Here is a 57,847-nt window from a genome sequence, read left to right as displayed (position 1 = left end):
GGAAAAAAATAAAAAATTCCGAAGAGATGCAAATTACATTTTAAGCTAATACAACCTGAAATTGTTTTCAAATTTGATTGAAAATTTGCAAATTTGATAGGCTATTCCACTTTGAAAAAAGCACTGCTTGGGGCTAGTTTTTTGAGTGAAAATTTGGAGATATATGTATATATGTACATATGTTTTATAGGGAGATCTAACAGAAGTGTGGATACGAAATTTGGTTGCTCTAGCTCTTATAGGTTCTGAGATCCTTAAACTCACATTTTGCAATTGGCAAAACCGACCATTTTCTTGATTCTAATAATTATACGATCTGATTCAGATTTTGCACTCTAAAGGATATAGCCATCCTCTACGATTCTTCGTTTTTAGTTTTCTCGTATCTTTGAATCTTTGTGGATGCCACAGATTTTCACCGTTTGTGGGGGCGGAAGTGGGCGGGGCGAAGTTTTGAAATATACTTGTAGCAGTGACATATCACAGAAGTCCGGATATAAAACGTCGTTGCCCTAGCTTTTATAGTCTTTGAGCACTCGGCGCTGATAGGGACGGACGGACAGACAGGGCTCAATCGACTCGGCTATTGATGCTGATCAATAATAATATATACTTTATGGGGTCGGAAACGATTCCTTCTGGACGTTACACACATCCATTTTCACCACAAATCTAATATACCCCAATACTCGATTTGAGGATCGGGTATAACAAGCTTAGAGATATGCAAGCGCTGCTTAAGTTGGCTGACCTCAAACTAACACAGGATGTGCCAACACGTTGGAACTCAACGTACAAAATGTTTGAACGGCTGTCTATCCTGAAGGAGGCAGTCGTGGCAGCTCTGTCAACAAGGACAGACTTAATTTTGTCACCAGAAGACTGGGATGTCATTGATGGAGTGCTTCCCGTATTAAAGCCGTTTTATGAGGTTACAGAAGAGATCTCAGCTGAAAAAAACGTAACATTGTCAAAAATAATTGCTTTGACTGGATTACTTCAAAGAAAAATGGCTCAAATATATCCAACAGTTAAAAATAACCTAGTTGCCGAAGTAATCAATGAAATCATAAACGAGATGGACGGCAGGTTTAACGATTTGGAGGCAAATATTTTGTATGCGGAGAGCACTGTTCTGGATCCCAGGTTCAAGGGACGCGCATTTAAATCTGCGGAGGCCTTTAAAAATTCAGTAGCGGATATCAACAAAAAATTGGCTCAAACGATACGGTCACTCCCTGACCCTCCACAAGAAGCTATAGGCAACACAAAACAAGAAGAGGACACAATATGGGCTGAATTTGACACCACTTTTCAGCAAAAAAGCCAACCCACCAACAATACGGCAGCATCCATAAGAGAAATGGATAAGTACCTGGCTGAGGAGTACATCAGCCGAAAAGATGATCCATTGGTATGGTGGAATTAGGCCATCGGGTGCTACAGGGGGACAAACGGATGACGGGTCGGCTCGCACAACTGTGAACTCGGAACTGAGGCGCAGCCACTCCGGTTAGTAATACCCGGTGCGGTCTGCGTCTCACGCCCCCCTAGGACACAGAGGGTTGCGAGCGAACCGTCACCCGCCGTAACTGTTCAAACCGGTGGAAGTGCGACTATACTCTCCCCGTGAGGGCGGCTTTAAACAGGTCCTAGCACGGTCAAATCTCTGCTAGGATGCTGGCGAATGGTAGTCGGGCGGAGAGAAGAAAACTCTCAGTGAAATTACCCCAATCCAAGGTGATCCAAGGTGTTATATGCCGAGGGATACATGGCCGGGTTACCTGCCGACCTCCAGTTTAAATCAGGCTTCCCGGGGCAAGCGGGCTATGCCTCGGGTGACCATCCCCTTCCCGCCTACTCGTGGGAACTACTATGCCAAATACTAAAAATATAAAAACCAACAAAACCGCAAAGGAGCTCGGTACTCCTCTTAAAGTACCGGAGGGACAAGCCAATCCCTCTGCACCAGCGCCTGGGAAACCGGGTCCAAAGAAGACGGGGAAGGAGACTGAGTCGGTCCACCGTCTTCAGGCAGCAGCCGGAGCGAGGGGGGGCCCGAAAAGCCAATCGGGTCCCTCCAAGTCGGGTGGCTCCAAGGGCGAAGCGGATACCGGGGTGGCTGCCAAGCAGAGCGTAATCGCGGCTGGTAAGCGCACCGGGACCGAAGAACCCATGGGAGCCCCGGCGGGCAGCGTCTCTGCAGAAGGGGAGGAAAGCCGTCGTACCAGGACAGGAGACGAGCGGCTTTCATCCTGTCCAACGAAGACCCGAACTTCAGGGCGTCAGCCGAAGGAAAGGAGCAGAGGCTGTGGGCCTCCTCAATCCTTCCACTGTTCCAGCCAGCCAAAGCCGGAAAGGGCGCAGCCAAGGCCCCCAACAAGCGGCAACGCTCAGCGAAGGACCCCGCGAATCAGCCAGGCCAAGCCCAGCAAGCCAAGCGGGTGAAGACCCACCTCACGAACCGGTCGTTCGCTCAGGTGGCGAGGAGCAGGACCCTGATCGGTGTCCTGGACAGGGGCGCCGAGGACGGCAATGTCCCTCGCGATAAGTGGCACCTGGTGGAGAACGAGCTCCAGGACCGGTTCCTACTGGAACTGGAGGAGAACGGCGGACCACCGCCAAAGTGTGAGGACGCAGAAGCCATCGCCTGCCAAGACGCTCGCTCTGCGGCCCTCTACATGAAGGCGGTGGCGGCCCTCAAAGAGGTCTATCCAGGGGCGAAACTGGAGGCCGTGAAGTGGGAAGATGTCCCTAGTCGCCCGATAGCCAGAGCGTGGGTCTCGGCTAAGCCTGCAGAGCCTGAGAAGATCCTCAGGTTACTGCAGGTCTGCAAGCCCCACCTTCCTACAGCCGATTGGAAGGTGGCAAAGGTGGAGGATATCCAAGATCCCGAAAGAGGGGGCCTCGTGCGAGGTAGACAACCCCTCGTCGGATGCGGCGTCCGTGATGTCGGACGACATCTTGGACGACTACGCGTTCGACGAGAGCGACCTAGCCAGAGGTCTCAGCCACATCGTTGTCGGGGAGGAGCCGGAGTCCCCTGACAGCGATCTGGAAGCAACAATGGTGGAGGCGAGCCTCAGGAATGTCGTTGACGCTCCTGCAGATAAACCTCCACCATTGTAAGGCAGCATGCGCTGCTCTACTGCTCCACCTGGCCAAGGGTGAAGCCGACATAGTCCTCATTCAGGAGCCCTGGGTCCTCGGAAACAGGGTCTCCGGTCTGAGGACTTCTGACTACAAGCTATACGTAGCTGAAACCGCAGGTTAAATTCGTACCTGCATTCTTGCAAAAAGAGATTTGCACTTATTTTTGCTCCCAAATTTCAGCAATGAAGATCACACCGCAGTGAGCCTCGAAGGCCAGGAGCGCTCACATACTGCTCCGCATACATGGGGCATGCACAACCAGACCCCCCTCCACACGCGCCTCTCCGGGCTCTAATCGCAGACTGCTCGGCCAAGGACATCGGCCTAATTGTGGGGTGCGATGCCAATGCACATCACTGTCAGTGGGGAAGGGGTGAGTACCTTTTCAGTTACTTACTGACCACTCAGATGGTCTTTTTAAACCGGCGTAGTGATCCCACCTCGTACAATGAATACAACAAAGAACTTAGGAAAGCCAAACGCGCCTCCTAGCGTAAGTTCTGCAGCGAAATCGAGAGTAACTCAGAAGCCTCACGCTTGCGCAGTGTTCTCTCGAAGACAACACCCACCCTGGGCTACTTGAAGAACACCGACCAGTCGTGGACTACGTCCAGCGATGAGTCGCTAAATCTTCTCCTAAATACCCACTTCCCTGGCTGCGATGAAAACAGACCCAACTACCTCGCGCCTCCTTCTGTCGCCTCAAATGCCATCCTGAGACTGCTAAGCCAGGAGAACATTTCTTGGGCGATCAGAAGCTTTAAACCCTACAAGTCCGCGGGGTCAGACGGCATTTTCCCTGCCCAACTGATTCACGCGGGACATAAAGCCATTAACTGGCTCAAAATAATTTACGAGGGAATCTTCTCCCACGGGTGCATTCCTGACACCTGGCTTCAGACCAAAGTCGTATTCATACCCAAGGCAGGCAAGCCCTGGCACACTGCCCCAAAAGATTTCAGACCCATAAGTCTATCGTCTTTTCTTCTAAAGGCCATGGAGCGGCTTCTAGGGCTGCATCTCACGGCGTCCATTCCGACCAGTCTGATCTCAGACTCCCAGCATGCCTATCGGAAGGGAAGATCCACCGAAACGGCCCTACACACGATCACATCGATCATCGAAGAGTCCCTTAACTTTAAGGAGTACACCGTAGTAGCCTTCCTCGACCGCCATCACGGGCGCACTGGTGGATTGGGGCGTTGACTCCAGGACGGTGAGCCTGATCGATGAGATGCTACAATGCAGGACGGTTGAGGCATCACTGGGGACGTCAACGTGTACCAGATTTGTCAGCAGAGGCACACCGCAGGGCGGAGTCCTCTCGCCCCTTCTATGGAACGTGGCAGTGAACACACTGCTGCGGCAGATAGAGGGGGGTGGCTGCCGTGTGGTGGCGTACGCGGACGATGTTGCCATAGCATTCTCCGGAAAATTTCCGCAGACGTTGTGTGAGTGCATGACAAGTACTCTCACGAAAATGCTCTCTCACGCACACTGCGATTGCAGACCTATCGAAAATACAAAGAGGCGGCTAAAGACTGCGGGGGCATTTTAGCTAGCCAAAAAAGTATTATCACGATTTTACGGGAATCCCAAATCGGCAGACGTATTAATTTAAGATATTGAAATAAAAAAGATGTCACAGATGAGATTTGGTCATGGGGAATGACCCCCTATATAGTTCGGTGGCTCTACACCGCCATCATACGACCAATCATGCTCTATGGAGTGGTGGTATGGTGGCCAGCCTTAGACAGAAGGACATGCCTCAATAAACTCAGCAGAGTTCAACGCATGGCAGAGCTATGCATAACTGGCGGGCTACGCACTACTCCAGGGGAAGCCCTGGATACTGTGCTGGACCTCATCCCTGTGGATCTCATGGGAAAGAAGGTGGCAATACTTTCGCCCTCAGAATGAGAGAAGCCAGACTGTGGAATGCATCCGCGGTTGGGTACTCGGGAATCCTGATGAGACTCCCGCAATTACCAGAGAGGACAGATTACTGTATTCCTAGTGATCACCTCTCGACGCCCTTCTAGGTATCAGTCATTGCTTCAGGCTCCCGGACCACTGTAGTGTGTTCCAAGCGGAGGTTGAAGCCATCAGGGAGGCCATTTCGATCGTCTCCAAACTACTTCTAGATACGCACTTAGTGTGCGTCTTCTCGGACAGTCAAGCGGCTATCAAAGCTCTAGGCTCAATATCGTCAAACTCAGCGACTGTAAATGACTGCCGCAGGTCTCTGTACGAGATCGCAGAGCAGTTCCTTATATGGGTCCCCGGCCACAGAGACATCGAGACTTGCCACATGTCTTGGAATGGAAAAATATTTTTCCAATTAGCCAGCTCTGGTGGATTATGTGGATGCAATTTTTCAGGAACTCCTATTTGATAATTCGGCAAATTATCAACCTCGTCCTTCCAATTCGTTGAAGTGAAGCTTGAATTGTATAATTTCTGTAGAATTATATCAAAGACTATACATACATACATGCCTTGATTTTTGGCATGTCTTCACAATGCATTGCCGGCCGGACTTTGCATCACCTTTTCTTATTCCGCTCATATTTTTTTACAACTGATTCCAATGATTGCTAAACAAGAAGTGAAGAAGCGAGCCTGGCACGAGCTCGAGCCAACCCAGAAATATGGTTGTAGTTGTGTATATGTGTGTATGTCCTAGGTCGGCGCGGCCATAAACCGGTTTCGCCCGCAGCATATACGGCTTTTAGCTTCACACACAAGCGCACTGAAAGCATGTCAGTGTATGCGTGCCGAAACCGTAGGGCAGCGTGGTCGCTGATGCTTTGGCGCGGCACAGTGGGGACTCAGCCGAAATAGTCAAAAAATTGTATGAGTGCTTTAGATAAATTTAATGTACGCATCTAATAGAGAACTTTCCAATTGAATTTTCAAGATAGTTTTAGTTTAGGAGATATAAGCACTCAAAGTTTAACATTTTTCAATGTGCAAATATTTATTCACTAACCAATTTGGAAAGTTGAGACGGCCAAAGATCCCACTGTGCCGCTACAAAGACTTCGGCGATCCGCAAACAACCGCTTCGACGGTGCTGAGGCTCGAGAGCCCAGAATTGCCGAACAGACGAAACCGATGGGCAGCGGGGTCGCGGTAGAGACGAAGTACAGGCGAAAAGGGAATTGAAACCCCGCGCGCTCCCTCGTGCCTTTTGGGTCCTAATGTTAGGACCCGCCATAGAACTGCTTTTTGGTCGCTCATGCAACATATTGGTATTGTATAGTCTTTGATTATATCTTGAAATGAGTCTTGTTTATCGTTGGCAAACCTTTTATTTAAAAGTTGTTGACTCTTTCGGCGTGTCTGATAATAACCTCTCATTTACGGACACATTCAGAAAAGGGACAGAAAAGACCCGATCAAATCTGTTTTTGCTCAACTCGCTCTTCGCTCAAGCAAAGACCGATTTTTTCAGTTCTCTTTTGTTTCTGTTTTTCACTCAGCATCTTGTCGCGAGCGAACCAAAAAAGTGTCTTCTGCGTATGTATGCGTGCTTGTACGTGTGGTGCATATGGCAACGATCAATTGTATGCGGTTTGAGCTTAAAATGAATCGTGAAAAGCGAAACAAGTGTTCGTTTGCAAATTTTACAAGGAAATATACCTTAGTAAAATGGCATAAGTGCACTGCTTTGAATGAAGTTTTTTTCAACACGTATTTTCTTGATTTACTTTATATTTTTATTTGGTTAGCTGTTAATAAGTACACAACAAAAAGGCATAAACAAATTCAATATTAATTGTTTTAATAACAAAAAAAAATAATTTTACAGTTTTTACATCGATAAGGGGAATAACAGCAAAAAATATTTTTTATGAAACAAATTTCCAAGGAACAAGTTTATGGGAAGATGATCTCTTTTAATAATTAATCGAGTTAAACTTATGCTCCTGAAGATTTTTCTGCCTACTGGGCATTGAATTTTTCAAGTTTTGTAGTGTTGTTATTTCTATCCTGTTCCATAGGCATAGACTTTTGCTGAAAGAATTCCCCACAGATGCTCAACTGGATTTAAGTCCGGACTAATTGCTGGCCACTTCATCAATGGTATCTTGTGGGTCTCAAAATAGCCTATTACAGCATGGGCAACGTGAATTGGCGCATAGTCCTGTTGAAAAGTCCATTGATCCCCATGGAAATTCTCAGCAAATGGAATTAGCTCACTATCTACCAATTCTATATAAGCTTGAGCATTCATTCGGCCGGATACAAAACAAATTGGGGACTTTCCTTTAAATAAGGCCCATACCATAAGCGATCCACGGCCATGGTTCCGCTTGTAGCAAGTTGCCCGTGGATGACGCGGATCTCTCCAATATTTATGATGGCCGTCCAGATGATCCATCTAAATTAAATTTTTTCGTCACTAAAAATGATATTTTCGAATTCAATGTCCCAGAACTTGTGATTTTCATAAATGGCCATGTGCGCATCTTTATGCTGTTTACTTAAGCGAGGTTTGCCAACTTTCTTTTGATTTTTGAGGTTCAAATTTTCGGTCAAAATTTGTCACACACGTTGCCTGGTGATTTTTAACGATGTCGATTCATTAGCGAAGCGATGCGACCAGTTTTCATGCCGGCTAACTTCATTCCCTTGATCCTTCCCTGTTCTTCCTCAGACAATTCTGAACCGCGAGGCATTTTTAACTAAAAGTTCAATTTTCTTTAATATTCTTATTGGTTTGATGCAATAATGAGTTCTTTCGTACAGAATCAATCAGCTTGTCACTTTTACTGAAAAGATGCTAACACTGCGACCCTCAAAACATGAATAAACATTATTGCACATATGTATGTATATCTATTTTCTACGTAGAGTGCTGCTTGATCTCTTATCTAAGCTAACGGTACATAATATGGAGCTCAAAGACGAAAATCTGTCATAACTGAGCACAACAATAAGAGATAAGAACCAGGGACCGTAAATAATCATTATTTTCTTTTTTTTTTAATAAAAAAATCTCTTATTTTTAATGGACCTAGAAAAACACTATTTACACCAAAATCTTTATTTTTGTACAATCTCTGCATTGCCGCCATGATTTGTAAACTTTTGATTTTTTACGATTTTCTTCGCAGATAATCATTATTTTTGAGTAATTTGATAAAACTTAGGGTTAATCATTATTCTTGATCAAAAAAAATAAAACTCAAAAGTAATGATTATCAATGATTTTTATTTTTTTCGCTTAAAATAAAACTCAACAGGAATTTACGGCTTCTGTATTAGAATGTTCGCCAATATTATTGCATATCCTTGTCAAAGGACCACAAAGCTACACCCTGCGCTAAAATTTTCTTTTTGAAAATAAATTTAAAAAATAATAAATTAATATATTATATTAAATTTTATATATTATATTTCGCTCAAAATAAATCTCAGCATTTATTTGTGTTATTTATGTAAATATATATATTTGTATTTATTTAAACTACGTTACTACTACATTTATTTATCAATAACAAATAAAAGATAAGGAAAGCTAGTTGCTCATAGTCGTACCTGAGGGGGGAAGAAGACTTACGAAGACTTACTTGCGCTTGACTACGCTCATGCAATTTATTTATCTATTTTTAGAATTGCTTATCTTAAGCCGCGAGTGTTAATGCATTGATACTTAGTTTTTGGAGATTATTCTTAGTCGCGTTTCAAGATGGGTCGCAAACGTAATTGTATTCCGCATAATTTTTTTACATTCCACGCGGAAAGTAATGTTTCTGAGTGTACAATTTGCAAATTGACTTTGAGTGGAAATTTTGTGTGCAATCTAAAGCGGCACTTAGAAAAGGTGCACAAAGGCGAATATGAAACCTTGGCCGAAAACAAAAAAACCGAAGTGCCCGAAAAGAAAAAGAAGTTTTCGGGGGTAATGGGGCAAGATGATGTCAAGAATGCCTGTATTGACCTGGTGACTGCCGCAAAACTTCCGTTTGCTGTACTTGACTCAAAAGGCTTTAAGGCGTTAACAGCTCACATATTTAGCGGCTTGGATATGCCCACTGTAACTTCCAGAAATATTATGAGCTTAGTCGAGGAAAAGTACAGCCAAATTAAATGCGACATGGTCAAAACATTCAAAAACAGAATCCTCTGCCTTAAAATGGACACGGCCACACGATGCAATCGCGGAATTCTTGGGGTTAATTCCAGTTCATCGATCACTGTGCAATATGTGTACAAACTTTAGGCCTGATAGAGCTGAAAACATCGCACACATCCCAAAACCTCTGTACTGAAATACAGTCCACATTGCATGGATGCATTCGGCACTCAAAATGATGCTCAGTGATCAGAGATGCAACCTCGCGGACGAATCATTGTCAAAATTAATTTTTGTAAAATTAAATAATACTTATTAATTAAACGTGTTTCCGACAACAAAACCAAAAATAACAAAAAAATTTTAATGTATTTTCAAAAAGAAAATTTTAGCGCAGGGTGTAACTTTGTGGTCCTTTGACAAGGATATGCAATAATATTGGCGAACATTCTAACACAGAAGCCGTAAATTCCTGTTGAGTTTTATTTTAAGCGAAAAAAATAAAAATCATTGATAATCATTATTTTTGAGTTTTTTTTTTTTTTGATCAAGAATAATGATTAATCCTAAGTTCTATCAAATTACTCAAAAATAATGATTATCTGTGAAGAAAATCGTAAAAAATTGAAATATGATCATTAGCAAGTAATTTTAATTATATGTATAACTTATAATGATTACGGTCCCTGATAAGAACTGCATAGTCAAACCAAACAAGCAGCTACAAGAAAACAAGCGTCCGACTGGCACCCGCCCGGGCTGGTTTTGAAACGAAAACGACCTGATTTTTGCTTTTGACCAATGAAAATCGTCAAAAATGTTCTCAAAACATAAAAACTACGATTTTTGACGATTTTCCTTTGCCATTCTTCATCCCATTAGGCACAAAAATTGCGGCAATTGGGCTAAAGTCATGTGACGAGAAATCGGATATCAACATGGCGCGGATCTGCATACCCTGGAAATGGATATTATAGAATTGAAGAAAGGTTTGACTGACTGTTCTAAGGCACAACGATATTTCTTTATTAATTACGTTTTAAAAAAGTTTTGAAAACAGAATCTATATTAACGAATAGGGTATACAATTGGCCGGTTGACAAGCAACAAGTCTTCAAATACCAGCAACATTGACGTGACATCAATCCGACCGTTTTTCTGTTGAACATTATTACGTTTTTTTACCTTCTCTTACGTTTTTTTGTTTGACCTTTTTCCTAAAACCTTTTTTTATATCAGATCCAACAAACGCAAGTATTTTAAATAAGCCAGTCAAGTAGCAAATTGATTCATAAATTGGATAAAATTACGTGGGCATGGCTGAAGGTTCAATCTAGCTAGTAATATTCAACGGAATATCAAAATCGAGGAATTTTTATAATAGAACTTGAATTCGTCAGTATATTTACGGTATATTTTCGAAATGAGACGGTATATTTCTGAGGTTCACACTGGCCAACGCAGCCAACTTCAAGTACGTCGCTGTCACGAATTGCAATTTTTATAAAAAAAAGGAAAATCGAAATCACTTTTTCACACGGGAAAAAGTGCCAGTGTCGTATTTTGAAGCCATAATTTTAGCTGCAAACGTAAGTTGAAAACATTCAAGTGGATTTTAATGGTAGAACAAGAGGTATGCAGAGCTAAATATCAACTTTTATTCGCCATTTCTTTTTTCGTCTATGCCATCGTGCTGCTATTGCTGTGACTTTGTGTTGCTCTGTGCTGTGCAATTGTGTTGGTCGATTCGATTGTGTGGGACGGTCGGACGACGTACATATATTTTTTCACTGCTGCTACCGTGCCCCTGCGCCCTGTTATTTCTGTTTATGTGTGCGTGCGATTACATTTTTTCTTCGCCTCTGTAATTGAAACAAATTACTGAATGCCTCAGGAGGTGGACGCCACCAAATTGATTGTTTAGCATACGCATTTTTAAAAGAATATTTTCCATTACTCGACACACACAAGCACACACAGAGCCGACAAAATGACGTCGCTGGAACAGAATCGTTTACAAAACTTCAAAAACAAAGGCAAGGATCAGGATGTAAGTCGAAACCGCTAGACCCCGCCCCAGAGGCAATTATTTATCTAGCACAACATCAATATATTTGATAATTATTCAGGAGATGCGACGACGCCGCAATGAGGTGACGGTTGAGCTTAGGAAGAACAAGCGGGAGGAGACCATATTGAAGCGCCGCAATGTCCCGAACTTGGATTCGAACACAGACGAGGATGAGCAGTTGCCCACTTCCATTAACCTGAAGAAGCTGGCACAGGCCGCAGCAGATTCCAGCAAACCAGATCAACAGTTGGCAGCCGTCCAGGCCGCCCGCAAGCTGCTTTCCTCGGACAAAAATCCACCCATCAATGATCTTATCCAGAGCGACATATTGCCCATTTTGGTGGAGTGTCTGAAGAATCACAATCACACAATGCTGCAGTTTGAGGCTGCCTGGGCCCTAACCAACATTGCCTCTGGCACATCAGATCAAACCAATCAGGTAATGATTACACCCCAATACTGTGCTCAATGCTCGCTGGAGGAAAGTGCTAATCTTGGGTCGGGGCAATGTGTGATGCTTTTCAGGTCGTCGGCGCAGGTGCAGTGCCACTCTTCCTTCAACTTCTCAATTCTCCCGCTGCGAATGTGTGCGAACAGGCCGTGTGGGCTCTTGGTAATATCATCGGCGACGGACCCATGTTGCGCGACTTTGTCATCAAGCACGGCGTGGTCCAGCCACTCCTGTCTTTCATTAAGCCAGACATACCGATTTCGTTCTTGCGCAATGTCACTTGGGTGATCGTGAACTTGTGCCGCAACAAGGATCCACCCCCACCAGCCGCCACAATTCACGAAATCCTGCCCGCACTCAATGTGCTCATCCACCACACTGACACGAACATATTGGTGGACACGGTCTGGGCGATTAGTTATCTGACCGACGGCGGAAACGAGCAGATTCAAATGGTTATTGAGAGCGGCGTGGTGCCGAAGCTGATACCCCTTCTGGGCAATAGCGAGGTCAAGGTACAGACAGCTGCTCTGCGTGCTGTGGGCAATATTGTGACCGGATCGGATGAGCAGACACAGGTTGTGCTCAACTATGATGCGCTCTCTTATTTCCCGGTCCTACTCTCCCATCCCAAGGAGAAGATACGAAAGGAGGCTGTCTGGTTCCTCTCGAACATCACCGCCGGCAACCAGTCACAAGTGCAGGCCGTTATCAATGTGGGTCTTTTGCCAAAAATCATTGAGAACCTGAGCAAGGGTGAATTCCAGACACAGAAGGAGGCCGCTTGGGCCATCAGCAATCTGACCATTAGCGGCAACCGCGAGCAGGTCTTCACACTGATCAAGGAGGGTGTCATCCCGCCGTTCTGTGATCTCCTCTCATGCCAGGATACGCAAGTTATCAATGTAAGAGATGTCCCCTGCGTACGGTCTATGTCCAGGAGTAACCATTTTTATTCCAGGTTGTGCTTGATGGTTTAAACAATATGCTCAAGATGGCCGATACACATGTGGAAACGGTGGCCAACTTTATTGAGGAGTGCGAGGGTCTGGCCAAGATTGAGCGTCTGCAGAGCCACGAGAATGTGGAAATTTATAAACTGGCCTACGAAATCATCGATCAGTTCTTTACGGATGAGGTGAGTGACAGGCCGCCAAGTAAACAAAAACATTGGATTTTTCTGATTGCTGGAATATGTGTATTTAATAACAGGGCGAACAAACCAACATGGCCCCCTCATCAGATGGCACACAATACAACTTTGATCCGAATGCTGACAAGCTACCAATGAACTCATTCAATTTTTAAGGATCCACAGAGAAACCAAAACCAGAGCAGCAGCAGCAAGCAAAAGCGTGCAACAGACAGACAGACAGATAGTTTTTTTGGCGAAGAGTGCTAAAACTTACATTTACTTACACATTAAGCTTGTGTATAAAAATATGGGAGCAGCAAGAAAATCACTTCACATTATAATAATAGCAATACATAATTTCCACCACTCAAAGCCCAAAACAATTGCACCATTTGCCAGCAGCAGCAGCCCAAAGCAAGTGTATTATTTAACCAGCATCAGCCCCGGCCCCCAAGAGAAAACATTTAGAGAGCCGGACAAAAAACGTACTCTTGTCATCAGTTTTAGCTTCTCTCAATTCTGTGCTAAGAAAATTATAAAACACCTTAATAAATGTGCATGTGGATCGCCAGAAAACATAATTCGATTTGTATAGTGAACGGGGGCAAACCGAACCGATTTGCTACCCGATATACCACACAGAAATGACATACATAACGAAAAAAAAAAAAAATTGTAGAACTATTTGATTTATATGGAATAATTTAATATTATGTACGCCTTTGATTTGTAATTGAAATTACATATGTATACATTTCTAACTAATGAAAACGATAAAAAAAAAAACAGTCGAGATATTGTTAACAGGTCTACCACTCAGTTTGTATATACATATATGTGCGATCTTATGAGCTGTTTACATTCCATTATATCTCGCTCACTCCGTCAGGGGGCGCTACAGGACATGGAAGAGAGACCGATCGTGACGCAGGGGAGTCACGGGATATATTTTTCTTGACTCTGGCTATACCCATAATTCGATCTGATTAAAATTCTGCAATCTGGTAGATATTAATAATAGTTTCTTTAATATTGTGGATGCCACAGATTTTCACTATCTGAAAGGACGTGGCGAAACTTTTGAAACAAGACTTGATTCAGTGTGATATCACAGGAGTCTGACGCACAAAATGTGTTTGCTCTAGCTCATCAAAGTGGAAGGACAGACTTGGCTGTATCGACTAGGCTAAGCATCAATGCTGATTAAGAATACATATATATGTACATGATTCCTTCTGGCTGTCGGAAATCTGCATAAATCCAATATATCCCGATATTCTTTGAGTACCGGGTATAAAAACAAAAACAAAAAACGATTGCCTGGAAATGATTTCAAGTTACGGAAAACTAAAATAATATCGGCATACCAGGTGTCTGCCGAGCTGCTGTCTGCTCATTATCATTAATTATCATTTATTTACATTTGTGCGTCACTTGAACACGTTTTCGACATTATTGCGCAGTAATCACAGCTGGAGAAGTGTTTTTGACACACTGTGCGGAGGTAAAAAGCTTTGCACACATGCATAAATATTCCAAAAAACAAGAACACGACATGCATAGAGATCATAGATCACCATAGACATGGTGAGCTCAACATACAAATCAGATGGAAATTGAAAAATATTTGCCCTGCCCACTGCTGTGATTAAAGTATGTGGAATATAAAGAATTATTGTTTTTCCAACAATCAAAAAATTGCGCGCCTTCTTTGAGGCCGCAGTCGATATGAACATAAATAATTACATGTACATGTAGTTGAATGAAATGTTATCTACATATTAGAGATGTTTCTCGTATTAATATAAAAATATAACATATAACTATATATGAAAAATTTAATTATAATCTTAATCTAGCCAATAAAACAACATGAAATTGGAACTGGATTCTTCCATTTTAGAGCCATTTAGGTTGACCAGCAACATGTAAGATATGACATGACATTCCGTACTCCCCTTACGTTGGCACTGTTTAACTTTTTGCTTAAACTTTATTTTATGCACAATACAATAAAAACGAGTACTTAAAAGTTAATCTTGCAGCGAACTTATTCATCAATGGCATACAATTATGTGGGCTGAGCTGAGAGTCTTAGTTAGCCAGTATTATTCAACGGAATATCAAAATTGAGCAATTGGAACGATTACTCACCTACGTTTTATTTGTTTAGCCTTTTCCCAAAAACCTTTTTTCCGACAAAATCCAATAAAAGGCTGGATTTGAAATGAGCCAGTGAAGTAGAAAATGTATTCATTAATCGGATAAAATTCTGTGTTCAGGTATGGAAGTTCTAGCTAGCAAGTAATTTCAAATCGAATATCAAAACAGAAGAATATGGCTTCCAATCCTTGACGGAGATCGATTAACCCATTGTAGACCAAGGGGGTATTTTAATATTCCACCGGAAATAATGAAAATGTAATATTTTTAGCGTAGTTCAGGTGAAAGAAATCGTGGTTTTCTATAAGTTCAGAGGAAAGCTGGTACGACATCTACAAGAAGAATTTACAATCAGTAATGTTTTCCGCCATTTACCTCAAGTCTTTGAACTGTTTAAATAGAGGGGGCTTAAGAGGTCACACTGCTTGCGATTCGCACTGGTCGTGATTTTTTTAATTCAGAGTTATTTTTAGAATTCCCTGCATTATTGCATTTATTTCGCATACTTTTTGCTTCCGTCAACATTACGCTGCTGCTGCGGAAATTGGCACACACTCCCCACACCACACCAGTGTGAAAGTCAAGGTCAAGGATGTTTAAGTGAAACAACCTGCTGAAATGAAACAAAAATACCTGATGGTTTCCCCAAACTTGTTAAAGTGGGAATATTTAATGTGGATTTGTATTTGTATCATATATTATATAGTAGACGGGATATATTTGATGATGGGATAGAAAGTCGAGAGAGTGTCTAATAGGAAGACGCAAATGTTTATCGCTCTCAGCTGTTTGTTCTGGTTTGCGTGCGTCTGTGTGTGGGTGAGAGAGCTCCCATGCGCGTGGCAATGCTTCGAGGCTTTTGTTGTTCGTAGTTTCCTACTACATTTTATTTTCTCATTGCTATTCGGTCCGGTTGGAGGTGTCTGTCTGGCCCGCTTTTATTGTTGCTCACATTCACAGCTCGTGGAATTTTTTTCGCTCAAGTCAAAAGCATAATGTCGTCAACAGCCGTTCAGCCACCGACACCCGTGCCACCGCCGCCTCCAGCTGCTGCTGCTTCCGCTGGAAAGGGTCTTCACTCCAAGGTGTACAATGGCCTCATTGGAGCCTGTGACAAGTTTGTGCCCGCCAAGATGCGTCCCCTGTGGATGCACGCAGCTGGTGAGTCCCATTGCGGGATACCTTATCGTGATTCTTAACTTGAACTGCTTGTTCCTATTCAGGTCCCAAAACGATCTTCTTCTGGGCGCCCGTATTCAAGTGGGTAAGTTTGCAATTTCTCCTGCTAGTCGGCGGTTACATAACTGGGAGAGCGCACGACCTTCACTAATTTTCATTATCGCACACACATTGAAATCCCAGCGACCATATAGTAGAAATCTGTTCGCAGGTACCATTAAATGAAATAATTTTGATTATTCCGAGCAACCAGCTTGGACGCGTCTGATAACTGAGTGTTTGTGTGTGCGTGTGCGTGTTCGTGTGGATTGTGGAAAACTTTGCTAACACATCTATCCCTTCCCGTCTAGGGTCTCGTTGCAGCCGGACTGGGTGATTTGGCCAGGCCAGCGGACACAATTTCCGTATCCGCATGCGCTGCCTTGGCGGCCACGGGCATCGTCTGGTCACGCTACTCCCTGGTGATCATACCCAAGAACTACAGTCTATTTGCCGTGAATCTCTTTGTCGGCCTGACGCAGATGGTCCAACTGGGTCGCGCCTACATGTACCAGCAGGAGCAGGAGAAACTGAAGAAGGCGCAGGAAGAGAAGCCCGCCCTCACGCAGTAGAGAATTTCCATCGAATTGGTGCTATCCCCCATATCCCCCTATATACATATATATTTAAATCTATTTGTATTTTACAAACCAATCCCACAACGCACATCGTTAACGAAAGGATCTGAAAAGGGTATATTCTGCGCAGATCTATATCTGCGTGTATACACTTTGTTGACCATTATTATTTATGGTGTTATGCCTTATAAACGTGATTCGTACTACTTAAGTTGTAAATGTGGAGGCTTCGCGTATGCTTTTTTATTGATACGAGAATTCATTATTGGACATTTTGTGATCTTCAACAAATAAACCAATACATTGTAAGACTGTAGATAGTAGTGAAACAAAAGTACTTTTACTGGGAATTATACATAAAGTATAGAATGGACTTTGTCGATAACGATCTTTAAGCTCTTATCTATTTTCACAGAGTCAATCTGTGATTTTGTCATGTATATTGGTACCTATTGAACTAAGTTATGTCTACCAACCAAATTAAAATATATTGGAATGTGCTACCGTAGAAATCGGCTTAAAAATTATATTGAGATAGCATCAGAGCTGCAGGAAAGTTTTTCAAATGATATTTCAGCTCGAACTATTTGGCTTCGGCCAAAGAAGGTGTCTTTAATAGCAAGGAACCCTGGCAGAAAGCCACTTCTGCATAGTCGAATGAAGAAAGTTCGCTTAAATTGGTTTAAAGAAAATAAAATTTTGCTTAATCTGAGTGTTCATATTCTCGGATGAGTCCGAATTTAATCTTCGGCTAATATTATGATATGGGGATAAATATCTAAATATAAAACTGAATCGCTATTTATGATTAAGAGAAGGGTCTGATGAATGCAAAAAAGTATGAAGAAATTATTCGCAGTAGAGTTGTGGCCAGTATATAATCAGTTACTGAAAGAGAAGATTCCATCTTTCATGATTCAGGACGATTCTGGATATTAGGATTCACTAGATTGGCTAGACTAGAGAATGTCTAGGTCCTTATGACTGCCAAAATAAGAAAACGGAAGCCAAAAACTATTCTTACTAGTTCAGTTAGCGGATGTTATAGGTGGAGTTTGATTTGAGGATATAACGGATGAATATCTGAAGTCTTTATACGTTTGGGGGGTACCGCAAAATATTAATTATTTATATTTTGAAAAAACTTGAATATATTGTTTATTATTAGTTGATAGAAAACAAAATAATCTATTGGAAAAAATTTAATGTTTGTTGAAGAAATCGTTGCTATAATTTTACTGAATTTTTTTTTCCTTCGTTTGATAGAATTACCTAATGACCGTTGAAAAAATGGTATTTGGAAAAATTTTAGTTTTTAAGTAAATGAATATGACATCAAACAATTTAGTGTATACTTTTTTTAAGAATGGATTTATCGACGCTTAAGAAGTAAAAAATTCATGTTTGCTGGGTTTATATTCTTTTGGCTCCACAGACTGCCTGTAAACTTAAGAGCGCTTTCTTCATTCGACTATTCACAAGTGGCTTTTGCAGGTGTCCTTACCTGTCGGCGACACGTTTTTATTGTATTTATTTTATTTTCCATAGTCGCATCTGGACGGCATGGGCGTGGGCATCGAGGTGTTCGAGCTATTTCATATTTTTTTTCGCCTTTTTCACATACATATATGTATACATGTATATATTTTCTTTGCATTTTCATATAAAGTTTGGTTTGCATTTTCAAGAAATGTGTTTCGAGACAATGGCTAAGCGTATAGAGAAAACGTACTAATACTCTATCAAGAAGCAATGACACATAATGAGAAAACAGAATTGGAGAACTGGCTCTTTTAAGGGTTCCTTCCCCTTTAAGATTGTATTAGAGCACACTTATCAAGGATTTGGCTTTAAACGTAGGCTCTGATAAAGAGGTCTTTAGTATGATCCGACTGCATATTGTGAAGAATGTATTCCCCCGTTTCAAATTTGTATACAGCATTTACAGTTTTCTAACGGATTGAAAAGTGTATTATCTGCAGATACAAGATAATTCATATTATTTTAATCACACGCTATGCGAACATATTGACATTTACATATGTATATGTTATGTGTATTTATTTGCAAATGTGTTTTATAGAGAGGTGCTGTATGCCTATCCAAACAGGTTGAGATAGTATTACCTACCCTGCTTCAGTTTGTGTGGGGCCACATTTACATACAAAATGTATGTCTATAGACATCTATGCCTTATGGTAAATGATAATTCTGGTGATAACAGAATTGCGCTAATAAAACTAGTAAAACATAAACATAGGGACCCCACACTTAACAGAAAGCTCAGTTGCCGGTGAGAGCTTCGTTGGAGCTGTTTGTGTACCAGATTCTACTTGGGTATTCCGCTCTGCTCTCCAGAACGCTGCTCTTCGTTATCACGTTCCAATCTATTGCTAGACTAACACTTCTAATCAATTAATAGAAGCTTGACTAAAACAGCGCGAATCATCTGTTCTCAATTTTCATTATCGAACATCACTTCAGTTTCTCTTGGCTGTCTGAAAAGGTTTGACGTTCAGAGCCCTCAGAAAGATAATGCCCCCGAAGCCTCCATCTGCAGCAGCCCTTGCCTCAGTGGGTAAGAGACTAGGACTCCACTCAAAGGCGTACAATGGACTGATTGGAGTCTGTGATAAGTTTGTACCCCCCAAGATGCGTCCCCTCTGGATGCATCCAGCTGGTGAGTGTCAAAGAGTGCCCAACCAACAAACTGATCTCATTACTGATTCTGCTCTGTTAAGGTCCAAAGACGATATTCTTTTGGGCACCGCTGGTCAAATGGGTAAGTTGTCAGGAGGTTACATAACTTTGACAGCTGCGTCCTTTGGCAATTTTCATTATCGCGTCGAAACTGATAAACAAATCTGTAGGCGAGCGTTTCTGCTACTCTACTCGTACTAAAACGACCATATATTGTGCTTTATTATGATTTGTTTATGTCGGAACAACCTGTTCAGAATAGCGACGCGATAAATGCGCATTTGCCTCTCTCAGAGAACCTATAGAGAGAGGCAGAGGCAGATCTATTTCCCACACGCGCGACTTTTGATAACTCAAAGTGGAATGATTTTGGATTTCTCGTGGAATTTTTCTTAGAGAGAGCTTTCAAAACATTCTACAAAGATTTGCAGTCAATGGGAACGTAGATTACTTCAAGTTGTATAATTATTCTAATCTTTAAATTGTATTTGTTGTGTATTTTCCATCCCAGGGCTTGGTTATTGCTGGACTGAGTGATCTGACCCGACCTGCAGACACTATTTCCCCAAATGGCTGCCTTGCCCTCGGAGCGACGAATCTCATTTGGACGCGCTACGCTCTGGTGATCATACCAAAGAACTACAGTCTTTTTGCTGTTAATCTGTTTGTGAGTCTGACGCAGCTTTTCCAATTGGGGCGGGCCTACAACTACAAGTGGGAGCAGACCAAACTGGAGAAGGTAACATCGGAGAAGCCAGCTCTTCTGCAGCAGTAGAACATAAGTTATGCATAGACCAATTTTTCATCAACAAATAAATACAATCTAATTGTTGTCTAGTCTAAAGATAGCTTTGAAATTGATTATAGCGGGAAACTCAATCAGCGATGGTATGTGTGCTATCGATTATTATGATTGCAAGTGTCATCGATGGCAGGGTGACCGCTTACGGTATTTTTTATACTTTTCGGTATTTATTGGGGTCCAAAATGAGCCGACGGTATATTTACGGTATACACTCTCTCAAATTTAAAAACGCTTCAGTCAAATTATATTTCTACTTTCTAGACTATATTTTACCTATAATAAATAGATTTAATATCATTTTTAAGTATAGAAAAGCTGTAGCACACATAATATATAAAAATATGTCTGAAACTTATAATTTAATATTAAGCTGTTATTTGAAAGACTTATATATAAGGAATACTGACTTAAATTTACTAGATCCAAGCAGCAATGTTAATTTCGTAGAATTCCTAAAAATGAATTTGGGCATTAATGTAAGCCTTGAAGTGTCAAAATTAGAAAGAAATGAAAAATATGAATTTTTCCAAAGAGCACATTCATTTTTGATCGAGTTGAGTATACAATTAAAGAAAAGCTTGCCTTTTAACGAGAAGGTTTTTAAACTTCTCTCATTCCTAAACCCTGAAGACATAGTCAATAGCCAATTATCAGATTTGCATGACCTGTATAAAAGATTTCCTCAACTTATTAAAGATCCGCAGGGAATCGATAATGAATTTGTCCTCTAGAAAAATGATGAGGTTCTTTTTAGTTTATTAAAACACATAAAAGTCCTGGCCATTTCTGGTATACATTGGGACAAATAAAAGATTTCAACAATGAATTAAAATATAAACATATTTTGCCGGTTTCAAATGCATCATGTGAAAGAATTTTCTCCGAAGGGAACTTAATAAAAACAAATACAAGAAATAGATTTAAGAATATAAATGTTTCAAATCTTTTATATGCGAGACAAAGTCTAAGGAAGAATAACGGCTGTGAGAATTTTGAACCGAACACTGAAATGCTGTTAAAAAATCCCAGCTTCATCGTGAGTGACGATAGTGATGTTTATTAAGACTTTATTATTATTAATAAGTCTTATTAAGACTTAAGATTATTAAATGAAATGAATGAAACAATTATTTCGAATAGGCCAATCAAGTAGCTTCCATATAGCTGCTAATCGACGGAAGATCAATAACGAGGAATATGTAAAATAGAACTTGAATTCGTATATTTTGAAAATGAGGCGGTATGTTTCGGTATGAGGGTCGGACTGTATATTTTATCGATAAATCCGCGGTCACACTAATCGATGGCCTCCCACCTCTGATTGCGAAAAAAAATAAATATATTTTCGCTGGAATTTCGGTATAATTAATAAACAAATCATGAATTTAATAAGCGGCATAAAGTTGTACATTGAAAAAATGTGCACAGAGTCGGGGCCGGGCATGAAAATCATCCTGCTGGACAAAGAGACGGTAAGCGAAAGCAATCAATGCCCCCACTAGTCATAGATTTGTATAGGAGGAAATCCATAATATCTGTTGCAGACGAGTATTATTTCCATGGCATTTAGTCAGTCGGACATGCTACAGCGGGAGGTGTACCTGTTTGAACGGCTTGATTCTGGACGCTCCAATGAGAGGCTCAAGTACCTAAAGTGCATTGTGTTCATCCGCCCCACCAAGCAGAACATCCAGCTGTTGGCCAATGAGCTGCGCAACCCCAAATACAGTGCGTACTACATATGTAAGTGGAGCAATATATGATTGATTATCACCCCACCACTAAAACCGCACCTTCCGTAGACTTTAGCAACATTATACCACGCACTGACATCAAGTACCTGGCTGAATGCGACGAGTCCGAGTCGGTGAGGGAGGTGAAAGAGCTCTATGCGGACTATTTGTCCGTGAACCCGAATTTGTTCTCTCTCAACATACCCAACTGCATGGTGAATCTGAACTGGCTGCCGGATGCCCTGACACGCAGCATGCAAGGCATCACAGCTGTCCTGCTGTCCCTGAAGCTGAATCCAGTGATTCGATATCGGGCGGGTTCCCAGGCGGCCCAGCTGTTGGCCAAGATGATCTACGAGCAAATCACCAAGGATTCGACACTGTTTGATTTTCGTTCAAATATGGATGGGTCGGCACCGCCTTTGCTGCTGGTTCTGGATCGACGAGATGACCCGGTGACGCCGCTCTTGCATCAGTGGACTTACCAGGCCATGGTCCATGAACTGTTGCAGATTAAAAACAATCGCGTGGACCTGTCGGACCGCGCCAATGTGCCCAAGGACTTCAAGGAGCTAGTCTTGAGCGGCGATCAGGATGATTTTTATGGAAATAACATGTACGCGAACTACGGCGAGATTGGATCGACCATTAAAGCACTGATGGAGGAATTCCAGCGCAAGGCTAACGATCAGAAAAAGGTCGAGAGCATAGCGGACATGAAGAACTTCATCGAGTCCTATCCGCAGTTCAAGAAGATGTCGGGCACAGTGCAAAAGCACTTGTGTGTGATTGGGGAGCTCTCGGGGCTGAGCAATAAGCGAAACTTGTTTGAGTTGTCCGAGCTGGAGCAGGAGATTGCCTGCAAGGCCGAGCATTCGGCTCAGCTGCAGCGGATCAAGAAGCTGATTGCCGACGAACGGGTTACCATTGACGATGCCCTGAAGCTGGTGGCCCTGTATGCGCTGCGCTATGAGCGTCATGCCAATTGCGATACCTCTAGCCTGCTGCAGATCATCAAAACCCGTGGCGGACGACCCCAGATTGTGCCCGCTCTGATCGAGTATGCGGGAAACCATGTGCGCCAGGGAGATCTCTTCAACATGGTGCGGATTACCGACGCCGTGAAGCTGACTAGAAACCTAATTAAGGGCTTAAAGGGGGTGGAGAACGTCTTCACCCAGCACACGCCACTGCTAAAGGAAACGCTCGAAGATATATTTAAGGGACGCGAGCTGGATCCCGTCTTTCCGGCCATCAACTCCGAACTAGTGCCATTCCGACGACCGCCCCAGGAGGTGGTGGTGTTCATAATTGGCGGTGCCACCTATGAAGAAGCTCTAGCTGTCCATCAATTGAATAATTCTGGTTACAAGATCATTCTAGGCGGCACCACCATCCACAATTCGCAGAGCTTCATCAATGAAGTGCTGTCGGCCACGAATGGCATTCAGTTCAAGCACACAAAGTCCATGATCAAGTATTGTTCGACAGACAATATCTAGAGGGAATATCACCAGCCGGAAACTATATTGTTAACTATTTATTATCTGTGTAAACCATTGTACTATTCCCCCTTTAAGCTTATTCCATGTAATATATCATTGTCTATCGGTTATGTATCTCCAGGCAACGGACTGGAGGGCTAAAATGTATTATATCTTCTATATATACTATATTAAACATACTTGTGTGTCTGTTTTTAATGGGTACCATGGCAACGTCTTCTGTTTTTGGCTCAAACCAAAAACCCTAATTTTTCCAAAGGATCATCATCATCATCATGTCCAGCACGTATTTCAATGAAATCTGGCATCAGTCGCAGCATGAATGCGAGCTCTTGTCTACCATTGACTATGAGCGTCAGCACCAGGATGTGGAGACAACGGTGGCCACCATGAATGCAGCCGTTGGCTCTGTGGCAGCCGATGCCGATGCCAAGGCCCTGCTGCAGTCGAGTCTCTACGAGTTCTATTTGAGATACATTTGTTTGAGCAATCGCCTGGAGGATGTATATGATAACGTAAGTATTATGAGATCATAGATACAGAAAAACATCAATGCTGGTCCATTCCACAGATGATCCAGCCGCAGAAGCGTCAGCTGGTGCGTAAGCTTCTAGACGCCTGCCTGGGGCGTGTCATAGAACTCAAGCACGATCTGGTCAACATTGATTTAATGGAATTTAGCTACAACGACGCAGTGATAGAACGACTGCGTCTCACGCCCATGGAGTCGGAGCTGCGAGTGCCACGGTACTTCCTGCGAGAGCGGCAGCAGGAGCTCGAGTTTCGCAAGCGAACCATGCAGGAGATACTGGTCAAGCTGGGCTGGCTGGAGGAGCACGAGCTGGAGGAGACCGTGACCACGGAGATCGAAGCCATACGTATGCTCCAAATGCATGAGCGGGCACGCCAGGGCCGTCTTCGTGCCCATTTCATGAAGGAGATACGCATCCTCAAGGAGAAGGGCAAATCGGAGGAGCGCACCGAAAAGGAACGCAGCGATTCTGGCCTCTTGGCGGCCATGAAGATCCAGAAAATGTGGCGTGGCCACACGGCGCGTAGGATAACGCGACGCCGCAAAATGGAGGAAATGATTCTGATTGGTATGCTACCGCCCCCGGCGGCGGTGCTCAAAGAGCGGGCCGAGAAACTCGACAAGTTACAGCACAACGACAAGCGCTATGAGGCGCAGGTCGTCTATGCGGAGCAGTTCGAGACGCGACAGCGGGTCGTCCAGGAGGAGATTCGACAGAAGCATGGGGCCAGCATGAAGGAGGACATTGCCGACGAAATACGGGCCTGGGTAAAGGATTGCTATGAGAAGACCGGCAAACTGCCAGACTTTCCCACGGAAGATCAAGGCGGATCTCTGCACATATTCAGCCGACCGGGCACCGAGAGCGAGCACAGTCGCTCCTCGGCACGATCCTCCAAAGAATCGCGCAAGACCAAGGACAAGTCCAAGTCGCCGGCGCGCAGTGGCGATCTGAATGTCAATGAGAATCAGGAGGACGATGTCAGCTTCCAGCCGGCCCCATCCATCTGTCTGCCCGACATACGCACGGAGATAGATCTGTAAGAGGAATGATTAATGAAGAGTAACCAAAATAATAAATGTTCCCCTCTATCTATGGACAGTTTCAATGATACCTGGCGCGACAAGGACGAGACGGGCGTGTTGAGCCAGGCTGCCTACGAGGATATGATCTACAGCGACAAGTACCAGGAGGTGGAGCTCGAATTCCGGCGCGCTGTCGACGATGTGATGCGCCAGGAGATCGAACTGCTGCAGACGGCCGTGGGCAAGAAGATCAAGAAGAGCAGCAAGAAGACGCGTCGCTCGGGAAAAAAGAACAAGAAGAAGAAGGAGAAGGATCTCACGCCAGACCGCACCACAGAGTCGCTGTATGAGGAACTGGTCACCAATGGCATTATCCGCAAGTATCCGGAGCTCAAGCTAAAGCAATTTCTGGGCGACAAGGCCTTGACCGCTCGCAACGGAACGAATCCATCGCCGGGCGACATCCGGCAGATCCTCACAGAGTACTGCATCCTTCCACTGGGTTCGGAGGCCATACACAATTGCACACCGCTAATACGCTCCATACTGCTGGCCGGTCCCAGAGGGTCAGGAAAGAAGGCCCTGCTCCATGCAATTTGCACGGAGGTGGGCGCCGTGCTCTTTGACCTCACACCAGCCAATATTGTGGGCAAATATCCGGGCAAGTCGGGTCTCATCATGCTCATCCATTTGGTGGTGAAGGTATCCAGACTGCTGCAGCCAGCTGTCATTTACATGGGCGATGCAGAGCGACCATTCATGAAAAAGATACCCAAAACCGATCGCACGGATCCCAAGCGTCTGAAGAAGGATTTGCCAAAGCTGATCAAGAATATAGCACCCGAGGATCGCGTCATTTTTGTGGGCACCTCTAATCTACCCTGGGAAGCGGATCAAAAGATGCTGCAATCGGTGTACAATCGGTTCATTTACATTCCACGACCCGACTATGGGGCCATGTCGCATGCCTGGAAAACGCTGCTACAGTGAGTATTTCTAGAGGTCCTAGTGCGTTTATCTGCTTTCCTATTTGGCAGTGAGTACTCTGGGGGTGTCTCCAATTTGGACACCAGTGCCATGGCAAAGATATCCGACGGCTATACCATAGGAGCCATCGATGCATGCCTCAAGGAGGTGATGACCTGCAAACGGAAGCTACAGCTGCGTACCCAACCGCTCACCAATGCAGAGCTCATCAATGTGCTGTGGTGCGTGGTACAATGAACATGGAAATAAACAATATAGATAAAATTTGTTTGATTTTTTAAGCACGCGTGATCCCGTCTACCGCGAAGAGGAGGAAGCCTTTGAATCATGGTGGTCTAAAACCCCATTGGGACGTCGCCGGCAGCGTTTTCTGGAGCTGGAAGAGGAGCGTCTCATTGAGGAGCAGGCCCAGGCGGCCAAACAGGGAAATGGCAACAAAAAGAAAGGCCTCAACTGATTGATATACATTATTATTCACACTACGTTCTATTTAAGTTTATAAGTAAAATCTTTTTTACCACATTTACAGTGTATTTCATTGACAGCCAGTTGCAGCGTGTCCTGATCCTCCAGAAGCACCCGCAGCTCTTTCAGCTTTTTGTTTAGCAATTCCTCATGATCGCCCACGCACCAAAGTAGGCTCACATGAAACGAGGGCGGGGCATTGAACTTGGGTAGACGATAGTCGTGCATGACCTTGTCAATGGGCTGAAGGATCGAGAGCACTTTCTCCGTAAAGGCTCCGTCCAGCTGCACTGCCAGGAAGGTGCGCGTGCGCTCCTCATTCGTATAGATCTTTAGGCCTTGAAGAGTGCTAGCAAAGCTGGGCAAGGAGTTCACAATTAGTATGATGTGAGAGGTCACGACGGTAGGGACTTACCCCGTGGAGCTGTTAAGGGCGACCTGCAGCGATCGCGAAAACTCATCGATTTGATGGTATTGCAGCACCACAGTCCGGCTGAGACTCAGATGCAGCGGTTCATTGGCTTGCATTTGGACGTCGGGTGCCAGGCAGGCAATGGCTTCCTCCTGGAATTCCTCCAACTGCTCAGCGCAGGCAAGTGCCGGTACATAAACATAGGTGGCCCAATTGCCGCGCTCATGCTTGAAACTCCGTATACGTCCGCCATGGAGAGCGGGATCATCTACCACTTCATCCTCCTCCACAGGTTTTGCCTTCTTGGGGCCCAAAAGGGTGACAGCTGTGGGCAGAGCAGCAGATCTTTGGCGGTTGAGATGTAGAAATCTACAGGAATGCCCCAAAACTACCATTACCTCTTTAGCGTGTTAAAGATGAGATTTGGCGGATCGTCTTCCGAACTGGAACTACCGCTGCCTTCATAGTTTACAAGAGCCATAAATTATTTTATTGTAACTTAATTATAAACAAACTAAATAAAGTGTGCCGGAAGAAGTTTGATACTGTCCAGCCCTCAGAAATATACCGAAATATACCGTAAATATACTGACGAAATATTTTCGGACGGTATATTTTATCGATAAATCTGCGGTCACACTGCTCAGATACGAGCCAACCTTTTTGGCATATATTTTTTCAAATATTTTTGTGGCTAACATGCAAGTGCACAGCTAGAATTATTATAGAATAGCAAAATTGCAAACCATTATTGAGCTGAACACCGATGGATATCCAACTGGGCGCCATGCTGCACGTGTACAAGGGGGAGTGGGGTCTGCCGACAATTGATTTTGAATGTTTACGTGCTCTGGTAGGTTCAGTTGCATCACATCGCACACAGCACATTTCCATTTAATCGCTATGAATGAATCAAACTCTGGCCATTTGTATCGCAGTGTCTACTGCGGTTCACCCGCTGCCCCATGGACGTGGAAACGAATGCGAATCCGCTGCGTTCAGGAGCCGGAAAGTTGCCTTATCTTCAGATTGGCAATGACAAATTTGTGGGCTACAGTCAAATAAAGCGCGTGCTGGATCTTGAGGTGAGTGCACACTCCGACCGAACGGCAACAAAAACAAATGAGCATAAAACAATGCCGGGTGAACAAACTGTGGGATCTATTTATAAACTTTTGCGTATGGCGTATGAATGGATTTTGCATTTACTTGTGGTTCCGTTCCTATCTGTCTTTCAGGGTTACCCGATTGATGCGCACTTAAACACCAAACAAAAGCATTTGTCCGCCACATATGCCAACTGGGTTTTCACCAATCTGCATGCCTACTACCACTACTTCCTGTATGGAGAGCCGTTCAACTTTGACAAAACCACCCGTGGGCTATATGCCAAGCGCACGCCATTCCCATTCAACTTTTACTATCCCTCCACGTACCAGCGCGAGGCATGCGATGTGGTCCAGGTTATGGCCAGCTTCGATGTGAACGATAAGCTGGACAAGCACGAATCGGACTATGTAATAGCTATTTTGGTTTAAGCTTTTTGCGTAATCTTACAAATGTTGGTTCTTTCAGCTGGTTTTAAATGCCAAAAAGTGTGTTAACCTGCTCTCCCGGAAGCTGGGCCGCAAGGTGTGGTTCTTCGGCGACACCTACAGCGAATTCGACGCGATTGTGTACAGCTATTTGGCCATAATCTTTAAGATAACACTGCCCAACAACCCACTGCAGAATCACATCAAAGGGAGTCAGAATCTAGTGAATTTCATCAACCGCATCACCAAAGACATCTTCCGCAACGAGGGCTTCAGCTCCATTAAACCCACAAAGACCGCAAACGGCACAGATGTAAATGTGACGCATTCGGAGCATAAATTTCTCGAGTCTGAGTGCAGTACGAAAATCATAGCCGGCGTCGGAGCCCTGTTGGCCATGGGCGCGTTTGCAGCATGGCGCGGTATTTACAACCAGGTGGGGGCATTGTCTTTTATTATAGCATAGATCCTAAACATTTAATCCTTTTTGTTAGTTTTGGGCCAGCTTTTTTATTTGGCTTCAGAAATTCTACAAATCTTAAAATAATTAGTGCATGCAAAATTATCAGTTCCATTTCAAAATTTGATTTGCTTTTTACCCCCATTGCAGCTGACAACGCGCTCCTCAACAGATTACGATGGCATAGACTACGACGATGATGATGCGGAGGAGGGCCTAGATTAATAATGCAGCTCTCTATATTGATATATGTACATATATCCATAGAGTATATATTTATAAAGTGTATAAAGGGGAGGAAGCACAAACAAAAATGTCCAACATCAAGTGAATATATATAAGTAAACTACTATATATATATATACCAATACCTATGTATGTGTGAATGTTCGAATTCGTTTTTAAATTGTCTGTGTAATATAGCATTTTGAAGTCATCCCATTAGAGCGGAACAGAAAGGATTACAAACGCTGCTCTGTTGCTTTTATTGGATTGAAAAAATAAACATCTGAATGTCTAAATCGATCCTGATCGGTATAATATTTATGTAGACAGGCTTTGATCAGCGGTGGGCATTTCCCCGCTCCTACACGACGTGTTAAATTGATGCTCGAAACCCAAAAGCGAATGCTTCAAGAGGGAATGACCAAGAATTCAAAAACAAAATATATATCATGTGCATAATGCAGCACATTGATGCTCGACTAGAAACACACCGGATTTCTGACCAAGAATAGCACAAAATCAACGTACATATCGCGTGCATGCCATGGAAGAATCTGGTTGCTTTGGTTCTATAAATTCAAGTTAAGTCAAATGTGACTTATATTTAGCTAATGGAGAGTCCTCCCTAGCTTCGTTTCTCCAGAGAGGTTAATTATCTACTGAGGATCAGATATTATATATAAGCAAAGCAAAAATATCCATTCAAATTCGCTTGACAGCGTTTTCCGGTGTGGTTCTTGGTATTTTTTATTACACGCTAGGCTTAAACGTACATTTCGAAAAGGTCGTCAATATGATAAATAGAGATGTTAGTAGATTCTACAATGGAATTGGTAGATGATGGATGTGGAAGGGCTTCAGTGGCAGGTCACTCATGTCTTGAGTGCATCCTGTAACTTTCGCCGCGCCACACCGACACGATCCTCCTGCTTTCGTATGTCCTCCTCGGAGATGATAACCGCATGCATTAGCGGCTGTTCTGGGTTCATGAATGCCATGGCATTCTTGGTCAGTTCGGCCTTGGTCGAGCTCTGGCCATGTACACCGGCATTGAGCATGTGCAGGGCTGTGGCCACCGACTGGAGGACTGTCTGTTCGTCGACATTTGGGCCGACAGTGCGTATAGTCTTGGGCAGTGATATATCGTCCAGCTCCTCACCATTATCGTGGCATGCACGCAGTCGCTCCAGCCTCTTCTCCCAGAACAATTGTTTGGGCTTCTCCTGGGCCCCATGCTTGGAATCGTGCTTCACCTTGCTGGGATCCTGGGTATGGTTACCAATCGGTGTCACCGGTTGCTTGAAAATGGAGGCAGTCTGTCGTATGGGCGGCACCAGCGAGACATCTGTGCGTAGAGCTCGACTGTAAACGATTTCAAGAGATTATCAGTAAGAAGATGTCTACAAAAGCAACAACAAAATACACCAACAGCACACAAAAAACGAAAAGTATATAAGAGAAAGAACCATGCAGATTACTATTAAGAGAAAAATTATGGCACAGGTGGCACAGAGTTACAGCGATCAAATGCCAATTTCTTGTTTTGGGTTTTTCTTTTCGAATTCAAATTCATATTGTTCTTGCTGTAGACTTTGCGGCCTGGACAAAGGCTACGGGCTACGGAAACAAGACGAGACACTCTTGCGCATGCACGAGCTTGGAGCCAAGTACTCTCCTCCGGCCACATTCACTTGGCTCTACCTGAGTTCCATCTGCTGTTGCTGGCGCAGATTGCTGGTCGATCCACCAGCCGCAGTGGAGGATGAGGCGCCTGCTGTTGTTGCCGTTGCTGCTGCTGTCACTGTCGCTGGCGATGATGAGTATGCTGCTATACCGCCGCCGCCGCTGCCGCTGTTTGCCTGGGCCCTGGCATATTTCCGTTTTAGTGAAGCTCCAGCTCCAGCGCCACCGGCGCCAATTGGCAGGGGCATGGCACTGCAGCGGTACAGCGATATCGATGGTGAAGGCAGCTGGCGCTGCTGCAGCTTCCCGGACTGGAAATCAAAGCTTCCAATGTCAAATACCTCGCCCCCCTGCTGCTTTCCTTCAACTCTTTTTCCTGTTGGACTGTTTTTGAGGACGGACACAGTTGTGGGTGTTGGTGGGGGGATGGTTGATCATGTGTGTGTTTGTGTGTATGCATAGGCGTGTGCGTGTGTGTGTTTGGTGTGGTGTGGTGTGGGTGTGTATGCGGATGTAATAACAGAAAAGTAGTGAGAGTGATTAAACGTATATTCCGAGATTTACAACGTGCAGGGAGGGATCTATGTGTCCGCCTGTCTGGAGATGGGGCTCAGCTTCTTTTACCTGTAGTAAAAAACATCCACTTTATTGTTGTTGTTGCTGCTGATGCTGCTGCTGTTGGTGGTAGTGGCGCAACTGCTGCTGCCCGACTTTCGCCCCTCATCGCGTTGCCAGCCCTTTGGCAGGACACTGCAGTCGACGCGTTTTCTTTCAATTGTTACACTCGGATTCATCTGCATAGTTTCGCAATTAACAAATTCTTCGACGGCAGCGTCTGGAAAAACTATTTCGATACCACTTGCTGAGCAGTGTATTCACAGGGCTGCATAACGGTACTCAACCCTGGCCTGCAATCGATAACAGCTGAAGAAAGAAGAAGCAGAAACTGTAGGCGACGTAAGAAATTTCTGAATTTTCATTTAAGTTCTTGCAGGAATATGTAAGGCAAGTTCACACACCACGCCACACTCCATCGACAGTCGCCAGCACTCTGCAACAGTTGCCGCCAACACGCAAACCCCGCGGTACAGACAGCGTACTCAAAATTTCATATCTGGGACAAGTGGCAGCTGCTGGGCGAGCGCTTCAAGATGTCTTCTTCGGCCATATTCGTGCTGGACGTAAAGGGCAAGGTGTTGATATCTCGCAATTATCGTGGTGACAACATCGACATGGCAGTCATAGATAAATTCATGCCGCTGCTAATGGAGCGCGAGGAGGAGGGGCTCGTCACGCCCATCCTACAGACGGCGGAGACAACGTTCGCGTACATCAAGACGAACAACCTGTATATTGTGTCTACGACGCCGCGCAATAAGAACGTCAATATTGCCCTGGTCTTTGTTTTTCTGCACAAAATAGCCCAGGTTTTCGTCGAGTACTTCAAGGAGCTGGAAGAGGAGTCCATTCGCGACAACTTTGTGATCATCTATGAGCTGCTCGATGAGCTGATCGACTTTGGCTATCCACAGACCACCGACTCAAAGATACTGCAGGAGTACATAACGCAGGAGGGCCACAAACTGGAACTGCAGCCCCGCATACCTGTGGCCGTCACAAATGCCGTCTCCTGGCGATCTGAGGGCATCAAGTATCGCAAAAATGAAGTATTCCTCGATGTGATCGAGTCCGTTAACCTGCTGGCCAATGCCAATGGCAATGTGCTGCGCAGCGAGATTGTGGGGGCCATCAAAATGCGTGTCTATCTGTCGGGCATGCCTGAGCTTCGGTTGGGCCTCAACGACAAGGTTCTGTTCGAGAGCACAGGACGTGGAAAATCAAAGTCCGTGGAGCTGGAGGATGTCAAGTTCCATCAGTGTGTGCGTCTGTCGCGTTTCGAAAACGATCGCACAATCTCGTTCATTCCCCCGGATGGAGAATTTGAGCTGATGTCCTATCGCCTTAACACGCATGTAAGTAGTTAAAATCTCATATATAGGCCTATGGTTTCAACTAAAACCCTCACAATAGGTCAAACCTCTGATATGGATTGAGTCCGTTATTGAGCGACACGCACACTCACGTGTGGAGTACATGATCAAGGCGAAATCTCAGTTTAAGCGCAGATCAACGGCGAATAATGTGGAAATTGTTATACCCGTGCCGGCCGATGCAGATTCCCCCAAATTCAAGACGACCATTGGCAGCTGCAAGTATGCGCCCGAACAGAATGCCATCATTTGGACGGTGAAATCGTTCCCTGGCGGCAAGGAGTATCTGATGCGAGCCCACTTTGGTTTGCCCAGTGTGGAGAGCGAGGAGAATACAGAGGGCAAGCCACCGATACAGGTGCGCTTCGAGATACCGTACTTTACCACATCGGGCATTCAGGTGCGCTATCTGAAGATCATCGAGAAGAGCGGCTACCAGGCCTTGCCCTGGGTGCGGTATATAACGCAGAACGGGGACTACCAGCTGCGCACCAATTGAGGGGCAATCCACCCACGACATCCATTCCAGCCAAGCAGCTTCAGCGAAAGACGTGTCCTTTTGTTTTCGTAGTCTTTAGATAGATAGCTTCTTCACCTTCACATTTACAGCCAGCCAGCCGCCGAGTTATGCGTTGCTTTAAGTCGAAAGTATATATATATATTTGTGTATTTGTATTTTGTATTGTTTTCAGTATATGTATATTTTATGTAAATCAAAGCTAATAAATTTTAACACCTTTTCGTAACACCTACACAGGGGATGGAGTCATAATAGTAACAATTGAGTTAAGTTAAGGGTTGAACCCACACAGAAAAACAAAATTTGTCTATAAAAGCTTAATCATAATAAATGCACTTTCGTTGGAGTCTCTCGGTTTTCGATTTCGTTAGATCTACAGATCAGATCTACTGCTTAAAGTCCTTCAAAGGATAGCTGTCCTTGTGCGCCTCTATATGCTCCTGGAGCTCGCGCTGCTGTTCCACCAAATGCTCGGGCATCTCGGCGTACACGCCCTCGAACATCTCCTTCCAGTTGGGTTTTAGCTTCTTCTCAGACACAGCAATCTGCTTGAGTACCTTCTTGCGCACTTCCTTGATGTATGCTGTTTCCTCCGCCTCATCGAACCAGCCCTTGTGTACCATGTAGCGCTTAAGCTTCGAGATCGGGTGCTCTACGGAGTTCCAAACCTCTATTTCCTCTGTCGACCGGTATGCTGTACTGTCGTCCGAGGTGGAATGATGTCCCACACGGTACGCCAAGGCCTCAAACACCACCGGCTTGTTCTCACGCAGCACATACTCTCGAGCTTCTTTCATGGCATTGTATACGGCAAAGACATCGGTGCCATCCACACGAATGGTGGCAATACCATAGCCCATCGGACCACGACCAGCTATACCATCGCCTCTGTATTGCTCATGGGAGGGCGTCGATATGGCAAAGCCATTGTTGCGACTGCATTTGAGAAGATAAAATTGGATGGATGGATTGTTTGGTGATCTTTTCATCCTAATTTTTCTGATCCACTCACCAGAAGAGAATGACGGGGCAGTTCAGCGTTGCAGCGAAATTGAAGGCCGCATGAGCATCTCCCTCCGACGCCGCACCCTCCCCAAAGTAGCAGACCACACAAGCATCGTTGTTCGGTCGCATCTTCATCGCATAGGCGGCACCCACAGCCTGTGGCATTTGAGTGGCTGTAAAACAGTAAATATAGATTCATAATTGCCTGGGATCAATAAGAATTAGTGGCTTACACAATGGACTGGAGATGGTGACAAAGTTCAGCTCTCTGGAGCCATAATGTACGGGCATTTGCTTGCCACGACCCAAATCATCTACGTTGCCATAGCACTGATCGATGAACTGATCAATGCGGAAGCCACGCCAGACCAGCACACCGGCCTCACGATATTGGCCATAGATGAGGTCTCTCATCTCCAAAGCGGCCGCACTGCCGATGTGAGAGGCTTCCTCGCCAAAATTGGTCATGTAGAACGATATGCGCCCCTGGCGCTGCGATTCATATAGGATTTTATCCATTGTATTAAGCAGCAGCATGTCGCGGAACATCTTCTCCACCACCTCGCGGCCTAGCTGGGGATCTTGCGTTTCATCGGCAATGAAACCATCGCGATCCATAACGCGGTAAATGGGTATGGGCGCATAATCCTCCGGCATATTTAGCTTCAGTTTACTTACAAACGGGGCCTTGGCTCCAGGAAAATTGGCATAATCATTTGGCGGTTCAGAGCTGTAAGTCCGCTGATGCCGCAAGGTGGATCCAACAATCTGAAGATCGAAGGAATGCAAACAAATAAAGATCGCTGATCGCTGATTGACGCATCGAAATACCAACCGCTTTGAGATTTTGCTGCCTCCCCGCTGCTGCATTCAACAGTTTGACTGATTTGCGCAGGAATGACATTCTTATTGTATCTTATTATTATTAAATGCAACAGGTTAAAAAAAACAGTTAGAATTCAGATGCGTGTCCAGCTGATTACGCAATAGGAGCAGTGTGAGCGTCCGACCCTCAGAAATATACCGAAACATACCGTCTCATTTAAAAAATATACCGTAAATACACTGACTAATTCAAGTTTTATTTTACATATTCCTCGTTATTGATCTTCTGTCGAATATTTTTAGCTATATAGAACATTTAGCCATGCCCACATAATTGTATCCAATTATTGAATCTATTTTCTACTTGACCGGCTTATTCTTAATACTTGCTTTTATTGCATTTTGCGTTGAAAATGTTTTAGCGAAATAGGTCAAACAAAAAAACGTTTTAGCAAAGGATAGTGGTTCATATTGCTCAATTTAGAGATTGTTATTGATTATTTAAACATTTTAAAATATACCAAAAAATACTAAAAAACCGAAATTTAAAAAAGCTTGATCAACGGGAAAAAGCCAGTTTGGCAACACTAACTGGACATGTCAGCTGTCGAGGAACCGCAATTCTGGCTGGCGATTGGAATTTTAATCAAAAACTACCATGCCTTGAATAAGAAGATATTCGAAGTGGTCATCAGCCGAGTACAAAAGCAACAAGATGAAGAACCACTGTGCGATTCCACACAAGAAGAACTGGAGAGGACGCTGAGGGAGCGGCCAGAGAAACGCACGTGCAGAGGCTTTAGGATTGGCTTTAAATTACTGCCCAAGAAACTAAAGGAGAACATTCTGGCCACAGCATTTGTGGGTGAGACAAGCCGTACATTTATTTGTTCTTTTCCCCATTCAAATGTGTTGGCAGATTTTCAGCAACGCCACTACCGATGCCAGATTGCCAGCGATGATTTCGAAGACTTCTCGGTGCGGCTCGATGGCGGGCAGTTGGAGATTGACTCTCTGCAGACTGGTAGATGGCAGGAGTTTGTGCTGAAGCCCAAGCTGCTAAGCTGGTCGCAAAGTAAACCGGACGAGACCAAGGTGAAGTCTCTCGGCCTGGTTGATGTGGAGAAGTACAATGATTTGTATAAGGAGCTAAAACAAAAGCATGCCCAGCGCCTGCTGCAGTACTGGCAAACGGCACAGGAGTCCACAGATCCGTTAAAGTTCATATACGAGGACCTGGCGATAGCAGCGTACCTCATAGTCCTGTGGGGTCAGACTCAAACAGAGCCCAAGGCTTTCGCCGATCTGGGCTGTGGCAATGGTCTGCTGGTTCACATTCTTAATGCAGAGGGCTATTCCGGCTATGGCTATGATATACGCAAACGAAAGCTTTGGTCGCTCTATCCGGCGGAGACTAGCAAAAGCCTCATCGAACAGGCTGTGGAGCCGAATAGCTTTCGCTTGGCATTCCCAGAAATTGACTGGCTGATTGGTAACCATTCCGATGAACTCTCGCCCTGGCTGCCGGTTTTGGCCGGGCGCCTGAACACACACTTCTTTCTGTTGCCCTGCTGCCCGTACGAATTGAGCGGGGCGAAGTTCCAGCGGCGAAACACTAGCATAAGTGCCTATCAGGACTTCTTACATTATGTTTTTAAGGTGTCCGAGCAGTGTGGCTTCGAGACGCTTCAGGATCGCCTGAAAATACCCAGCACCAAGCGTTTGGCATTGCTGGGCCTCAAAAGGACCTCTAAGGATACTCAAAGTATGGAGAATTTTGTGCAAGAAGAGCTGCAGAAGTACAAAATAGGAGATCCAAAGGACGAGTTGATCACCATAAAGCTGCGCGAGAAGGAGGAAATCGTACGAAATTGCACGAAAGTAGATAGATCTATTATTAATGGCCTGGTGCTAAAGATCTTTCGCTTGCTGCTTGACAGTCATGAAGACAGTTGGTCCGGCCGTCTGCCGATGCGAGACATTGCTCAAACTCTGACCAAAGAAGAGCTGAGCGGCATCAAGTCAGAGTGCGGTGGCATTAAGACTTTGTTGAGGAACAAACACGAGGTCTTTCAGTTCTGTGGCGGCGATCTTATTGGCATACGCAAGCCTCAGATGACTGCTGTTCCACATCCCCGTCTGGCCATCAAGAAGCGAGACTGCTTCTTCAAGCTGCATCATCCGTTGGGATGTCCCCTGGAGGATTCTGAATGCACCTTCATACACTAGCTAATAGAAGGAGGCTTGTGCATAATTTATATATTTATTAAGTGCCGCATATGCTCCGCGCACGTTTATTGTTCCGATAATAATGTGAAATAAATTGAAGCTTGTGTTTTATGTGTATAAATCAGTAGAAATCGCTTGTCCAATGTACATCTAAGGATCCCTCTAGCGGGAGCTGTCTGAGCTGTTGCTGCGGCGTCGACGACGGATGGGGGACCGAGAGCGACGGCGCGGTGAACGATTCCGGTTACGGTTAGGGGGTGATGGCCGACGTCCGCCGCCACCACGATTATTGAATCGATTGAATTGCGGCGGGGAACGCCAGCGGTTGCCTTGCGGCCGTCGCATCGGTGGCGACGGACGACGCATGGGTGGCCGCTGTTTGGGTATGATAACGGGCGACACGGTTATCTCTTGGCCATCAACCTGGCCGCCATCCATGTGCTTCATGGCACTCTCACAGTCCTCGGCGGTGCCATACTCCACGTAGGCCATGCCTCGCCCGAAATTCGGATGGTAGCGATCGGTTGGAAACTCCACGGACTTCACATCTCCAAAGCTGCTGAAGATCTCGAATACATGATCCTTGGTCACGTTGCGGGTCAGTCGACCGACATGAATGCGCACCGGCTTCGGTGTGGGTGAGCGCGAACGCGGTGTGCGTGAACGTGTGCGCTCGCGTCTCTTCGGCGGCGGAGTCCTGTCTCCCGAAGTGCGGCCACGACGCCGTGGCGACCGCGAGCGACTGCCCGAGCGGGACCGCTCTCGCTTCACATTGTTACTGTCGCCTCCCACGGCGCCTCTGTCATTAGAGCCGGCACGACGAGCACGATCCCTGGACCGGCTGCGACGCTCTCGCTCGCGTTCGGGTTCCTTGCGAGCCTTGTTGCTGGGCTGTGGAGATTTTGATGTGCGACGCGGTGACCGAGATCGCGTACGCGACTTCTCTTTGTCTTTATCCTTCCCACCAGCGGCGCCACCGCCACCACCGGCTGCTCCACGACGACGGTTCTTCTCGCTACGATCCGAGTCGCTGGACGAGGACGAGGAGGAGCTCGACGAATCACTGGAACTGCTCGAGCTGGAGCGGGACCCAGTGCCAGAGCTGCTGCGCGACGAGCTGCTGTCAGATGAACTGGAATTATCATTTACATACATTTTTGGTGACACTTTTTCCAGTTAGGCCGGCTGTCAATTTGTGCAAAAATTGCGTGTCTTTTGGGATTTACCTTCTGCTGGAGTCGCTGCTAGAGGAGGCGGAACCACGGCGTTTGCGTTCGCGCTCCCTGCGCGAAGAGTTGCTGGTGGTCGCTGCCTTGCCCCCCTCCTTCTCTTTCGCGTCTTTCTCTTTGACATCCTTTTCACCCTCGCCGGCGGGACTCTGGGCACGCGCCCTAATTTTTGGTCAAGAATATGATATGTTTCAATAAGACACCACGGCACTGGCCATTACTACTCACATGTTTGTATTGGAATTCACTTTTAATGCACTTAAACGCGGCTGCAAATTCTAATCGAATTGCTAGCTGTTTTATTTTATAAATTAAATTATTTTTTTTACCGTGCGTCAAAATGGTTGTTTTCGATTGCAGCAGTGTGACCACGGATTTATCAGAATATACCCAAATATACCGTCTCATTTAAAAAATATACCGTAAATATACTGACGAATTCAAGTTCTGTTTTACATATTCCTCGATTTTGATATTCCGTCGGATATTATTAGCTATATAGAACATCTAGCCATGCCCACATAATTTTATCCCATTGATGAATAAATTTTCTACACGATTGGATAGTTTTGAATCCCTGCTTTTATTGGATTTTGTGTAAAAAGAGGTTTGAACGGAAAAGTTCGACAAAAAAAGAGTCACTGTGATGCGTTTAGGCCTTGGAATACCCTATTTTGTTAATTTTATATGAAGATGAAACGTGATTTATAAAGAAATTTTCTCAAATTGATATTCCTTAGAAATATTCAAGTACCTTTTTAGTATCTTGTATATATTTATGTCGATCCTGATACCTACTGAGCCTTGGAAGACAAACGTATTCACAATTCTATAACATCCATTTGCCCCAGGGTATGTGTGCATGGAGTTAGCAACATTTGTGCATGGAATGCGCAACATTTGTGTATGGAATGAGACTCATTGTTGCCAAAGCGAATTGCGGCGAACTGCGGCGAATTCAAATTCGATTCAAAAAAACGACCAATTCCTCATATTCTTTGTTCCGTTGAATAATACTATCTATATAGAACATTTAGCCATGCCCACTCAATTTTGTACGATTGATGAATCAATTTTATACATGATTGGTCTATTCGAAATACTTGCATTTATTGGATTTTTATATAAAATTGAAAATTAAATTAATAGATGACAAAAATACCATTTAGCACTAAAAAACACCACATGGGAGCGCGGCGAAAACCAGTTTCTACAGTATATACGGTCTCACTTGAAAAATATACCGAGTGGTGCGCGCCAAATCGAACTTTTTTGAATGTGAGCGACAAGGATTTAAATGTTGTCAACCGGGCCTTTATCTATGCCCACATAATTTTATACGATTAATGAATCAATTTTCTACACAACTGGTTAGTTTTTAGTCCTTGCTTTTATTGTATTTTGACTAAAACACGGTTTTCAAGTAAATGTTGCTGCAACATTGTGTATGGAATGGGACTCATTGTTGCTAAAGCGAATTGCGGCGAACTGCGGCGAACTGCGACGGACTGCGGCGAATTCAAATTCGATTCAAAAAAACGACCAATTCCTCATATTCTTTGTTCCGTTGAATAATACTATCTATATAGAACATTTAGCCATGCCCACTCAATTTTGTACGATTGATGAATCAATTTTATACATGATTGGTCTATTCGAAATACTTGCATTTATTGGATTTTTATATAAAATTGAAAATTAAATTAATAGATGACAAAAATACCATTTAGCACTAAAAAACACCACATGGGAGCGCGGCGAAAACCAGTTTCTACAGTATATACGGTCTCACTTGAAAAATATACCGAGTGGTGCGCGCCAAATCGAACTTTTTTGAATGTGAGCGACAAGGATTTAAATGTTGTCAACCGGGCCTTTATCTATGCCCACATAATTTTATCCGATTAATGAATCTATTTTCTACAAGACTGGTTAAATTTAAGTTTTTATTTTTATTGCATTGTTTATGAAATAGGGTTCAGGGAAAACGATCAACAACAATTTCCAATAAATTATTTTATTTACATGGTAAGTACACTCTAACTACACATTTGATACATATTAACTACTTTTTATGTAATTACCAAAAGCGACACCTAGATGGGAAATGTATATATTCAAATACCGCCTTGCAACGGGTTAATTGTTCTCCGTCAAGGACTGGAAACCATTTGATACCCGATTTGAAATAACTTTCATACCTGAAAGCATCATATAATATGATTGATAGATCCAATTTGAATTACTCCCTTTTCATTGAATTTTTCTTAAATAAGGGTTAAACAAATAAAGTCAAAGCACAAAAACGTAAGTTTGTTCGGAATGAAACATAAGTGCGTCTGGGATGTTACGTACTCAACAGATGTTTCATGTGCCAAAACCGTTTCCGTTAATGTACGATATATTTAAACCTGTGGAAAAGGGTAACCAAGTTTATAAGTTTATATGGATATATTATAAGTGGTGTATATATTAAAAGTATCTTATATATAATTATAATTATAGTATACTAAAAAAAAAACCATGTAAAGTATTAAATTTGAAGGTGTGGTTTAAAAACGTAGGCAGCATGCGCCTGCATTACAATGGTGGAGTTTTATCTGCAGGAGTGTCAGCGACATTCCTGAGCTTCAACGCCGCCCAGGAAGTCGGTCGACACCACTGATGCTACGTCCGATATCGTAGGCTTAGCCTCCATGCTCGATGTCTCCTTATGAGTCGGATTTTTTTGTAGCCCTCCTTAACGCTGAAAAGCCCCACCGACCCCTCTCTCAGGACGAGGATGAATTGGCGCCCCCGTCCATTGCTCTCCTCTATCTTGGCCACCTTCCAATCGGAGGTAGGGTTCAGTATTTTTATGATTTCAAATTCCCTTAGACTGTTTTAAGGATACATACATACATGTACATAAATATATTATGGTTACATTCAGTTACGTATCCTAAGCAATTCCAATATGAATTGCCAAAAGCCCATTGGCCATAAGGTCGTCACAGCCCATTGACTTCCATTGAGCAACCGGTAAACGGCACCGGCTGCTGTTGCTGTTGCTGCTCTGCGTGGGCTATCCATTTTAGGATCATTTTCCGATGAATTAATTTAATTTGGTAGCTGTGTAACCATATATTGGTTACATTTAAGGACTTGCGCACATTGCTGTCATTCTTAATGCGAATATTATTTGAGGCCCAAACAATCTGGTTGTGGGACAGCATTTTCCCACCAGTTCCCGCGATCTCTCTCTCTGTGTATGTAAGTGTGTGTGAGTGTGTGTGTCAGTGCACTTCCTTGGTATGTTTTCTATTCATTCCAACACTTAAACTGACATTAGCCGCCAGCTTGAGGTAGAACGCTTCTTCTAATGCACAAATAATTGCAGAAGATGCTTCTGCTGCTGCAGTTGTCGTTGTTGTTGCAGTGTCAGGTAGCAGCCGACAGTTCTGTGCTGCTCTTTCAGCTGATTGCTCAATCTCAATGAAATATGATTAAATAAATAATTGTTGCTTTAATTCAGTTTTGCTCCTCACAAAATAGTTGGGGGTCTGTCTTCTTCAGGTGGTAATGGAGCCGCCATGCTGTTAACGGGACTTTGGTTTGCCATTCTCATACTTCCGATATGCAATAACTGTAATTATTTTACATAAATATGTACATACATACATATATGTATATAGGGATTGGGCTCTGCATGGGTGTCAAATAATAAGTATTTTTAAATTTATTTATTTTTCGAATATAAATATAATCCCTTTAATTTTAATATTTACTCTTAGATTTATAAACGCAGTGGAAATTGTTCATAGAAAGTGGTTTCACTTACATTTGTATATTATCGAATACAAATTTAATATACTTAATTTATTTTTAAGTGTTTTATACTTAGATAGAATTTGGGCAGTATTAAAAAGTCTTTTTAAATAATTTACGTTTAAATCGAATTAAATTCTATTTAATTTCACTATTTTTGTATTTAAAAATCGAATATTTAATTTGCTACACACTTTTTTTCCCCTGGATAAGATCTTATTTAGTCGAAATATAATATAAGCAGTTGACCAAAATAAAAGCACCATCTCCCATAAAGGATTGATCTACAAATTATTTGGTGAAGAAAACCTGAGACCAAAATCGATTATTGATGAAACTTGATCCCCAAAACATAATCCAGAAAGCTAAGACCTCCCCGCCCCCTTGAAAACAGAAGTAGAAACATAAACTCTCGGTTTCAGTTTGTGTGAAATTGAATTTCCCAAAAGAAAGCCCGAACACCAGACATCTTCTCTTTGGTCAAATAGAAGAACTTTCCACAGTCGAAGTAAAAGTTGCAGCCCAGATTGATCGGCTTAAAGTTGCCCCGGCTAAATAGCAAAAGCAAAAGCGAGGCAATACAAAGTTTGTCCACTGCTAAATGATCATTAAAGTGCGTAAATCGAAACCAGACTGCATCTCGCACTGGTCGTCCAAGTTGAATTGACTTTTTCGGCATTGGTCAACATTAGACATTTTGTCCTAATTACACAGACGACAAACTGAGAGCTAAGAGCTGGCCTCAGCTTCAGATGCAGCTTCAGATTCGGGCTTCAGGTTGCACTCCGAGACTTCGAGTTGATTGGCGACGCAAGCGCAAGCGCACCAGCACTTCACTTTCCATTTAATCTCGTTTGGTTTGGTTTCGTTTTGGTGGTGCAACTGCCACACAATTTGTCGCAGCATCGCGCGAGATCGCCGCCGCATGGAAATCGAAAGCCGATTTTCATGTCAATATTTTTGTTTAATAAACTGCCGATGGACCGGACCCTGCCAGCCAGCCAGCCTGCTGGCAGGCCTCGCTCGTCTCGTCGTCTGAGCATGCGGAAAATATGCAAATTACCATCGACATCGACGTGCATCATAAGGTGCCCCCAAGGCACGGCAGCTGCACCGGCACCGGCAGCGGCAGCGGCAGCGTCAACGCAATGCAACCTCCCAGCCACAGCGTTGCGTTGACCGATTGAACGAAAGTGCAGCAGCAGCAGCAGCAACAGGCACAGCGAAAGATGAAAGTTGTCCACATGGTAGAATGACGAGGCTGAAAGTGCAAGTGGGTCCGGCGATCCACCAACGAACGTGCGATTGATGTAAGACGGTTATGGAGACTTCAGATTGAAGACTGGGATGGGCTGGGATGGCATCGAGATCATATGCGAGGTGTCAACAGAAGTTGGTCGAGTGGTTTCACTTTTCTAAATAGAGCCCGCTTGAGGCGGGGCATAAGCGGAGGAGAGAACTGTGTAAAGGTCTTGGGGATCGATCGCTAATGAAAGAAATTTGATTGGAGAATCATGATCTTCCACGGAACTGGGAACCGGGGAACTGGATTGGTCGTGCTGCTAACAGAAAAGATAAAATTAAAGAACTGTGATATCTGTACCAAAAACACCAATAACATTATTTATTTTCATCTATATCCCAGAGCTACAAATTATTATTATGGTAGAAAGTTATTTACTTAAATCTAATATTTCAAGATTAAAATTTTTATTTTATATTTTTTATAAAAGATATTATTTAATTAATTTAAAATGATTGTGTACATTATTTTTAATATTTTTTTATATTACTTTTATTTTTATTCATGTGTCATAAGGATCGGGATAAAAATTAAGATTAAAATGTTTTCATTGGAATATGCTTGTAGAAAGGCCTTTACAGACTTTTTGTTTTTATTAGAGAAATTAATTTGTAAGATATAAAAAATTGTGGGAGTCTCCGTGTTGGATACTCCCAACCCGGATGGAGTCCACCCCGGATAGGATAGGATAGGTATCCTATCTCCTTTTCAGGAGATATATAAGAGATATATGTACATTGAAAAAAAATATATATACACAGTGGCGTTGAAAATAGCACCAGTAATCAGAAACCCATTGCTAATATTTTTGGTCAAATTAAACAATATGTTTCTAATGCAATAAATATGTTTGGATGGATATTTTACCAAATAATGCGGAAAGTTTCCTTGCATTTTATAGTTTTTTGATTTCTTTGTAAATTGGTGCTATTTTTTTCGGCCCAGCTGTATACCAGGGGGGATGGATATCGAAAGGGTGCTCCCTTTAATTGCCTTAGTTAATATTAAAAATATTTCTGATATATGTACTTTGTGTATTAAAAACTTGCCAATTAAGCAAAATCCGGCAAAACCACGGCATTTAGATGGTTTTGGAAAGGGTACCAGTACTACCTCGATTTTTTTTTCAATTTTTACCTGCAAAGTAGAGTATTAAAAGTTTGAGTAAAACAGTTTTTTGGGCATCCAACTGATCCTGATCAGATTGTTGAGAAAACTGGCAGTGTAGTCTCTGAAAGAGAAGTAATTATATTAATAAACTAAGTAAACTAAGTAAATGATTCCATCTCACTCTACTCACATGGGATTTCGATCCAAACCAAAAACACTCTTGCGATAGGTAAAAATGTGGCAAAATTTATATCAATCTGTTGTCGTTGTCCGGACCAGTTAAGATATGCTCGACAAGGTCTCGACAAGGTCGAAATGGGGAATATGCTAAGCATCTGCAAAGAAAGAAGAAGAACAAATGCCATTAACAACATGGCAACAATGTTGCCAGCTACACTGAGGAAAATAGGTTACATAGTTGACCAATAAGGCCTTCAGGCTAAACCAAAGATATATTGTCATTACTACTTCTTTCCACCGCGATCATAGTTTGATAGGTTATTTCTATTCCATTTTATGTCTTTCTTTTCTATGGGTTTTAAAAATCTTGATGGATTGCCAATCCTTTTGAGCTCCTTTTCGAGGAGCGACCGTCTGTTTTTTCCTATTCAGCTTATCTGAAGGTTAAACTTATAACATATGTTTAAGAACATATCTTTTAACATTAATAGCTTAATTTTATTGGAAAAACGCAATTATTTGTGGGAATGCTCTCATAGTATGAACATTAACCGCTTTAAGTGGTTCTTTTTCAGGCTAATACATGTTGCAACCTGAGGAATTTTCTTCCTTAAATACCACTAAAGTTCAACCGTTAAAGGAAATTGATTTTTTCGCTGAGTGTATTGGCAGTGCTAATGGTATTCGCCTGAGGACCGTAGGTGATAAGAAATAATTGAAAAGATTGTCGGGCATTTGAATCGATTGAAGGGGACGGGGGGGGGCCAGCAGATCGAGCAAAGAGAAGAAAGAAGGAGAATAAACAGCGAAGGGCCATAATTAGGCGATTGTCTCAATGTGTGTGTGTGTGTCTGTGCAAATGTTTATGTTATGTCAATTGTCGACCGACCGACCACACAAGGAAAATACTATGCAGAGGACCAGAGGACCAGAGGCGAAGGCTCGTCCCGCTCCATGCATGTAAAACTGTTTACCGCTGACTGCTAAACCGCAGTCATTAAGGTTGCAAGAAGAACAGCGGCAGCAACGGGGACGGAACGGGGCGGGTCTTCTTCTGCTTTCTTTTCACTGAGCTTGCAGTTTTGTCTCGAGTTTTTCTCTCACCCTGTCTCGCCCTCTCTAGCGTTGCCTTAATTGTTTTATTGCAGCAAGAGGGGGAGAGAGAAACTTTCTATTTGAGCATTTTCACAGGGAAAAATATTTCATTTTTCCTTTATTTTTTTCGAGTTGGTTGCGATAAATGTTCGGTTGCTTGCAACCTGAAGATGCAACCTGAGAGGCGGCAGCTCCACTAATATTTTTCTTCCGCCTGACTACACTATGCAACATCATATTTGCGCTTCAGCTTGTCAGAATTGCAAAATTCAATACAGTTAATTTAACCATAATTTATTAAACTAATTCTAAGATCCGAAATCCATAAAAAAAGTCGGTTTTAGCTCGAAGCGTAAACAAAAAGTTAAATTTTGTTGACTAGTGGTACGAATGGGAGTTTTTTCAAAAATGTTGATGTGTCATAGCTGTCAGCCTGGTGTTGTTTTGAGAGAGCTCTGCCTGACAGCTGTGAAGTTGTTGTGTCATAGCAGCTAGCAAGGAGAAAAGTGCGAGCGAGACACATATACATATGTATGTACTTATAAGTAGATTCAAATGTATCTTTTTATATGGTGACAAGTGGCAATATGGTGGCATAACACAGGTAGTATTTATGGTTGATAGCTACAGTATAGTGTCATAACAGAAAGGATAACTTTCGGGCGTTTTTGGCCGAGATCCGCGCGTCAGCTTCGGCTTATTGTCAAGTCTTAGCAGTTTCCGAAACATTTGCTAAAAGTGTTTTTGATTACACATTTTCCCGTACATTTTTCGATCTTAGGATTGTTTTTACAATACACATTTACTCTCCATATAATTTGCAGAGAAATTAGTTTCGTAATTGAATGAGCATTGCGGCATAGATGAGAATCATTTGAGTTAGTTTCACAACCCTCAGCTTGACCTCTCCAATCTTTATAGGGAGAGAAAGAGAGAGAGAGAGAACCATTCAGGCTTAATTATGCGTTTTGTATGGGATCCCCGGCCGTGGTCAACCCTTTTTATGTGCAAACTTTAGCGCGTTTTATGAGCCGCTCATTAGAACCCGAACAGACCGAACATGGAGAAGGGGGCGCTGCCGCTCCTTTATGACGTTGAGATGTCGACAACGATGGCCAACAGCCAGGCCAACAGACAATACTGGTACTATCAACGACAGACGCTAACAACGAAAAATGCATGAAAGATGACCACAGATGATGCAGTTTGTATACCCTTTGGAATAGCTAATAAGTCAATGTTTAACTGAACAAAGAGGTTACCAAAAGAAGCCATATATAAGAATAGTAAATAGTTCCCTTCACCATCGATATTTTCTCTGGACTATTCGTAGGTCCTAAGTTACCTTCATAAGAACTATATATAGAACCGATTTCTCCAATGGGAGCTATAGTTTCAAGTGATATATGACTAAATCTATTTAAAATATTTTTAAATACTGAAAAAATATAGTTATTGCTTATGGTATTGTGGACCCTGTCCAAATTTGCAATACCCTCTTCCAGGGTATAGAGAGGCAGATGGAGACGCTCGGCTCATTATAATGGGCGGCACTTTATTTAAATGCGCGCACGGCACATCATTAACAAGGCAAATGCTATGCGTTGCTCGGTTCAGTTTTCAGTCTTAGAGCAGCGCGAGGCGACCCAAAAGGATGTGGCTGTGGCTGTGGATGTGGATGCGTCTCTATTAGCGGACACAGACCGCACGCACTGGCTGAGGGGGGGGGGGGGGGGCAGCGATGGTATGGGGGAGCGGCGCAGAGAACGGATCGGAGTGAACGAAGCGATTTCATAATATCTCAATTGATGTGTGCGGCTCTCCATCAAGTTCCAATGCACAGTGGTTCACAGTGCCATCAAAAACTAAAACCAAAATGCTTAAGGAATACGAACAAGGCATAAATATGACATACCCGAAAAATTATAAAACCATTTAAATTTTGTATGATTTTATATATTTTCTTTTTTTACAGGAAAAAATAATTTTCAATACCCTTGAATCATTAATTTAATGGGTTTTCCACATCTGGCACTAAGCTTAAAAATATCCATAGAATTTTCATAGTAAGAAATACAGACAGAGGAGGTTAAGGGGCATATATCAAGGCTTATGTCTGAACAGACAGGAACAGCTGTGCAGAACAGATGTTCCACTGTCTCCTCCTCGTCCTCGTCTCTGCAGCTGTTAGCTTGGGTGCCTATTAGCCTATTACAAATAATTAAAGCTAATAATTTGCCAATTGAATTCTAAATTTTCTTTATTTATATCTTGTCTCTTGATCGGGCAACATTCTCAACTCCAGTTTGAGTGTTCTGGCGACACTGTGCCTTCGAGTGGCGCCTTAATTGGTTTCTTAGAATTCGCGGTGCGCCCTTCAGCTCGATGAACGCTTCACTTACCTGGACCCCCCTCCCCCCCTGTGCACTAGCCCTTTCCACCGCCTATCAACCTAACCCCCCCTTCTGCAATATGCGTTTTGCCTATTACTTGTTCTTGTTCTTCTTGACTCTGATATTCCTCCACCTTCTCCTCTGCAGAGCGGCGGACGACCGGCCTGCTTCCTCTGCCTGTCCGCTAATTAAGGTCGTCGTCAGCGGCTTTGGTGCGTTTGCAAATTACCCCGCAATTCCACATGGCAGCAGGCCGGGAGAGGGGCAGTCTGAAGGCTCTATGTGGTAATTGCCCGACTACTGCCACAGCCATGCCACAGTCCCCAGTTCTGGGTAAACTGTACGCGCTTGATTTCTGGGCGACATTTTCTATAAAATAGATGATTGTGTGGACTGTTTATGATTAGATTATAGAGGGGGTTCGAGTAGATTAAACCAACTCAATCTATCCATCAATTTTACTCTAACCATTCATTTTCTTTAGAAGAACATCTTCTTTGGCGTGCAAAATCGACCGGAATTCAATTGATTACTTATAAGTTTCTTGAAAGTAAATCAATTCAATCAGAGGATTGGTACAGCTATAGAATTTTTAGGTTTTTAAGCTACCTTCCCTATGCCTATGAGGGGCGATGCCTATGCCTATGAGACCATAAAATTAGATTCATTTAAGAAAAACTTCTGACGATGATAATAATTCCATACATTAATAGAATTTTCCGTAGTTCAGCTTCCTATATCACCCTGCTGCTACCCTCAATCTAGTAAATGAGAACTGGTTCCCATCAAGATCTTTATCTCTGCGATTTCCCAACAAATGGTGGCTCATCGAAAGACAAATTAAACGCCCATTAAGACATCATTTGATTGTATTTCTTAGTTTATTTTGGGGGGTTTTGGTTTTGGTTTTTGTTTTTGTTTTGGCCACGCTGTCGGATCAATCTATCAATCAATCAAAGCGCATCAGATCAGCCACCAGAAGTCCATTGATGTATGTCAGTAGTTCCGCTCATCCTTGACACAAAATAAATACCGAGAAAAAACGCATATGAAATATTTATGCGTAATTATCAAAGGCAGCTAAATGGATGCCCCCCCCCACCAGCCAGCCCACAAATATTTACAATTTGTTAGCCCATCAGCGAAAAAATGTGATTTCGCTTTGGTTTAATTGTTGTTTGGTCTTGTTGGCTGATTTATTTTGGCCAACCTTCGTCCCACGAGCGACCTGCTCGCGCGGAGGGTGGGAGGCAATCTCGTTGCTATCCAAACTTAATTACGCGCGTGTATCTGTCAGATAGCCCGCCACCAATCTCTTTACAATGGACTCTCCGCTGCCCCGGGCAAGAAATTAAAACAAAAAATCACGCAAATGAACACAAAAAACTATATATCGAAATATATAAGGCAGAAACAAATTGTGGCAGGAAAAGGAGAAACAAATGCAAATTGCTTCGAATTAAACCGCAGAAAATGTAAAACGTTTTTGGGTTTGGTACTCTTCCAGAGGGTATTTTCATTTGGATAGAAGAAGGAACAGGAGAATTTCGGTCACTAGGAAATGTAGATCTTACAGAACAGGTCTATGAAAATTGCAGTTCTGAAAAATCTATAAACTATAAGGATTGATGGCACTGTTTCAGCACTCTATTTGTTCTTTCTCTATCCTGGCATCACCTATAAAAAGCTATATTCAAAGGGTATAAAACGCTTGCCTGCCTCGAGCATTGTCTTACTTGCCTCTATTTCCAGCTTCGACATTCTCTGGCGCATAGCCGGTCTCTGCACAGAGGAACGTTGCCCCCGAACATAATTTCGCACAGAAATTATTAGCACTTTGTTATTTTTTCGGTTGTCACGCCTCTTTCTTGTACGCATTAGCACTAAATTCCAATACCATACATAGTAGAAATACACACAGGCGAAACATTTATTAACCTCTCTGGCATTTGAGGTTGGATTTTTGATGGAGCCTTTCCCAGCAGTGCTATGCGAAAATGTTGTCAAAGAAGAGGCTTTAATGGGGGGAAGATATATATAACTAAAAGTATCTACAAGTTACATTCAAATGGCCTTTATTTTCTAGAGTGTTGGGGTTATGTATAGGGACGAAGAACTGCTGAAAGAAAAGCTAAAATCTTGTGATATCCTGAGACAGGCCACACAAGATCTAACGATCTATTATTATTGCTCAGCATTGAGGAAAAGAATATGAAAGGCATCAAGAGGAAGAGGTACTTGCATCCCAATAGTTAAGTCTTGCTTTTGCCATTTGCCCGGATTTGCATCCCATCACAACGATGATTTCCTATTGGGAGATCGAGGAAGCATTCATCGTAATCTGTCATCGTTTGGCTTCCTCATCCATATGTCCGACTCTTCCTGCTCATCGGCATCATCATCAACGTTTCCCACTCTTCGTTCACTCACACACACAACACACACTCATTGACCAGTCGAATTATTCAGTGACCCCAAGGCCCACCCCAACTTGCCATCTCAAGCCGCGGCCCTCTTCACCTTTCCCCTAACCCCACAATAGGCCGCTCCTCTGGCTGCCACAGCAGCCGACAACAGCACCAGCTGAAAGTCATGAACCCTGTGGTCTGTAGTCTGTAGTCGGCGCAGACCCATCTTCACCTCTTGTCGCCTTTCCACGCTTCTCATTTCACTTTCTTTTGCACGACCGCCGCGACGTCTCTGCCACAAGGGGGCGGGGGGGACTGGACTGGTGTCGCCACATGGAGCGATGAGGAGATGCTTCCTCGCAGCATCACGTAATTAACATTCAACTCGACTCTTGGCCGGTGAAATTTTCTACTGCCAAAGCGCTGGGCTGCCAGCCGCTCTCGTAATGAGGAAACAAATGGAAATGTTGTCAAATGCGTTGGCGGCTGGTCGCTCGATAAGCCAAGCAGCCACAGAGCAGCCGCAAAGAGGCAACTGCAGCTGTGGCAAGGTGTCATTGCACTCGAACTGCTCTTGAATGCGGTCTCGGGTTCCCATGACTGATAAAGATGGAAGTTCATGTCACCAGTCGTTGAAGAGGATTGAATGTCAGTCTGATTTTAATCTTATTTCATTTCAACAGATCCAGGCTATATTTTTGGGTTAAGGTTGGGTAAAGCAGGGCATTTTAGTCTGATTTTAATGTAATTTCATTTCAATAAGGATACATTTTAGGTTAGAGATGTCAAACCATCGAAGGTTTCATCGATTTCTGTAGTTTTGGCGATACAAAATGATTGGAGGGATAACGTTTAATGAAAGCACTAATATCTTTTTCCTCATTTACTTTTATTTAGGTAGTCTCTCACTTAATTTATATTTTCCTTCTTTAAAAAATCGCATTAGTATGAGCAGCATTCAGTTTCTTCATGAAAAGCGAAATTTACTTAGATTCTTCATACAATTAGATCCAGAACTGACCTTGAATTTGGTAGAGCTTCTTCCACCTTCTTAATTTTTACAAGAATATCTGAGGAAAGACTAAGATTAAACTTAATCCAAGCAGCAGTTGCATTCTTCAGCAATATTAACTCATTAAAGAATATTAAAAAAGTATTAAGCGATAAAAATATACATATCATACGAATACCCCTTTAAATCCTTCAAGATCCTGGTCTGCTATACGTCTTACCTTTCTTCTGAAGCCTTTCTTGTTTGAATAAATGTTAGATAAATTGAAAATATATTTCAAATACATATATTTCACGCACATAAGTCTCAGTAGTTCTCATGACGGGGTTTGTTCTTTCTAAATCATTTTGAAGCATTTAGAATGCAATGGCAATGACCACGCCCAGCTTAACCATTCTTTTAATTTATTTATTTCTAACAACAACAGCAAACAGCAAAAAAAAAAAAAAACACAGATAAGAAAAAAAGAGAAACAATTTTATTGCAAATGTCAATTGCCTTAGATCATTCAACTAAATGGTAGCTACGTGCTGCAATTTGTGGCATGTGTGTGGCTCTGAGAACTGCGGGTTCCCATACGATGATCGCAGACAGCGGCTGGAGAAGAGGTGCCACCAGGAGGCTGAGCCCCCAGAACATGGCAAGAGACCAAAGCAGAGGCTCTAGAAAAGTCTAATGTAAAATGCTACATTAAAGGCAGAGTCACAGCCAGCAGCAGAGTCAGTGGCAGGGGCAGGGGCAGACTCAGAGGCAGGGGCTGGGGCAGGGGCAGATGTAGATTAGAAAAGAAAAGCGCAGCATAATAAGCAATAAATGCAAGTCTAAGACTCATTTCGAACGTGTTAAAATGATATCACAAGTGCCCCGGAAGCCAGGTCTAAACAATGGGGAAACATGGAGGCATTCCCAGTCGATAGCTCGACTATGGGATACCCGCTATTCGCAAATAGAATGGATGGGAAAACGGGAAAGGCACATACAGCTTTTACTGAATTTCGTTCAAAAAACACCTACAGACTGGCTTGGATATATTCACTTGTGTTCTTGAATATACCTGCAATATAAATCCATTCACGAATACAGCATGCCCTTGAGTACCCTTGAGGTACAATAAACAGAAATGCAAAGAAAAGCAAAAGGTAAATCCATGTTGCTCATATGAAAAGTTAAAGGGAAACCCCTCCTGAACCCTTCTGGCAATCTCTGGCTCGTTCTTTGGCTAATTTGTTGCTGTTTTCCTGGAAAAGCGCTAATCAAAAGTTTAATGCCCAGCGAAGGGAACGAAGAAATTGCAATGCAAAAGCAAACAACAAAAAAAAGGAAAATCGACAGACACAAACCGAAATCTGCAAGAGGCATGCAGGCAGGCTGCTGCAACCTGCAACCTGCCACAACGGCAACAATTATTATGCAGCAGCAGCAGCAAAAATCCACTCGAGGCGTTGCCCGCAGCCAAGTCGCTGCCAAGTGATTCTAATGATGCTTCTAATGATATAGTCAAAAGCGAAGCGCGACTCGCAGCAGTTGCAACAGTTGCCAGTTGCATGTGGCAGGCAGCGAGTCGGCAGCGCTGCCTTCAGGCTGCTGCCTCTGATCTGCGACAGTGGCTGTGTGGCGCTTCGGCAGCGGCAGTGGCAGTGGCAGTGGCAGCAGAGTCCAGGAGTCGGTAGCAATTGCATTCGGTTAACCATTTGGGGAACCAAAGTCTGCCTTTAACCCTTGGGCTGGCCAAGTATAAACTTCTCTGCTTTATTACTGGACTTATGTAAGATTTACAGGGGCTTGGGGATTATCTTGATGGTATTTCAGGATTTTACTAGGTATATTTTATGGTAAAAGACCTTCCTACAAAATGGGAAAAGCCAGATGTACAATAACCAATATTTCTCCGAATTATATAACCATTATTATCCAAAACCTTAAACTTAACCAGCTTTCAAAGTGCTTGAAGGCCAGGTGTTCAAAGATCCAAACGACTGATGCATGCAGAACTAATGACATTCTATTTGGTAAACCGTAGGTATAAAATATTTTAAAGAACACAATAGAGCTTTTTCTGTGGAATAGCCGTGCCCTTATTAGCCCCGCACAACCACTGACGGGTTAACTAAATGTTCTAATGCCTCACCTCCTCCTGGTCGCTCCTGCCCCTCCCACCGCTTTCGTTCTTCCTCTTCGGCTCGCGTCAGACTTTTCCGCTTTGATTTTGCGTTAATCTTGGCTTGCACCTGTTGGATCGCTGGATCGCCGGATCGCCGGATCGCTGCTGGGTCGTTGGATGGCGACTGGTGGCTGGTGGCTCTTCCTCCTGCCTCTCTCCTCTGGGAAGTACTACCTGAGAGCAATGACGGTGCCGTTGTTCAATTTTGCGTGCCGTTGCCGCCTCTGTTATTTTAACAATCTGCCATTTAAGCGTAAAAAATGTTGCCTCGTTTCGTGCCGCAGCATTTTTTTTTTTTTTTTTTTTTTTTTGGCATACCCTTGCTGATGGCATTGCAATTTTGTAATGCAGAAAAATAAAGTCCATAAAATAAATGAAGGTATATTTTCGCCAAAGAATCATTTTAGCAGATGTTCAGACAAATTTGTGGAGCACTAAAAAAATTATATTTGGATGTCTTATGAATGGGGAACGAAAAAGATTCAAATTAAAAAATTCCATTAACAAAGAGTCAAAATCGGGAGACACACGTTCTATATTATATATCGTTTAATGGTCTCTTCTAAGAGACCCGAAATTAAGGCCACATCTTAGGCTCGTATCTCTGGTATCTTTTCGGGATCATTCTAAGAACTTTCTAGCGAATCCTATAAATTTTCTAGATATTTAATTGAAAGAGCATCCCATCATTCGACTGACCCAAAGGTGGGCTTTCACGCATTTTTTTTCCGTTGGCTCTTGGTTGTCTTTTCTTTTTTTTTCGGGCTATTTGATTTGGCAATCATGGGGCCTGAACGACGACGACGACGATGGCGCTGCGTTCTCCATTCTGCATTCTGCGTTCGGTTTTTGGTTTTGTTTCGTCGTTTTGGGCGGCGGCATTGCGTTAGTTGAACCTTTTTCGGGCAAAACACATTTGAAACTTGGCTCCCAGGAGGGGCCGGCGTTGGAAGACAGGTTGCTGCTGCGTGCCGCCTGCCGCATGCCGCATGCCGCCTGCTGGCTGCTGGCTGGTGGATTGCTCTGGACAGTATCAATGTGGATTAGTCAAGAGTTTGATTGGGAAATTCTTTTGGGCGGCTTGTCAAATGCTTTTCACGAATATACCTACGAGTGCAGGCAGTCGTTTGTGGACTTATAGACTTTCACTCGCATCCCGAAACAAACTAATTGGATTCTTTTTCGGGCTCCCCGCCCTCCCTGGCATTCAGTGAAGGCCATCCACATATGACTGGATACCGACTGGATAGTTCATTAATCATTCAGTCTCGGTTTCGGTCCTTCACGGCCAATGGCAAGGTAATCCAGGATGGAGGCCTTCAGCCATCTCCCCCGGCTCTGCCCCCCCTCCCCGTCCGCCAATGCAATAATCAACTTGCCGGACAACTAAATTCCACAACTGATTTGCTCGGTTCTCCTGCCCTCCTCTCATTTTTTGCATTTCTGAAAAGCAACAGAAAACGCAGAAGCCACAGCATTGCATGCAAGTGTCCCTATAATCCTCGAACAAAATTGGGAGCTCTAGTAAGTCGTGGATTTTTGCAAAAATTAATATTTAGTGCATGCCAAAATTGATTAATATTGGCTTATAAGAAAATCAGGAGCATTTTACAGCATAATGTTTGGATTTGAATAATATGTACCTATTTTTCAATCTAAATCTAATTTTAATTATATATGTAATATTAATATATAATTATGATATCTAAATAATACGATGAGGCTAATATCTTGAACAACAACAACAATTTGATTCGTCTAAATAAGAGCTTTTTTATTATAAATGGAAAGATAATTTACACGTTTTTTTACTAACCCAAAAAAAGAGAATAAACAATTAAGTGTTCATTATTATTATTATTATTTAACTTTTTGAACAATTTAGCTTAACACTTTCAATAATCGAATTTCTAGTTTAACTTGAGGTCTTTAATTAACCCTTTAGCCTTTTCATATACATATATATGTATATAGTGGAGTAATAACATTTTAAAGAATAATTCGTTTTTTTACTAACCCAAAATAAGAGAATAAACAATTAAGTGTTCATGCTTCAATTTTTCTCCCAATCGATACATCCGTTGATATTAAACTTATATTATTATTATTTATTAAACGTTATTATTAAAATTTAGCTTAAAACTTTCAATACTTAAATTTCTAGTTTAACTTCAGTTTTTTAATTAACCCTTTGGCCTTTTCATATATACATATATAGTGGAGTAATAAAATTTTGAAGAATAATTCGAATATATAATAATTATAATTTTTATATATGAGCCAATCTTCTAATACCCTAGAATGTATTTGTTCGATAAAGTGTGTTCTATCTCTAGTTGAAAACACATAAACTTAATTAAACTGAATATTTCGGAATCGTTTAATATTAAATTGTAAATATTACTAAAACTACATTTAATTAAAATGTACAGGAGCTTCAGGGCCGAAAACATACGACATAATTTTATCTATTAATTTGAAAATGCATTTTTTGATAAGATACTAATAATATATATTTCCATAAGAAACCATTGTAGATCCATCAAGTTATAGATAAGTTCTTCCTATGATAAATACAATATATGATTTATAACGAGCTTCTGAAGTTTCAGATCATAAACTGAACAGGGTTTTTAAGCTGATCTGGAATATTTATGAATTAGAGACCTCTCTATACTTCTCAGTAAACGGTCAAAACTATAAATATTTTAAGGTTATAATATAATAATATCTTATGGCATGAATTTAAATGGTTTCTGCTTCAATAGCTGTATTCCATATGGGTATTAATTGCATAGCTACGGCAAAACAAGTTAATAAAAGCACTAGCAAATAAAACTTGTATCAAATTAAATACATCACACTTTTTGCATACAGGTACATCGGTAATAAAAACAGGAGCAACAGGAGGAGCACCATCAGACAGTAACAGGAACATCAGCTATAGGAAAGCCAAGAACCAAACTTACTACAAAATCTCCATTCACCATTCCCCATACCCCATACCCCATTCCCCAGACCCCATACCCATCTCCATTTTCCATCCCCAGTACCAGCAACAGCAACAACTACAAGTAACTGTGGCAATTGCGTAAATGATGTTCTAATACAACATCAATTACAATGGCAAGCGGCCCATGGCCAAAACGGTAATGATGTAGTCAGCCTCCAAGTTGCGTTTCTGCCTCGGTCTCTGGTCTCTGGTCTCCGGTCCCCACTTCTCTCTGGCTTGTGCTGCCACTGCCACTGCCACTGCAACTGCCGCTGCTGCTCCTCAATAAGCTTACGGCATTCACGCCTTGTTGTTGCCTGCCTCTTCCCCAGTTTTCTCCGGCTTCGGCCCCCCCCGCCCCTTGATCCACAGTAGTGCTGTTGTGTAGCTGTTATCGTTGTCGCTTGCCGAACCGGCTGGAGAACATGTCCCTGCTCTGAGTATACCCCGTAACAGTTGCCGAAGTGCAGCTCCACAGTGCTACACCCTGTATCAGGCGGGGAATATGTGTTTATCCTATAAAATGTACTCGTATGATCCTTTTCTAAAGAGACATTTGTCAAACCCTTTGAGGGTGAAGTAATGTATAATATTTCAGATCAATCAATGATATTCCCGCATGAATGCACTGTAATCTACCGCCTAGGGTATTCCCAAGTCGT

General features: G+C 43.1%; 12 protein-coding genes across 16 annotated transcripts; 8 read left to right on the top strand and 4 right to left on the bottom strand.

Moving 5' to 3' along the window:
- The first annotated feature begins 10,665 nt into the window (after positions 1–10,665).
- Positions 10,666–13,557, top strand: Kap-alpha3 (karyopherin alpha3). Its single transcript, XM_001359537.5, has 6 exons — positions 10,666–10,830; positions 11,136–11,291; positions 11,371–11,751; positions 11,838–12,668; positions 12,725–12,901; positions 12,976–13,557. Exons 2-6 carry the CDS (start codon positions 11,232–11,234, stop codon positions 13,069–13,071), a joined length of 1,545 nt encoding a protein of 514 aa, XP_001359574.1. The 5' UTR covers positions 10,666–10,830; positions 11,136–11,231; the 3' UTR covers positions 13,072–13,557.
- A 2,354-nt stretch (positions 13,558–15,911) lies between these two features.
- Positions 15,912–17,243, top strand: LOC6897748 (mitochondrial pyruvate carrier 2). Its single transcript, XM_002137817.3, has 3 exons — positions 15,912–16,222; positions 16,285–16,325; positions 16,591–17,243. Exons 1-3 carry the CDS (start codon positions 16,057–16,059, stop codon positions 16,849–16,851), a joined length of 468 nt encoding a protein of 155 aa, XP_002137853.1. The 5' UTR covers positions 15,912–16,056; the 3' UTR covers positions 16,852–17,243.
- A 1,916-nt stretch (positions 17,244–19,159) lies between these two features.
- Positions 19,160–20,401, top strand: LOC6897747 (mitochondrial pyruvate carrier 2-like). The gene is made up of 3 exons (XM_002137816.3): positions 19,160–19,537; positions 19,599–19,639; positions 20,069–20,401. The coding sequence occupies exons 1-3, from the start codon at positions 19,393–19,395 to the stop codon at positions 20,330–20,332; spliced, it is 450 nt and encodes a 149-aa protein (XP_002137852.1). The 5' UTR covers positions 19,160–19,392; the 3' UTR covers positions 20,333–20,401.
- Positions 20,402–21,629: 1,228 nt separating this feature from the next.
- On the top strand, positions 21,630–23,747 carry Vps45 (vacuolar protein sorting 45). Its single transcript, XM_001359534.5, has 3 exons — positions 21,630–21,834; positions 21,907–22,105; positions 22,165–23,747. Exons 1-3 carry the CDS (start codon positions 21,742–21,744, stop codon positions 23,595–23,597), a joined length of 1,725 nt encoding a protein of 574 aa, XP_001359571.2. The 5' UTR covers positions 21,630–21,741; the 3' UTR covers positions 23,598–23,747.
- An 84-nt stretch (positions 23,748–23,831) lies between these two features.
- On the top strand, positions 23,832–26,627 carry LOC6897746 (dynein regulatory complex protein 11). Its single transcript, XM_002137815.3, has 5 exons — positions 23,832–24,115; positions 24,172–25,172; positions 25,236–26,144; positions 26,196–26,366; positions 26,428–26,627. The coding sequence occupies exons 1-5, from the start codon at positions 23,876–23,878 to the stop codon at positions 26,600–26,602; spliced, it is 2,496 nt and encodes an 831-aa protein (XP_002137851.3). The 5' UTR covers positions 23,832–23,875; the 3' UTR covers positions 26,603–26,627.
- Positions 26,597–27,576, bottom strand: LOC4802702 (U6 snRNA phosphodiesterase). Its single transcript, XM_001359532.5, has 3 exons — positions 27,421–27,576; positions 27,026–27,367; positions 26,597–26,968 (listed from the first exon to the last, which is right to left on the bottom strand). Exons 1-3 carry the CDS (start codon positions 27,501–27,503, stop codon positions 26,632–26,634), a joined length of 762 nt encoding a protein of 253 aa, XP_001359569.2. The 5' UTR covers positions 27,504–27,576; the 3' UTR covers positions 26,597–26,631.
- A 70-nt stretch (positions 27,577–27,646) lies between these two features.
- LOC4802701 (metaxin-1 homolog) lies at positions 27,647–29,478 on the top strand. 2 transcript variants are annotated; one of them, XM_001359531.4, is made up of 5 exons: positions 27,647–27,875; positions 27,961–28,107; positions 28,261–28,539; positions 28,598–28,993; positions 29,168–29,478. In XM_001359531.4, exons 1-5 carry the CDS (start codon positions 27,789–27,791, stop codon positions 29,240–29,242), a joined length of 984 nt encoding a protein of 327 aa, XP_001359568.2. In that variant the 5' UTR covers positions 27,647–27,788; the 3' UTR covers positions 29,243–29,478. The 2 variants fall into 2 exon arrangements, with proteins under 2 accessions (XP_001359568.2, XP_015038017.1); XM_015182531.2 differs by having other exon boundaries at positions 29,052–29,453.
- A 461-nt stretch (positions 29,479–29,939) lies between these two features.
- On the bottom strand, positions 29,940–31,778 carry MBD-like (methyl-CpG-binding domain protein 2). 2 transcript variants are annotated; one of them, XM_001359530.4, is made up of 3 exons: positions 31,550–31,778; positions 30,944–31,309; positions 29,940–30,604 (listed from the first exon to the last, which is right to left on the bottom strand). In XM_001359530.4, the coding sequence occupies exons 1-3, from the start codon at positions 31,723–31,725 to the stop codon at positions 30,115–30,117; spliced, it is 1,032 nt and encodes a 343-aa protein (XP_001359567.3). In that variant the 5' UTR covers positions 31,726–31,778; the 3' UTR covers positions 29,940–30,114. The 2 variants fall into 2 exon arrangements, with proteins under 2 accessions (XP_001359567.3, XP_003736789.1); XM_003736741.3 differs by lacking the exon at positions 30,944–31,309 and having other exon boundaries at positions 29,950–30,604; positions 31,550–31,742.
- Positions 31,779–31,810: 32 nt separating this feature from the next.
- AP-1mu (adaptor protein complex 1, mu subunit) lies at positions 31,811–33,668 on the top strand. The gene is made up of 2 exons (XM_001359529.5): positions 31,811–32,898; positions 32,957–33,668. Exons 1-2 carry the CDS (start codon positions 32,077–32,079, stop codon positions 33,413–33,415), a joined length of 1,281 nt encoding a protein of 426 aa, XP_001359566.1. The 5' UTR covers positions 31,811–32,076; the 3' UTR covers positions 33,416–33,668.
- Positions 33,574–35,412, bottom strand: BckdhA (Branched chain keto acid dehydrogenase E1 subunit alpha). Its single transcript, XM_001359528.4, has 4 exons — positions 35,277–35,412; positions 34,675–35,209; positions 34,449–34,614; positions 33,574–34,372 (listed from the first exon to the last, which is right to left on the bottom strand). Exons 1-4 carry the CDS (start codon positions 35,343–35,345, stop codon positions 33,823–33,825), a joined length of 1,320 nt encoding a protein of 439 aa, XP_001359565.2. The 5' UTR covers positions 35,346–35,412; the 3' UTR covers positions 33,574–33,822.
- A 417-nt stretch (positions 35,413–35,829) lies between these two features.
- On the top strand, positions 35,830–37,616 carry LOC4802697 (probable tRNA (uracil-O(2)-)-methyltransferase). Its single transcript, XM_001359527.4, has 2 exons — positions 35,830–36,131; positions 36,186–37,616. The coding sequence occupies exons 1-2, from the start codon at positions 35,864–35,866 to the stop codon at positions 37,493–37,495; spliced, it is 1,578 nt and encodes a 525-aa protein (XP_001359564.3). The 5' UTR covers positions 35,830–35,863; the 3' UTR covers positions 37,496–37,616.
- On the bottom strand, positions 37,521–39,109 carry RnpS1 (RNA-binding protein S1). Of its 3 annotated transcripts, none has more exons than XM_015182530.2 (3): positions 38,953–39,109; positions 38,722–38,886; positions 37,521–38,615 (listed from the first exon to the last, which is right to left on the bottom strand). In XM_015182530.2, coding segments are annotated over exons 1-3 (1,125 nt in total). In that variant the 5' UTR covers positions 38,955–39,109; the 3' UTR covers positions 37,521–37,657. The 3 variants fall into 3 exon arrangements, with proteins under 3 accessions (XP_015038016.1, XP_033232835.1, XP_001359563.2); XM_033376944.1 differs by having other exon boundaries at positions 37,521–38,612; XM_001359526.5 differs by having other exon boundaries at positions 37,521–38,627; positions 38,953–39,108.
- Positions 39,110–57,847: the final 18,738 nt, after the last annotated feature.

The sequence above is a fragment of the Drosophila pseudoobscura genome, chromosome 2 (assembly GCF_009870125.1).
Source record: "Drosophila pseudoobscura strain MV-25-SWS-2005 chromosome 2, UCI_Dpse_MV25, whole genome shotgun sequence".
Classification (NCBI taxonomy): Eukaryota; Metazoa; Arthropoda; class Insecta; order Diptera; family Drosophilidae; genus Drosophila; species Drosophila pseudoobscura.
Note: the sequence above shows the minus strand (reverse complement) of the source record. Positions and strands in the feature narration are given on the sequence as shown.

Bases quoted from the DNA above. Each gene is read 5' to 3' on its own strand.
- BckdhA (XM_001359528.4), bottom strand. From the start codon at position 35,345: ATGTCATTCCTGCGCAAATCAGTCAAACTGTTGAATGCAGCAGCGGGG. The intron at 35,210-35,276 runs GTTGGTATTTCG...TTCGATCTTCAG, and splicing joins GGCAGCAAAATCTCAAAGCG to ATTGTTGGATCCACCTTGCG. The intron at 34,373-34,448 runs GTGAGTGGATCA...TCTCAAATGCAG, and splicing joins TGCCCCGTCATTCTCTTCTG to TCGCAACAATGGCTTTGCCA.
- Kap-alpha3 (XM_001359537.5), top strand. From the start codon at position 11,232: ATGACGTCGCTGGAACAGAATCGTTTACAAAACTTCAAAAACAAAGGC. The intron at 11,752-11,837 runs GTAATGATTACA...GATGCTTTTCAG, and splicing joins CATCAGATCAAACCAATCAG to GTCGTCGGCGCAGGTGCAGT. The intron at 12,902-12,975 runs GTGAGTGACAGG...ATTTAATAACAG, and splicing joins ATCAGTTCTTTACGGATGAG to GGCGAACAAACCAACATGGC.
- LOC4802701 (XM_001359531.4), top strand. From the start codon at position 27,789: ATGGATATCCAACTGGGCGCCATGCTGCACGTGTACAAGGGGGAGTGG. The intron at 27,876-27,960 runs GTAGGTTCAGTT...TTTGTATCGCAG, and splicing joins TTGAATGTTTACGTGCTCTG to TGTCTACTGCGGTTCACCCG. The intron at 28,994-29,167 runs GTGGGGGCATTG...CCCCCATTGCAG, and splicing joins GGCGCGGTATTTACAACCAG to CTGACAACGCGCTCCTCAAC.
- LOC6897747 (XM_002137816.3), top strand. From the start codon at position 19,393: ATGCCCCCGAAGCCTCCATCTGCAGCAGCCCTTGCCTCAGTGGGTAAG. The intron at 19,538-19,598 runs GTGAGTGTCAAA...TGCTCTGTTAAG, and splicing joins CCTCTGGATGCATCCAGCTG to GTCCAAAGACGATATTCTTT. The intron at 19,640-20,068 runs GTAAGTTGTCAG...TTTCCATCCCAG, and splicing joins GGGCACCGCTGGTCAAATGG to GGCTTGGTTATTGCTGGACT.
- LOC6897748 (XM_002137817.3), top strand. From the start codon at position 16,057: ATGTCGTCAACAGCCGTTCAGCCACCGACACCCGTGCCACCGCCGCCT. The intron at 16,223-16,284 runs GTGAGTCCCATT...GTTCCTATTCAG, and splicing joins CCTGTGGATGCACGCAGCTG to GTCCCAAAACGATCTTCTTC. The intron at 16,326-16,590 runs GTAAGTTTGCAA...CTTCCCGTCTAG, and splicing joins GGGCGCCCGTATTCAAGTGG to GGTCTCGTTGCAGCCGGACT.
- RnpS1 (XM_001359526.5), bottom strand. The intron at 38,628-38,721 runs GTAAATCCCAAA...TGATAATTCCAG, and splicing joins AGCAGCGACTCCAGCAGAAG to TTCATCTGACAGCAGCTCGT.
- MBD-like (XM_001359530.4), bottom strand. From the start codon at position 31,725: ATGCAGATGAATCCGAGTGTAACAATTGAAAGAAAACGCGTCGACTGC. The intron at 31,310-31,549 runs GTAAAAGAAGCT...CCTCAAAAACAG, and splicing joins GTGGATGTTTTTTACTACAG to TCCAACAGGAAAAAGAGTTG. The intron at 30,605-30,943 runs GTAGAGCCAAGT...AATCGTTTACAG, and splicing joins CAACAGCAGATGGAACTCAG to TCGAGCTCTACGCACAGATG.
- AP-1mu (XM_001359529.5), top strand. From the start codon at position 32,077: ATGTCTTCTTCGGCCATATTCGTGCTGGACGTAAAGGGCAAGGTGTTG. The intron at 32,899-32,956 runs GTAAGTAGTTAA...CCCTCACAATAG, and splicing joins CCTATCGCCTTAACACGCAT to GTCAAACCTCTGATATGGAT.
- Vps45 (XM_001359534.5), top strand. From the start codon at position 21,742: ATGAATTTAATAAGCGGCATAAAGTTGTACATTGAAAAAATGTGCACA. The intron at 21,835-21,906 runs GTAAGCGAAAGC...TATCTGTTGCAG, and splicing joins TCCTGCTGGACAAAGAGACG to ACGAGTATTATTTCCATGGC. The intron at 22,106-22,164 runs GTAAGTGGAGCA...CACCTTCCGTAG, and splicing joins ATACAGTGCGTACTACATAT to ACTTTAGCAACATTATACCA.
- LOC4802697 (XM_001359527.4), top strand. From the start codon at position 35,864: ATGTCAGCTGTCGAGGAACCGCAATTCTGGCTGGCGATTGGAATTTTA. The intron at 36,132-36,185 runs GTGAGACAAGCC...ATGTGTTGGCAG, and splicing joins TCTGGCCACAGCATTTGTGG to ATTTTCAGCAACGCCACTAC.
- LOC6897746 (XM_002137815.3), top strand. From the start codon at position 23,876: ATGTCCAGCACGTATTTCAATGAAATCTGGCATCAGTCGCAGCATGAA. The intron at 24,116-24,171 runs GTAAGTATTATG...TCCATTCCACAG, and splicing joins TGGAGGATGTATATGATAAC to ATGATCCAGCCGCAGAAGCG. The intron at 26,367-26,427 runs GTGCGTGGTACA...TGATTTTTTAAG, and splicing joins GAGCTCATCAATGTGCTGTG to CACGCGTGATCCCGTCTACC.
- LOC4802702 (XM_001359532.5), bottom strand. From the start codon at position 27,503: ATGGCTCTTGTAAACTATGAAGGCAGCGGTAGTTCCAGTTCGGAAGAC. The intron at 27,368-27,420 runs GTAATGGTAGTT...CAACCGCCAAAG, and splicing joins ATCTTTAACACGCTAAAGAG to ATCTGCTGCTCTGCCCACAG. The intron at 26,969-27,025 runs GTAAGTCCCTAC...CTCCTTGCCCAG, and splicing joins GCCCTTAACAGCTCCACGGG to CTTTGCTAGCACTCTTCAAG.